Below are 63243 nucleotides of genomic sequence, written 5' to 3'. Positions count from 1 at the left end.
TGAGGGTTTGGTTAAGAAAAAGAAGGAAGCATATGTAAGGTATAGACAGGATAGATCGAGTGAATCCTTAGAAGAGTATAAAGGAAGTAGGAGTATACGTAAGAGGGAAATCAGGAGGGCAAAAAGGGAACATGAGATAGCTTTGGCAAATAGAATTAAGGAGAATCCAAAGAGTTTTTACAAATACATTAAGGATAAAAGGGTAACTAGGGAGAGAATAGGGCCCCACGAAGATCAGCAAGGTGACCTTTGTGTGGAGCCACAGAAAATGGGGGAGATACTAAACGAATATTTTGCATCAGTATTTACTGTGGAAAAGGATATGGAAGATAAAGACTGTAGGGAAATAGATGGTGACATCATGCAAAATGTCCAGATTACGGAGGAGGAAGTGCTTGATGTCTTGAAATGCATAAAGTGGTTAAATCCCCAGGACCTGATCAGGAGTACCTGAGAACTCTTTGGGAAGCTAGGGAAGCAATTGCTGGCCTCTTGCTGAGATAGTCACAGGTGAGGTGCCAGAAGACAGGAGGTTGGCTAACGTTGTGCCACTATTTAAGAAGGGTGGTAAGGACAAACCAGTGAACTATAGACCGGTGAGCCTGCCGTCTGTGGGGAAGTTGTTGGAGGAATCCTGAGGGACAGGATGCACATGTATTTGGAAAGGCAAGGACTGATTAGGGATAGTCCTAATCAGTGGAGTGCCACAAGGATTGGTTTGGGTCCTCTACTTTTTTGTTATTTACATAAATGATTTGGATGCGAGCATAAGAGGTACAGTTAGTAAGTTTGCAGATGACACCAAAATTGGAGGTGTAGTGGACAGCAAAGAGGGTTATCTCAGATTATTACAGGATCTTGACCAGTTGGGCCAATGGGCTGAGAATTGGCAGATGGAGTTTAAATCAGATAAATGCGAGGTGCTGCATTTTGGGAAAGCAAATCTTAGCAGGACTTAGAAAAGATTTACAAGGATGTTGCCAGGGTTGGAGGATTTGAGCTATAGGAAGAGGCTGAACAGGCTGGGACTGTTTTCCCTGGAGCGTCGAAGGCTGAGGGGTGACCTTTTAGAGGTTTACAAAATTTTATGAGGGGCATGGATAGGATAAATAGACGTCTTTTCCCTGGGGTTGGGGAGTCCAGAACTAGAGGGTTTAGGATGAGAGGGATAGATATAAAAGAGACCTATGGGCCAACGCTTTAACACAGAGAGTGATAAGTGCATGGAATGAGCTGCCAGAGAAAGTGGTGGAGGCTGGTACAATTGCAACATTTAAGAGGCATTTGGATGGGGATATGAATAGGAAGGGTTTGGAGGGATATGGGCTGGGTGCTGGCAGGTGGGACTAGATTGGATTGGGATATCTGGTCGGCATGGACGAGTAGGACCGAAGGGTGTGTTTCTCTGCTGTACATCTCTATGACTCTATGACTTTCTGAGCCTATCCAAATCTTCTGAGCCTCCCACTTCCTCAACACCACCTGACACTCCACCTATCTTTGTGTCATCTGCAAACTTATCAACAATGTTCTCAAGGCTGCCAGCATTCTCAAAGATCCTGGCAATGTTTTTCTACAACCTCTACCATTGGGGAAAAGGTACAGAAGCCTGAACACATACACACACACACACCAGGTGGTTTCGAAACAGTTTCTACCCTACTGTTGTTAGAATACTGAATGGATTCACAAACTCTTAGCATTCACCTGTACCTGTGTTTTTGTTTTTACTGTTGTTTACTTATTATTTACTATCTATGCTACTCAACTCTGTGATCTGCCTGTCTTGCTCACAAGACAAAGCCTTTCTCTGTGCCTCAGTACACGTGACAATAAATTCAATTCAATTCAATTCAATTCCTTCATCCCAGTGTTGTGGTCCCAACAATGATCCCTGTAGAACTCCAGTAGACACTGCCTGCCATTCAGAAAAAGACCTGGTTATCCCCAGTCTCTGCCTTCTGCCAGCCCGCCATTAACTCCTACCTTTGCTTATTCTTAGCTACCCCTGCTGGATGTGCAGTGTGTGGATATTGAATGGAGACGAAAACTAGTTCCCATGTGATAGCTCACAAGTGAAAATGGCATATTAGATAAGATCTTAAGGAAACCTATCTCAGAAAAGAGTCTACTTCTTCACAGCTGAAGAAAATTGGTATGAGAACTTTTTCAAAATAAGACAAACCCCTAAACTTACCTTTCCTCCTGTGCCTCCAATTCATTCGGTTTTCCCGGAGCTATGGTTCATATCTTTAATTTAGTTTTCAGTCAGTTTTAAGTATTTTCTAAAAAGTTGATTTAAGAGACATAACATGAAAAGTAATGGCAACCAACGGTAGGAGCAAAAAGCAGTGGTCAGATCAAACTGAATGTCTTTTCCTTGCTATTTTCTCCAACAGTAAAGTGTCTGGTAAGGGAATCTGTTAGCAGGGCATTGAAGCAAGATCACTATAATAACTTACCCAGTCAATGGATGAAAGTTTAAATGCTTACCAAATGATAGAACATAACAAAAATGTGAAATGCACTGTCTTATGATTTGAAAACAAATTATAATATCACTGTTCTTGCTCTTGTTTGTCATCAAAAGATAATTTTAGAATTTGTATTTAAAAATATGTGAAGGAACTAAAATCATTATAAGGGGAAATAACACTGATGGAGACAATATGAAGTATTGAACTGCAGCATATAATAAGGGTGGAGAAATAATGTAAGATTTGCAGCTATGATATGGCACAATGTATCAAATGTGTACAAATGGAGTTCATCACGGAATTAGACTGCAAACAAGGAAAGGACATGAAAATAAAATGTTTAGCAGCTCAGTATGTCCTGTGCTACAACTGTTATTTGTGATCAGTAATTCTCAATAAAGTAATTTACATGGTTTTAAAGCTTAGGTATTGTTAGTGGCACTCATATAATAATTGTTATTAAATGCCAATGTATTTTAACATTTTTCAAAGCCAATAAATGAATGAAATTTGTGTTCCTTATATCAACCTGTTGATTTGTTAAAAAGTTGCATTATTTCCCTTTTACTCAATTTCAAACAAATTATAATGGAAATGACATGATAATTATGGTCAAGAATCACTTCTGACTTTACATAATCTAGCTTGATTTTAATAAGATGAAATTCTAAATAAAATGAACATTTCTTACATTGACTATTACAACAACAAGAAGTTGTGACAGGTATTTAGGATGGACGTCTATTGAACAAAGTCCATTTCAGGATTTCCTTTGTCAGTATTTAGTCTTCAGAGCAACTTTTTGTTTTACACGTCAACTCCTTGGTTCTCAAGGTTTAATAAAGCAGGCCTAAAGAATTTGAATGAAATCCAAATTGCTACTTTTTGCCTTCTTGTCTTTCTTCGAGAGATTTCAAAGATTTTTCTGCCAGTTTCCCATCACAGATAGATGGTTTCTGGGAAGTCTCATTTTGGGCAGGTAGGACCATTGTGGTGCTTCCCAACAGGGCACTAGTGGAGTGAGCTAGGGAAGTAAACTGTTGCCTCAGGCTAGGGTGCTGAAAGGTCATTGTGCTCCACAGAGCAAACTCACTGGAAACAAAGGGATGAGATCCAGACAAAGTTGGTCTGAAAAGAGTTGGCACGGGGTAATGACTGGGTTGTGTAATTGTTTGAGTGACATTGGGCAAGCTTGCTACAACACTGTGGCTGTTTGGAGATACCTGGAAGGCATCAGACGGGGATCTAAAGGCAGAACTCAGAGACCAAGCTGATGAGGATAAAGGACAGTGACCAGAGTTGTAGTCAGCTATGTCCTTGGAGGTCTGTGGTTGGTTGTAATTCTTCAATCCTTCAGCTCGCCTGGTGGTGCTGGACAGTAAGGTTTCAATAGCTGAAACCAAATCATTGTTGCAACCTTTCAGCACCAGCTCCAGAACGGACAGTTTCTGCTGCGGAAATACCTTGGCCAGAACCTCAATAGGAGGCGTTTTAGACTTTCCCGAAGGAGTCATGTCCTTCAGCACATCTTCCGACTTCAAGAACTTCCTGATGTCACTGAAGTTATATCTGGTGGCAGCTTTAATTTGTTCTTTTTCCTTCTTCCGCTCTATGTCATTGCTTGCTTCCGGGAGAGGCAATGATAAATCGCTGGTTTGGGGATCTGTGGAGGAAACTGGCTCTTCCACCTCACTTTCCGTAATCTTGTTATCTGCATCGTTTCCTTCGGCATCTTCATATTCATCTGACAACAAACAGGTGTAATAATGAATTACAATGTGATGAATGAATGTTGTGCATTGTGACATACAGGAATCTATCTTTCTCGGAACGGGAAGCCAAATTAATTTTAAACTTGGGTACGAGACCATTCACACATTCACGTTCACAGTCCTCATACTGCCTCAGGACAGGGAGACAGTAGATGTATAGCGAGGTAGATGCATCCTTAAATCCAGTTCAATCAGAGCGACACAATGCTGTATGCATGAGTTGTGGGTAACGAAGCAACATCACTCTAAGATACTTCCAGAGCCATTTTATTTCCCAACGTAATATGTAAGTTTCCAATATATCCTGAATACTATTGCACATAACACACTAACTGCCACCGCCGCAGAATTTTACAGCGCGCCGCCAGGTTATTCAGCCCTTGACACCTGTACCGGTTTGTACCTGTATCTGAAACGGTTTGTGTAATTGTAATTTAATATTGCTCTGTGTAAAACCTGCGATTACGTAGATATTCTCACGGTGTTATCAGGGTGTCCTGTTTCAAAAGATTTGCGTATTTGAACTCCTAAAGCTGTTGATATTGTTACCTCTTTTTCTCCAAGTTCTACAATTCACTGCATATTTCCTCTATATTGCTCCATCCTCAAAATGTAACTATTGCATTAACTCTGCATTCAAATACAACCGACGTCTATCCGCCAATCTACCAAAAAATATTGTTTTCAACCTTAAGAACATCATGTGGAGATGTTTACCGGTACATTTAATATTCGTGCAAGAAAACAGAACATCGAGACTCAAATCTTTCCCAACAGTGCAGTGATGAAGGCAGGACGGTGGCTTTTATTTTTGCATTTGGAATGTAAGATTACATTGATAAAATTTAATGTTCGAACAATGTAGGATGGTCTTTAGTTAAGGAAAAATGATACTCCTAAGTGTTTTTTACAAGATTTTGTTGCCAGGCTAAGGACACGAAAAAAGTTTTATTTTGATTTAAACTTTTAAGACATTGTGTAAATGCAACACCTTCCCGGGAAACTGAGAATCTAGCAAAGACCAGCCAGCAATTTATTTGAAGTTTTGGAATAAAATAGCTCGATGTTTGTCTGAAGGAGCCTCGTCAGTTTTTTTTTCCCTGATGCTAGTTAGGGTTCAGTTTCACTTCTTTCAAAGTTTAATGTTGTGAATTATGAAATTCAAGTACAAATAGAATGAGCCAAAAATATAATCAGGTCGCCAGCACTCTAAAACAGATTATCTATTGTATTTTACCTTCCTTTATACTCATTCTAAGGACTTCACTAGTCAACTTTCTAGAACTAATAAAATCCTTAGCTACTAATTCATGAAAACTGTCCATCAATTCCCAAAAGCAGCACATTCACTTTCTGAATGTCGAGTTAAAATGGTAACTGCAGAAATATTAAGTCGCCCTTAGGAACTAATGGCAAAATGTCAATGGGGATCAATTTCTTCTATTTTTTCAGTTATGTAAGTGTCACCTTAAACGCAAATGCCCCTGCAGTAGTCATGAATGCCTTAATTGGAATAATACGAGTCTATAAAAGTGCGGGGTAATTTTTTCTATCTCTTTTAAGAAATGGCTCGAAATTATCCCAGCAGCAGGTCTCTCTTTGTTTCACTTGTAACCAGGCAATTTGATCCCTTAATCCCTGTGCTCCGCAGTGATTAATCACGTCCCTGGGGCTGAAATGGTAAACGCGGGTCATCCAAACAGATCAATCCCCCCTTTCACCCCTGCGCAATTATCATAACTAGAGTGTTATGGCTTTGAACTAGCCGGCTCTTTGATTTGTTGTGTTAAGAATGAACGTGGAAAAACAAGCAGGAAGCCAATTTGCAGTAAGAATAATCAGTTTTTTTGAGAAAAGCGGATAACAAGAATGGCTTGCTTTAACAATGATTGTTCAGTTAAAATAGCATCCACATTGTTGCATTACCAGCATATTGTGCTGCTCTTTCCCCTTAGTTCCTTAAACCGAACTCTGGGCCTGTCGCTTATGCATGCTTGGCTCATCTAGAAATCCTTTTCAACTACTTTGTGACAACTAACCTTGGTGATTGAACACCGTTATTCTCATGGTCAGATACGATGAAGGTGACATAAGGGGACGCTATTAATGGGTGACACATAGAAATGGGGCATTTGGCAGCAAGTATTTAATTAAACAAGCCAGGATTTCGGTATAGGCGCCCATCCCGCGGTTTGGTTTAAATCCTCAACAGCTACATTCTCATTTTCCGCCCTTTACGCTCCTGGGAGGGAATCCGGGCATTACGGGTTATTGAAACAAAATCTGTTCGATGCTTGGTGCAAATGTATTCCCCCCCCCCCCCCCCCCCGATTTTCCGATCGGATGGAGCGGCGGTAGATTTTGGGGAGTTCTCCCTACTCCCTACTCCCTACCGCGAAACAAAGTTCTCCCCATTTCACGCAGTCTCTCAGATTAATAACTGCCCATCCTCGGGATGGTTTCCAAATTGTAGGGTAAACACAGAGCAGCAATCTACCAACTGTTGAAACGGATGCCGCAAACAGGGAACAGCGACTGTCCAGGTAACCTCCCGGTTTTTGGAATGGGCAGCAACAAACCAGAGGCAGGAATGTCCAATGTATTCCCCCGATCACCGGGCCCACGTTACATTTCAGTGTATTTCTCGCTGGGTTTGGTAACATCCCCATCAATGCTTAGAACATAGAACACAGAACAGTATGATGCTAACAATGTGGGTTCAATTCCCATCACTGGTTTGAGGTTATTATGAAGGACTCTCCTTCTCAACCTCTCCCCTCTGAGGTCTGGTGGCCTTCAGGTTAAAGCACCACTAGTCGTTTCTCTCTAATAAAAGACCAGCCCCTATCCGTAATACCGTACGGTGGCTCAGTAGTTAGCATTGCTACCTCACAGCGCCAAGGTTCGAGTCCAGCCTTGGGCGACTGTCTGCGTGGAGTTTGCACATTCTCCCTGTGTTTGCGTGAGTTTCCTCACAATATAGCATTGGCCGTGCTATATTGCCCATAGCGTTAGGTGTAATCCTCCAGAGGGATAGGGGTTTGGGTGGGTTATTCTTCGGAGGGTCAGTGTGGACTTGTTGGCCTGAACAGAATCGAGTCTCGACCCCCTACACTATCCCATCGTCATCCACTTGAATTTGAAACCAAACATAAATGCGACAACGTTCTAGCTACATTTCTAAGAAATGCAACAAAAAAGGGTTTAATGTTATCTAATTAAATTAGATTTAATATCTAATCCCGTCTAATTTAACTAATATCGGGTGATCGGGCAATGGAAGAGTCCTGCTTTTATTACAGACGGAGGAAGATCTATAAGAGCCGTCTGCCTTTCTAATTGCACGCTGTTCGAGTACACGGAGCGAAAGAAAGACGTGGAAGATTTCTGCATTTCCTACCGGGTTGCTGATGGAGCAGAGAGTCGGCAGGTGTGCTCTCGCCGGCTCGGTGCCTGCCTGTGGCGGCTGAGTACACGCTGTCGGAACGGACTGGCTGCTCCGGTCTCTCGGGGGCCGGGTACACCGCTCTGTAATCCTCGGGTAACAGCAGATTGCAAGGAGCCTCGTTGCTTTGCTGCCTCCTGAGGGCCACCTGCGCGGCCATGACCCTCTGCCTTTCCAGGATGAGGATGCACTTGCTGCATGTGCAGTCTTTGAAGCGACAGTAGCGTTTGTGGCCCTTGAGCCAAGACAAGACCCCGTGGTTACGACACCGGGCGCACTTGGGAGTCCTCTGAGCCGGCACTCGGGAAGACGCGGTCGGTACATACAAGTACGGGGCACCGTAGCTATTCATGCCAACCACTTCCAAGTTGCGCTTTGGCCACAGCAAGGTTTGACTCTCCCCCCTCAATTCCTTTCTCAAGGGTAAAAACTGCACAGGAGCAAACGCCAGCTTGAATTCAAGAGCGGGAGCACATCCCCAAGCTGCAGCGCCTCGGCTTTATAACGCAGTTATTTCAAGTCACTCAAGTGAAACGATTTGTATGAAAGGATCGAAAATCATTTTTCCCCCCGCAAACCTCCCCCCCCCCCCCATTCTTTGAGAAGGGTTGAAAGCAACTCCACAATCAAACAATTCTAAAAAGATTTCAAGTGGTTGGAGGAGGAGATATAGGTGCCGAGAAAGGGCGGGGCGCACTCCATTCAAAAGGGATTAAAAATAAACGAGAGCTGGAAGCGAAGTAATAGAGCTAATGGATCACTTCATAGAGATCCCCTTTCACAATGAGGCTTCCCAATTCTTATAACATGGATGTACCCTGCTTCCAAAATATATTCTGCGAATATATTTTTTACTTCATTTCCCATTAAACTAAAACTTGGGGGGTAACGATATGGGGAATTGACTTCCATTTTGTACTAGATTAAATCAATTTTGCGCGAAGCAGTTCAATAATTTTTGTACATCTGGACTTTGAGTTTAAAATGTGTTAGGGAAGAAGGAGCGAGTCCTGAGGTGGAGCTGAGGGCTAATCGATGCATTGGTTAAACTTGTACATGCACATGTTGTTGGATTGTCTCTGCACTGGACTGGACTGGACACTGCACGCAGTCACTTCCTTCTGCAACATTTAATTCATACATAGGAAACAACGCTGATTCGAAGTGGCAGAATTTATGCCGCATGATTTCACATTCATGGAAACAACACACCTGAAACCCGTGAGAAAGTGCTCCTCTGGGAACTCAGCCACCGTCTGATTGAAGTCAAACAAAATGAAACTTTATTATATTCGCGGGCATATGAATGAGGCTTGAAAGCATTATTTATAAAGTGCATTAAGCACTTGTGCGTTAGAAACAAGTTGGTAGTGGCGTGGGGGGTGGGGGGGTGGAGAGCATGCCTAACACACAATTCCCTATCTGCCTCATCCCTGTCTGCTTAGCACCTTGTCCTGTGAGGTAAAAACAAGGATTGCAGATGCTGGAAACCAAAGTGGTGCTGGAAAAGCACAGCAGTTCAGGCAGCATCAGAGGAGCAGGAATTTGGACGTTGGGGTAAGGTGGAGGGAGGGGAAATGAGGAAACTGGTGAAGTCCACATTGATGTCCTGGGGTTGAAGTGTTTGTCTTGTTATATTACTGCAGTCTTGGCTCCTTGATTGCAACTGAGCAGCGACATTGTCTTCATATACCTCCTCCCTTCATCCTCAGTGCTGAGATCAAACTTCGTACATTGCTTCCTGCGACTTATTCTATCCCAGAATGACAAAACTGGCGAACTCCTCGCTCCGATTCTGCATTCTTCAGGTGTTTCAAACCCTGATTTAGTGTCACCCACTGACACCGTTGCTTGGTCCTATGTGCAGACCTTGAGTCTTTCACTTGGTTTCTTAATATAAATAAACGCATTCATTGTAATCGTTTGCAAGTACATAATTTTGGAATGTAGCAGCTCCATGGTCTCGGAATACAGTTGTTAATTTGTCACTTATATTCATTTCAAGCCGTTAACCTTTGTTTCCACTCCCTCACTGTCTACTACTTTTTTTAATGTGATATTTTCATTGGCGTTTCGCGAGAGATTAACGATATCGTTTGGTTTAAAAATCACAACTGTTGAAACTGGAGAAAACACTATAATTCAATAGGTTTTATTTCTCTGCTTATCTGGAAATCATTGGTTAAGTCTTTCTGAAAAGGACATACGTTTAATCCATCGGGATTTTGTTTAGTTAGGGTAACTCGGGCTCTCATTAAGGGTTAAAAAGGCGGGGAAAAAAAACTGGCCTCAATCAGACATTGAATCTTGAGTGAAGTAGTCAGTAATAAAAGCGAATTTACTAGTAAGACTGTTCAAGCTTTCGTGTGGATCCAGATAATTTGACATCAAATATAAAACCTGAAATGTGAGGCTGGTGATTCAGTCGTGGTCTTGCACATAAGGATCAGTGTGTCTGGTTCAGGGTTTGGAGATGCCGGTGTTGGACTGGGGTGTACAAAGTTAAAAATCACACAACACCAGGTTATAGTTCAACAGGTTCATTTGGAAGCACACTAGCTTTCGACAACCACCTGATGAAGGAGCGGCGCTCCGAAAGCTAGTGCTTCCAACTAAACCTGTTGGACTATAACCTGGCGTTGTGTGATTTTTAAGTTTGGTTCAGGCGATATTGTATTTTAATTGGTTCCCAGAAGAGCCCACTTATCACTCACACACTGTTGGAACAGTAAATAATATTCGTTACTTTAGTCCCAAGTGAATGCACAAACTGATCAAATGCACAATTGATTAAATCTCAGTATAGAAAATGCAGGAAATACTTAGCAGGTCAGATGTCTGTGGCGAGAGAAAACCCGTTTCGTTAGAACTGGGAAATATTTCGAGATGTGTTTAGATGGTGTCAATCTTAAACATCTCTCCCTATAAATGCTGCCTGACCGGCTGTGTATTTGTTACAAATATATATCTGATTAATTTTGTTAAACTTCAACCGGTTAAGCTGCTCTATTGTCGCATTAACGTGGAGATTACAAACAACGAATCTGAACTTTGCCCTAATTTTCCCATGTTAACAGAATTGCTCGTTCCACGGACGGTTGACTCCTAACTCGTTCGCTTCGTTTTCCATTAGTGAACTTTCGCTCAGAAAATGTTGGGAAAAGTTCAGCGGGTCTAGCGGCATCTGTGGAGACAGAAACAGAATTAACGTCTCGAGTCTGCTATGACTTTTTTTTTCAGAATTATTTTTCCCCAGTGTGGATTTTATAGCGAAGAATGAACAGGGACAGAAGCCATTAAGAGATTCAACTAAACTGACAGATGTTCTGGACAGTAGACACACACCCTGCAGTCTAGTCCAACATATAGGACAACTAGCTCATTAGAAATTCAGGAACCAAAATTCTACTCTCATCATTAAAAATGATTGAAGAGACGTAAGTGTGAAAATGCTTTCACATTTCTGCAGAATTTGTAGGTTTTTTTTATTGTAAGGTTTTATCCCTTTTTCAATCACCTGAAAAAACAATCCAGTTTTGTAGGTTTGACATGCATTTGAAACTCTGCAGTAACTTAAGTTCCTTTCTTTACACAATGCTGCCTATTGAGCAAAAAGATTAAGAAACTAATTTTAGAACCAGTTCCATAATGTAGCCTCACACTTTATAACCGCCAAACGCCACTCTGCTTAGTCTGACTCAGATATTATTCAATGTTAGCGTAAACTGAGTTAGATTAATCAGAGTCTGATCATGGAAAATTTGCACATGATATATGCCACCTGTTACATAGCTGCTTGCATCAGTCATTTCAATGTTTTTAAATCAAAAGTATTTGTTGGTTGATCAATACAGAAATAAATCTCTGATCAGGAGTTTTAATGTACAAAAGGAAACATTGCCTGCATTCGATTTTTGGAATTTTGATTAACCATGTATGTGAGATATTTCAAAATCGTTGTCTTTATTTCAACTTGGAAAGATGCAATTCCAAAGTTTAAAGTGATAGCTCCCTAAATTTGAAACCAGTGCAACTATATGTACACTCATTTTGATATTTCACTACACAAACCTTATCTGCAGGAGACCTCTGTGGATTATTTTAGTGATTGTTTGTATTGATTATAAGGTGAAGGGTAATAGAACTGTGAAACAGAACAACCTTTCCCTCTGTGACAGTTTTATTTCGTTTGGGCTAGCCACTTTAAAAATAAATATGATGCATATTGTAACACCAGTATTTTGTTCCAGTAACAATGATCATTTTAGAAATTCAAAATTAACAGCTAATAGCATTAATTATTTCCCTTAAGAGTATAGTATTTTAATTCTTACGATATATTCTTCCACATTTCCCAGCTAATTTGTTACTCTTCACTGACAAGGGGAATGACTTACATTCAGGCCTTTCCTGATGAAGGGCTTTTGCCCGAAACATCAATGCCCATGCTCCTTAGATGCTGCCTGACCAGCTGCGCTTTTCCAGACCACACTCTCGACTCTAATCTCCAGCATCTGCAGTCCTCACTTTCGCCTATACATTCAGGCAGTCCAGTGTCTTGCTGAATAATGCTTCATCTACATACCTATGCAATAGCTTTTAACAATTATGAGATCATCATAAAAATATTAAAAAGGTAATGGCATGCAAGTATCTTGAATGTAAAAGGCTGGAAGTTCTGTGGTGGTTGCACAGAGCTCTGGTTAAACCTTATTCACATTACTGCATTCTGTTCTGGGCTTTTCAGGCTGGATTTATTGGCCTTAAAGTACATAACAGCACTGGCTTACCAGAATTATATCTGGGTTAAAATTATTAAGTTATGAGAACTGTCTGTTTAAGTCTAGGCATTTCAGTGTAAGAAATGATCTGATTTAAGTGTTTAACACGAGTAAAGGATAAGTTACATACACAAACATTTTCCTCTAGTTTAGAACAAGAGTATAACCTTAAAATTAGAGCGGCCATTCAGGAGTAATTTTAGAAAATACTTCTTTACACAAAGTAGTGGAAATGTGGAAGGTGGTTTCCCCAAACAGCTGTGAGATTGACAGGTGGCAAATGACATTTGTAGCATGTAAGTACCAGGCCATGACTATCTCCAACATCCCTCACTATCAATATTTGGGGTTACTATTGACCTGAATTTAACTGAGGAGAAAGTGAGGTCTGCAGATGCTGGAGATCAGAGCCGGAAATGTGTTGCTGGAAAAGCGCAGCAGGTCAGGCAGCATCCAGGGAACAGGAGAATCAACGTTTCGGGCATAAGCCTGAAGAAGGGCTTATGCCCGAAACGTCGATTCTCCTGTTCCCTGGATGCTGCCTGACCTGCTGCGCTTTTCCAGCAACACATTTCCGGCTCTGAATTTAACTGAACCAGCTATATGATGTAGATAGGAGAGTCAACATTTTGGACATAAGCCCATCATCACCCATTCCTGATGAAGGGCTTATGCCTGAAACATTAGCTGACTATTTCTCGGATGCTACCTGACCTGCTATAATTTTCCAGCAGCACACATTTTGACTCTGATCTCCAGCATCTGCAGTGCTCACTTTCTGCCAACCATATAGATACTTTGGCTACAAAGTCAGGTGAGAGACTGGGAATTCTAGGGCAAATAGTTCACCTTCTGACTCCTGAAAACTTCTTCTTCATCTACAAAACACAGTCAGTCATAAATGGAATATTTACCATTTAACAAATCCAGCACCATTGCAACAAAGCAGAAGGTAGTGGCACAATAATGGAGAGGCTGTGGCATAATGGTAATGTTACTGGACTTGTAATCCAACAATTCAGGTTAATGTTCTGGGGGCACGGGTTCAAATTTGACTATGGTAGGTGGTGAAATTTGAATTCAATAAAATCTAGAATTAGAGTCAAGCCAAATGGTGATCATTTAATCACTATAAAACCCATTTAGGTCATTAATTTCCCTTAGGGAACAAAATTTGCCATCCTTACATAGTCTGACCTTCATGTGGCTCCAGATCCACAGCAATACAGTTGACTGTTAATTGCCCTCTGGGTACTTTGGGATGGGCAATAAATACTGGCCGAGCCAGGGACATCCAGGTTCTGTGGACAAGTTAAATAAATACAGCCCACCTGATTGGCACCCCATCCACTAACTTAAATATTCACTTTCTCCATCACTGACACATGGTGAACTATGGTTCCTGAAGATGATGCCTGAAGAAGGGCTTATGTCCGAAACGTCGATTCTCCTGCTCCTTGGATGCTGCCTGACCTGCTGCACTTTTCCAGCAACACATTTTCAGCTCTAATCTCCAGCATCTGCAGTCCTCCTTTTCTCCACATGGTGAACTATACGCAAGTTGTACTGCTGCAACTTACCAAGGCTATTTTGAATGTATCTTCCAAACCCGTGAACTCTACCACATAGAAAGATGCATTGTTAGTTATTAGTAGAGGTGCAATCTCTAGTGAGTTACCCTTGCTGTCAAGCAAGCCTTCCTTGAAAACAATAAAAATTAAACTGGAACATGCTAAACCAATTTTCTTTGGAAAGTCAGTGGATTTGCAGTTTGCCTAATGACATCACTGTTGCATTCCCAAAACAATGCATGGAATTTCTAGTCAGAATGTTAAAGAAATTTTAATGGCATCAGAACACAAGAATTTGAGAGAGAAAGAGCAAATTGTCTTAAAGTTACATAACAATGTGCTCATTTTGCTTTCTACGTATCAAAAACCATATTAAATGACAGTAGGTGTTGTTGATGATGAGTACACAATGCTTATCAATGAGTTGAGTGAAAAATGTAATATACAGAACAACCTTGATTATCTGAACGAGAAGGGTGGGGAGTAGTATTTTGTTCAGATAACTGATTGTTTGGATAACTGATAACGTTTTTATGGGACCTTGAGATCTTGTTCGGATAATCTGAAATTTGGATAACTGATGCTCAGATTAGCAAGGTTGTTCTGTATATGGTTGCTGCCATCATAAGTATCCAATTGGCATGAGACTTTAATGAAGTATTTAATTGCCATGCATTTAAAGCTGTAGAATAAGGACAAATGTCCTATTATGTAGACATGGAAATCTGACTCAGTGTTTCTAAGTTATAAAGATTAAGAACAAAGGGTGATGGTACATAAAACTATGGAAAATAAATAAGAACTAGATTGGGTGCAACACCCAAGTTTCTCACCAACATTTTGGAGGGGGGGTGGGGAGTAGAATTTGCCAATGACAAGTATAGAGAGTTAGAAAAATTTAAATACAATGGTCATGAACCCTGCAGCTGAAAGAACTTTTAGTGATGTACTCTGTGAAAGAAATTATGCAGTGATCAATAAGATTTTACAAAAGATCTCAGTCGACCAACCAAATAATAAAGTAAACAATTGACAGGCATGGGCATTCTGTGTAAAGAATTCCCCTCAAAATAGTTGATAGATTTTATCAATTGATCTAGAGGAGGAATCCCAAATGCCTCCGTATGTATGACACAACCACAATCTTGGAAGGAATTACAATTAATTTAATTTTTCTGCAGACCTGGAGAAAAACGTCAATCAAAGCAGCAACAGAGAATTGGCATCACGCAAAATTGTCCAGATAAATAAAGCAGTGCAGGTTCATAGCTCCTTGAAAGTGGAGTCGCAGGTAGATAGGATAGTGAAGGAGGTAGGCAAAAGTACCAACCTTTGCATAAATCCATCATCCGCCGGCATTTCCACCACCTCCAAACGGACCCCACCACCAGGGATATATTTCCCTCCCAACCTCTTTCCGCTTTCTGCAAAGACCATTCCCTCCGTGACTACCTGGTCAGGTCTACGCCCCCCCAACAATCCACCCTCCCATCCTGGCACCTTCCCCTGCCACAGGAAATGCAAAACCTGTGCCCACACCTCCCCCCTCACCTCTATCTAAGGCCCCAAAGGAGCCTTCCACATCCATCAAAGTTTTACCTGCACATCCACCAATGTCACTTTTTGTATCTGTTGCTCCCGATGCGGTCTCCTTTACACGGTGGAAACTGGATGCCTCCTCGCAGAGCGCTTTAGGGAACATCTCCGGGACACCCGCACCAATCAACCACACCGCCCCGTGGCCCAACATTTCAACTCCCCCTCCCACTCTGCCGAGGACATACAGGTCTTGGACCTCCTCCACCGCCGCTCCCTCACCACCCAACGGCTAGAGGAAGAACACCTCATCTTCCACCTTGGAACCCTTCAACCCCAGGGCATCAATGTGGACTTCAACAGTTTCCTCATTACCCCTCCCCTTACCCCAGTTCCAACCTTCCAGCTCAGCACCATCCTCATGACCTGTCCTACCTGCCAATCTCCCTTCCCACCTATCCGCTCCACCCTCCTCTCTGACCTATCACCTTCATCCCCACCCCATCCACCTATTGTATTCTTTGCTACCTTCCTCCCATTTATCTCCCCACCCCTGAGGGACCCTGCCTTCATTCCTGATGAAGGGCTTTTGCCCGAAACGTCGATTTTCCTATTCCTCGGATGCTGCCTAACCTGCTGTGCTTTTTCAGCACCACTCTAATCTAGTGAAGAAGGTGTTTGGTATGCTTTCCTTTATTAGCCAGAGTATTGAGTACAGGAGTTGGGAGGTCATGTTGCGGCTACAGGACATTGGTTAGGCTACTGTTGAAATATTGCATGCAATTCTGGTCTCCTTCCTACTGGAAAGATATTGTGAAACTTGAAAGGGTTCTGAAAAGATTTACAAGGATATTGTCAGGGTTGGAGGATTTGAGCTATATGGAGAGGTTAAATAGGTTAGGGCTGTTTTCCCTGGAGCATCAGAGGCTGAGGGGTGACCTTATAGAGGTTTATAAAATCATGAGGGGCATGGATAGGATAAACAGACAAAGTCTTTTCCCTGGGATGGGGGAGTCCAGAACTAGAGGGCATAGGTTTAGGGTGAGAGGGGAAAGATATAAAAGAGACCTAAGGGCAACTTTTTCACGCAGAGGGCGATACGTTAATGGAATGAACTGCCAGAGGAAGTGGTGGAGGCTGGTACAACTGCAACATTTAAGAGGCATTTGGATGGGTAAATGAATAATAAGGGTTTGGAGAGATGTAGACTGGGTGCTGGCAGGTGGGACTAGATTGGGTTGGGATATCTGGTTGGAATGGACAAGTTGGATTGAAGGGTCTGTTTCCGTGCTGTACATGTCTATGACTCTCTGACTCTAATCCTGGAGATTTCATATCAGTTCAAATGTTCAGGAAGGGTCAAAAAGTACAGTGATGAGTGTGATGGAGAGCCAATGATTTTCTCACATGATAATGAAAACATTAAGTTCCACTCATTTTTATTAATTTAATCAAATTATCATCTTTACTTGCTCTAAAATGCCTTTCTGGGCTAGAGGCATAGAGTCATACAGCAGAGAAATAGACCCTTCAGACCAACCAGTCCACGCCAGCCATGTTCCTAACCAAACCAGTCCCACCTGTCTGCATTTGGCCCATATCCCTCCAAACCTTTTCTATTCATTAACTTATCCAAATGTCTGTTAAACATTCTAACTCTACCTGCATCCATCACTTTGTCTGGCACTTTATTTCACATACAAATCAATCCCTGTGTAAAAACGTTGTCCCTCATGTCAGTTTTAAATCTTTCCCCTCTTAAAATATGCCCTCTAGTTTTGAACTCCCCCACCCTAATGAAAAGATTCTTGTCATTCACCTTATCTATGCCCCTCATGACTTTATAAACCTCAACACAGTCACCCCTCAGCCTCCCATGGAAAACGTCCCAGCCTTTCCGGTGTATTTTTATATCCCAAATGCTCCATTCCTGGCAACATCATGGTAAGTCTTTTCTGAGCCCTCTCCAGTTTAGTAATATCCTTCCTATAATAGGTTACTGCTCCTGTATATCTTTTCCAATGATCAGAGGTTCTAATGCCAGTATGCTATTTTTTCCAAGTACTCGAGTCAAAACGGATTTTTGGTTTCCACTGTTTGACTCCATTTTGCCAGTCCTTGGATCTTACTTCTGTTCATCACGTTGGACATTTACTCAGTGCTTGTAGTTACATACTTCCATTTACTGGACCTTCCATAATGTATATCATCCTAGTCTTGACTCAAGGCTGATATCCTTTAGATGCAGAGCCCTATTCTATGAAATGGTATCATTCTGCTGATTGCCGTCTGACTGCTTATCTGTTCTTCATAATTTAAACCTGATGTACAGGCTGTCAAATTACCTTTCATAAATCCCTCAGATTCTAAAAGTTTGGAAACAAATAGGGGACATGATTAGATTCCCTACAGTGTAGAAACAGACAATTCAGCCTAACAAGTCCACACTGACCCTCCGAAGAGTAACCCATCCAGACCCATTCCCCTACATTGACCCCTGACTAGTGCAGCTAACACTATGGACAATCTAGCAGAGCCAATTCACCTAACTTGCACATCTTTGGATTGTGGGAGGAAATCCACACAGACACAGGAGAATGTACAAATTCCACACAGACAGTTGCCCAAGGCAGGAACTGAGCCCAGGACCCTGGCACTGTGAGGCAGCAGTGCTAACCACTGAGCCACTGTGCCACCCATGTGAATATGTACAGAAATAGTCCTTTTTTTATCAGGCTGAAACAATAGTTATGGCTTTTGATTGCAAAGAGATTTTAGAATGGAATTGCCCATTGTGGATAAAGTAATTCTGAGCATTTTCTTCATTCTGTTGACCACACATCTGTAGGCATGTAGCTCAATTGATATAAAAGCTACATCTTAGTAGGGTGAAATATTTCAGAGTTAAGAGTATTTGAAACCGCTTCAAGAGGCAAGTGATGTTGAAGAGAAGCTATGGAAATTAAGCAAATGCATTTATAGATTTAATGTTGAATAAAGAGTATGGATATTTCTTGGTTAGATTAGATTCCCTACAATGTAAACAGGCCCTTCGGCCCAACCAACCCTCCAAAGAGTAACCCACCCAGACCCATTTCCCTCTGACTAATGCACCTCACACTATGGGTGATTTAGCATGGCCAATTCACCTGACCTGCATATCTTTGGATTGCGGGAGGAAACCCACACAGACACAGGGAGAATGTGCAAACTCCACACAGACAGTCGCCCTAGGCTGGAATTGAACCTGGGACCCTGGTGGTGTGAGGCCACACTGCTAACCACTGAGCCACCGTGCCACTTAGAACTGGCATGCTGCACGACACATAAAAACAAATCCGGCAATGTTCTACTAGTGTCACAAAGGGAAAATTTCAGCCATCTTAATGATTTTTGTCTGGGGATGTTCTGTGAAATTAGAGCAATTTGTGATAAATAAGATTAAAGGGGATTTTAAGGGTGAAAATGTGGCTTCAGGGACCTTTAAATATATAGGCTTGGACAATGAGTGTAGAGCAACCTTAAATCAACAATCGTATGTCGAAGGTGATACTTGATAAATTGTGTTTTGATGTCACAGAAAGATTATCTTACGTCTAGAAGAAAGAACAGAGCAGTTAAAAAGCTTGAGTCGGTAGATAACTTGGGCAGTCAGCACCAAGTAACAGTTTTGGTATATTGGAAATAAGTACAGTGATGTTTGAAGATGTTTTAAGAGCAAATAAAATATTAAAACTATTAAATACAAAGAAATGGCTGCTCAAGTTTCCAGGCTTGGGTTATCTGAAGAGCAAAGTTGAAACTTTATTGCTGGAACAGCACAGCAGGTCAGGCAGCATCCAGGGAACAGGAGATTCGACGTTTCGGGTCAGAAGGGCCTGTGCCCGAAACGTCGAATCTCCTGTTCCCTGGATGCTGCCTGACCTGCTGTGCTGTTCCAGCAATAAAGTTTCAACTTTGATCTCCAGCATCTGCAGACCTCACTTTCTCCTTATCTGAAGAGCATGTCGTCAGACCTTTTTAAGCTGCATTTGCCAAGCCAATCTGGGTTTAGGAATTTGAGCAGCAGCTGGATGCTCTTTCATGCATTCACCAGGCAGAGGACTGCATGGAAAGCACGTGGTGGATGTGGTCACACCGCAGACTAGAAACATACTGGCAGAGATGGAATGGGTAACCACCCAGCAGTTTTACAAAACCAGGCAGGAGGGTCCAGGAGTCCCCTTAGTCCATCTTGTTTGCCATTTCGTTTTTGTTTTTGGAAATTAGTGAACATCATTGTTCCTGAAGGGAGTGCAACCAGATATAGGTCCAGCATCTCAGGTGTACCGTTTGGGGGGCAGGGGGCAGTACTGCAGATGTAGGAATACAAATGTAAGGGCAATTGTGATTGGGGATTTCATACTCATGGGATCAGACTGGTGGTTCTATGAGATTAAACATGTCTTCAGGGTAATATGTTGGTTCCCTGGTGTCAGGGTCAAGGATGTCATGGAGCAGCTACAAGAGGATCACTCACAAGTAGTTGTCTAAATTCTTACTAATGACATAGGTAGTGAGGAATGAGGTCCTGAAAACTGATTTCAGAGAGCTAGGAAGGAAATTAAAAAATAGGACTTTAAGAGCAGTAATCTCGGGATTACTCCCTGGGTCGTGTGCTCGTCAGCATAAGAACAGGAGGACTGATCAATTGAACATGTGGCTGGAGAATCAATGTAGGAGGGAGAGCATCAGATTTCTGAGGCATTGGGATCAGTTCTGAGGCAGGTGGAATCTGTACATGCTGGACAGATTACACCTTAACTGGACTGAAACTAGATTTGCTAGTTCCATTAGTTTTGGTAAAACTAGCTTGTCAGAGAGGGTGGGATCCTGAGGGATAACCGAAACTGGAAGGAAGCTCGGAACAGAAAATGCTAAACTGCTCAGGAGAAGAAACAAAACCATATTCCCATATGCATTGAAAGCAGAATGATGTCAAAAAGCCAATGTTAACGGCATTCTATCTGAATGCTTGCAGCATTCACAACAGGATTGATAGTCTCAAAGCACAAACAGAGGTAAATGGTTCGAATATAGTTGCCATTACAGAAACATGGCTGTATGGTGATAGGACTGGGAACTGAATACATAAGGATATTCAATATTTAGGAAGGACAGATGAGAGGAAAATTTATGGAATGCACTTACATTAGTAAGGGAGGATCTCAGTTCACAAAAACACTGCATGGAATCTGTGGAACTCAGAAACAGAAAGGGGGCAGCAGACATTGGTTGGAGTTTTTATAGGTCACCAAATGGTAATGGTAGTATGGGGCATTGTATAAATCAGGAGATGAGAGAAGATTGTAGCATGGGCAACACAGTTATCATCGGTGACTTCAATCTGCATATAGACAGTATTAACTAATTGCACTTTAAAGCTTTGGAGGATGAGTTTCTGAAGTTACTTAGGGATGGTTTTTTTTACAACAGCATTTTGAGGAGTTGATTAGAGGACAGGTATTTAAAATCTAGCATTATGTAATGAAAAATGACTAATTAATTATCTTGTTAGAAAGTACCTGTAGGGATGAGTTACCACAACATGATAAAATCTTACATCATGTTTGAAAATGGGGGAGTTAAATCTGAATCAAGGATGTTAAATCTGAATATGCGAAATTATGAATGAATGAGGCACTAACTGGCTGAGCTGGATTGAAAACATACATTAAAAAGCATGACTGTACACAGGCAATGGATATTATTTAAAGAACTTTTAAATGGCTAATAACTACTTTACATTCCTTCTGGGTACAAATTTCAAATAAGTTGTCAACCACAACTGACCAAGGAAGTTAAGTATTTTATTAAAGTAAAAGCTTATAAAGTGGACAGAAATAGTAATAAATCTGAGAATTGAGAAGTTTTTAGAATACAGGGAAGGACTACAAAATTGATAAGGAACGGGAGAGATTATGAGTGCAACCTAGCAAAAACCATAAAAATGGACTGTTGACGCTTCTACAGGTTTGTAAAAAGGAAATCTTTTGTTAAAATAAATAAAAGCAAAGCCAGAATAATTTAAATGAGGAATAGAGAAATGACAGAGAAGCTGAATGATTACTTTGTGTCTGTTTCCCCTGAGGACAATGAAAGAAACCTCCCAGAACTGGAGATCCAACTAACTGGAGAGAATGAGGAGTTGAAGGAAATTAGTACTGGTAAGAAGGTTATACTGGAGAAATTAAAGGGACTAAATGTTGGTAAGTCCCCAGGAGCTGATAATCTACCTCCCAAAGTGTTGAAGGATGTGGCAAAAGGGAGAGGTCAATATGTTGATTATCATCTTCCAAAATACCACTGAATTTGGAATGTTTACTGCAGATTGGAAGCTAGCAAATGTCCCCACATATTTAAGAAAGGAGCAAGAGAGAAAGCAGGAAACTACAGACCTGTCACCTTACATCAGTGTTGTGAAACATGCTAGAATCTATCTTAAAGGATGAGATAAATGATACTTGAATGAAAATGAACTGACTGTGCTATATCAGTATGGATGTGCCAATGAAAAATTGTATTTGACAAACTTGTTGGGAGTGTTTTGAAGATGATTGCAACAAAATTGATGGAGAAGAATTGATGGACGTAGTACACTTTGATCTTCAGAAGGCTTTTCTTAAGGTACCCCACATGAGGTTGGATACCAAAATTAATGTACATGGGATAGGGGTAATGCAATGGCATGCATTAAGGATTGTCTAACAGACTGAAAACAAAGAGTATGCAATCAATAGATCATTCTCACTTTGGAAGGCTGTGTCTAGTGGAGTACCACAAGGATCTGTTCATGAGTTCTAACTTCAAACATCAAAATAATTTTGATGGGGGTGGGGGGGGAGGCAAATATAGTATTTCTAAATTTGCAGATGAAACAAAGCTCAGCAAGAATGTTGCTATAAAAGTGGTTTCAGGAGGATCTGGCCAGTGAATGCTAATTAATATATCAGATGGAAAGTAATGAAAAATGTGAGGCTTTTCACTTTGGGAGGAGAAAAAGATGTCCAAGGTATCTTAAATGATGAGATGTAGTAAAATGTAGACATGCAAAGGAGCTTGGGTGTCCTTGTCAATTAGTCACTGAAAGCAACATTACAGTGGGGTGTCATGGTGGCTCAGTGGTTAGCATTACTGCCTCACAGTGCCAGGGACCTGGGTTCAATTCCATTCTCGGCCAACAGTCTGTGTGCTGTGTGCACATTCTCCCTGTGCCTGCATGTGTTTCCTCTGGGTGCTCAGGTTTCTTCCTACAGTCCAAAGATGTGCAGATTTGATGGATTGGCAATGCTGAACTGTGCAGGCTAGGTGAGTTAGACAATGGATATTCAGGGTTACAGAGTGGGTCTGGGTGGGGATGCTCTTTGGAGGGTTGGTGTGGACTTGAAGGGCGATGTACCTACTATAATGAAGGTTAACGTGCAGGTACATCAAGCTACTAGGAAGGCTATAAAGTTAATAAATCTGCTCCTGGAGTACTACGATTCAGTTTTGGTTTCCTTCCCTCAGGCAAGATATTATCCACAAAGGAAGTTCAACAATGGTTCACCACACTTGTTCCTGTGATGGCAGGACATTCTATGAAAAGAGACTGGGAATGTATTCGCTAGAGTTTTGAGAAATGAGAGGTCATCTTATCAATGTCTACTAAATGCTTCAAAGAAAGACAGGGTTGATTCAAGTAAGATGATTGGAAGCAAGGCTCACACTTTAAAAATGAGGACCAAGATGAGGAGAATTTGTCTACTCAGTTGTGCGTTTTTGGAATGGTTTACCCCAATGAACTGTGGAAACTCGCTTTTTGAGCATATTTAAAGTGGACATTGACAGATTTCTGATTATCAGTTACATAAAGGGTTACATATGTGGGGCTCTTGTGAGTAAAAGACATTGAAATATTCAATCAGTCATGATTGCATGCCTGACAGGCTGAATAACCAACTCTTGTTCTTGTGTGAATGTATTGGAGAGAAAGCACATCATTTGTGAGAATGGTTCCAGGGATAAGAAACTTCAGTTATGAGGGTAAGGTTGGAGACATTGTCTTCCATGGAGAGGACATTGGCTAAAAGAAGTTGTGATAAATGTTTTCAAAATCATGAGGAGTTGGTATAGAATAGATTGTGAGACGGGATTAAGAACCAGAGGGCACAGATGTAAAATGTTTTTTGCACAGTGTGATTAGGGTCCAGAATTCAAAGCTTGGCAGTATAGTTGGAACAAATTCAACTGCAGCATAAAGAAGCCTATCTGGACCTGGGGACTTGTCGACCTTAATGCCTTTTAGCATATCCAACATTAGTGGGCGGCACGGTGGCACAGTGGTTAGCACTGCTGCCTCACAGCGCCAGAGACCCGGGTCCAATTCCCGCCTCAGGCGACTGACTTTGTGGAGTAGTTGGAACAAATTCAACTGCAGCATTAAAGAAGCCTATCTGGACTTGTCCACCTTAATGCCTTTTAGCATATCCAACATTAGTGGGCGGTACGGTGGCACAGTGGTTAGCACTGCTGCCTCGCAGCGCCAGAGACCCGGGTCCAATTCCCGCCCAGGCGACTGACTGTGTGGAGTTTGCACATTCTCCCCGTGTCTGCGTGGGTTTCCTCCGGGTGCTCCGGTTTCCTCCCACATTCCAAAAATGTGCAGGTTAGATGAATTGGCCATGCCTAATTGCCACTAGTGTTAGGTAAGGGGTAAATGTATGGGTGGGTTGCACTTCGGCGGGTCGGTGTGGACGTGTTGGGCCGAAGGGCCTGTTTCCACACTGTAACGTAATCTATTTCCTCCCTCCTTATGCTGACTTGACCGAGAGTAATCAAACATCTATCCCTAACTTCAAAGAGTCAGCACAGACACATTGTACTGAATGGCCAGTGTGATGTAATCAAGGGTTTGTGTGGGATATACTTATAGTTACAGTATCTGGAAGTGAACCCAGTGAACCTCAGGAGATGGGAGAGATATTAACTGAATATTTCGCATTAGTTTATACTGTGGGAAAAGAAATAGAGACTAGAGAACTCGGAAATAAACATTGGGTGTTTTTAAAACAGTTCACATTACAGAAGAGGAAATGCAGGAGATCTTAGAAAATGTAAAGGTGGAGAGGTCAATAATGAGAGATCATGCTTTCAAAGTGAGAGGTGGAAAGTTTAAGGGGGATACACGCGGTAAGTACTTCACACAGAGGGCGGTGGGCATTTGGAACGCGTTGCCAGCAGAGGTGGTAGAGGCAGGCACGGTAGATTCATTTAAGATGCGTCTGGACAGATGCATGAGTAGGTGGGGAGCAGAGGGATACAGATGCTTAGGAATTGGGCGACAGGTTTAGACAGTACATTTGGATCGGCTCAGGCTTGGAGGGCCGAAGGGCCTCTTCCTAGGCTGTACATTTTCTTTGTTCTTTGTTTTAGATGATAATTTAAAAGAAACAATGTGCATGGTCACAGGGAAAAGGCAAGAGATTGTCACTAAGTCAAAGTGCTCAGACAGCTGATGCAGATATGGTGGACTGAATGGCCTCCTTCTGCTTTGTAATAATTCCGCGATTGATTAAATACCTTGAGCGTATGTTAAGAAAGACAACTGTGACATTGGATGTTGGTTGGGGCTGAGGCAGATAAAGAGAATATCTTATTCTATAAATAAACTTGGTGTTAAGTAAAAAGATTGGTGTTTGGTTTCCTAATTCATCATCTGGCTTTTGAGTGAAATTAAGAGTTGCTAATGTAGAGAATTGTGCTCGACAGTTGTACAAGGCTACCACTATAGAATGCACTGATAAATTTGTATGTAGTTTTATCTGCTAGCATTGTTCTTCTGGTCTCTGCTTGCTATTCCAACACCTTCAATCTGATGTGTCTCTGCCTTTCCTCTTGAATTGTTCCAACAGAGCCAATGCTAAATTCATGAGCATCATTTTGTCTTCTCCATAGATTCTTCAGCATTGTTGACTCTGCCAAAATCAGATTATGACAGTCTGCTGCTTGAATCTCATTCCATCACATTCTTTTTCATTTTGTAGCTCTTTTTCTCCCTTGCATTCACAGCATATGGCCAGCATTTACTTCTTATCTCTGATTGCCCGTGAGAAACCAAGTATTTTGCTTTGCTAATTCAGAGGGCAGTCAAGCATTACATAAAGGGAGGCTTGCAGATTCCCTTCCCTAAATGACGTTAGTGATCTAGATGGGTTTTTGTAACAATCCTGTAATTTTGTGGTACTATAAGATACTTTTTGTTTTCCAGATTTATTTAATTTAAGTTCTCCAGCGACCAAGTTGGAATCTGAATTCATATCTCTGGATCTTTAGTCTAGGCACCTGGGTTGACAACCTATCATATAATTGATGCTACTGTATTCCACAACATCTTAAAATCTATGTGCAAGTTGTTTAATATAGTAGCTGTCCCTTTAAAAAAAATTGTCATGTAATACCTGATCTCTTTTGCCTGACTCCCCCATACCCCGGGACCCTACTTTGGTCAGCTCTATGAGAGCTTCCCTGTCAAACAAAGTCAAAGTTAATTTGCTTTCCCATGTTGATGGGCTTACTGTTTGTCTCTAGTATTTTCTGTTCTTATTATTGACCTCAATACCGACTTCCTCACACTGGACCTCAGGAATTTCACTGCAGGGTCTTTGTTCATAACCAACAGTTCATATCTGTAGAGCAGTTCCACAGAATCACTATAGATCAGTGAAGTTTTGGAGCAATAATTCATGTACTTTCTTCTTCCAAGAACAAAGCAGAAGCATTAAGACATTTTTGCCTTTTAAATCATAAGTGTTCACAGAGTGAACAGTCCACAAATGACAAGACTTTTATTAAAAGTTCAAATATTTGAAGGAACAGCATTCGGTTTTCTTCCTTTCTATGATAAATGGCTAATATTACTACAGGGAAATAATAAAGGATCTCATGCTATGATATCAGTGCTAATGTTGGATGGAAACATTTTTCACATTAAGCTAAAATAATACAATTTTCTTGGCTACTTCCAGAGCTTGTGTCAGTCACTGGTCAAGCGTTTCAAAACACTTACTGTTTATTGACATATTAATTACTGATTATGCCACAATATGCCACAAATCACAACCACTAGATTCGTTCCAAGCAAAGTGCAGAGCGAACCAGAAAGAAATAAAATCAATCCTGTGGAAAATTCAATTCAGTCTGTACTTGACGAACTGCATGTTGGTGTAGAGAAACTGGTTGTAAATTTCTTTGATATATCCATTTAGATCATCCAGGATTCTTTGTATAAAACAATACATCATAACTGTAATACTACAAGGCTACATAAGTTCGGTAAAAGTCAGCCAAGTGTGAAATTGCTAGGTTTGGCTTCACCATGAGTGATGACCAAATTATTGATTAGGGGCCACAATCATTTTGTTCTCTTGACAAAAGCAATCAGATAGCGCAGGCTTTCTTGTTATATGAAGGGTTACTTCTGAGTAATAACAGGATTCCACACAACACAAAGTTATAAGTAAAGAATTTTAAAGTAGAACTTTAGGATGGGATAGTAATGGGCAAGAGGTAAATGCTAGTCAGAGTTTGACTGTTACATTTCTACAAATCTCCAGGGATATAAAATTGTGTTTTACCTGAAAATATTATTCAGTAAATGTTTAAAAACCATTTGGGGAGAGTGGGCAGTGGCAAAGAGCAGCTTTAAGGCATTCATTGCAGGGAGAACACTTCAACAAGTAAATATTGCTAACATGCACAGGTAACAGGGAATCTGCAGTCAAACTGGAAGGGAGCTTTGCTTCCCAAATACTTATTTGCCAGGAATCAATTGCTTTCCTGAGAAGAACTTTGACTTCCAAGACAGATCATCCCTGAATCCTGGCTGTCAGTGGCTGTCTCTGTAATAAAAATATAGAATTGGAAGTTAGGTAGCAAACATGAACTTATTTTAACAGCATTTCACAAATATTAGGCACATTTGCACTTCAATTAGTTTAGCCCACACTTTCCTACATGTTTGTTTAGTTTTTCTTTTGGCTCCTTTTGTAATGCTAATACTGGAAGGATATCCCTCCTCTGTCCTATGGCGTACACACTTCAATAGATGCATTCTTTAGGAAAGCTCTCCTTTGCACAGCACTTTTGTTTAGCCACGAGATTGATTTCCCATACTCCATACAGCATTTTGTTAATAGGAATTAGCATATCAAGGACACAGTCTGCTTTTACCCAGAGGTGTTCCCATCAATATATTTCATTGTGTATCAATGGCTCACTGGTATCCAAAATCAGAATTCTCTTCCACGTATCGGCTGGGCGACTTTGACAAATGCAGAGTTCCTCAGGGTAAATTTTCAAGACCAAATGCATATTAAAATTAATCCAGGTAGATTCAACCAAGTTGCTGTTGGTTAGTAAGCAGAAATTGATGCAGAATATGCGACTTTATTTTAAAATTAGCTTCATCCCTACATCATCTTAATTTCAGTAAGTTACCACAATGTCACGTCATTATGATAATTGCTGTTTGAGTGCTCCATCAAATGCTAGATATTTCAGAGTTTAAAAACTATTGAGTAACATCAAGATACAATGCACTTGGGAATTCAGTGCTACTTTATCAAGTGCACCACTGACCAACTCCCACCCCGATCCTCACCATTGAAGGTGAGGGTGCACCTCAACAAGGGTGCAGTCTTAACCTTTAGATCTCTCCTTGGAATAGAGATGTAATTTCTACCATTGTGCCCACAAGCACTTTAATAAAGATAAAGTATAATGGACTAGTCTGCTGCTAGCACAGTAGACAAGCAGGTAGCTGGAAGAACACAGCAAGCCAAGCACCTTCAGGAGGTAGAGAAGCCAAACTCTCCACCTGCTGATGCTGCCTTGCTTGTTGTGTTCTTCCAGCCTCCTGCTTGTCTACTTTGGAATCCAGCATCTGCAGTTTTTTTGTCTCTAAGCCTTGTTAGCACAGAACATTCTTTCAGAGATTGAGTGTAGAAGAGCTGTGAAAATGCATAGCTACTGACTGACAGACAAAAGAATACTACTGACAAACACAGGAACATTCAGAGCTGTGAAAGCAGCAACTGAAAGTAACTTAAAAAGAACAATGCCAACAGGTCACAGGAAGCTCTAGGTAAAGAGACAATGGCTTCAACTATTCCTCTCCTAGCGCCAATTGAAATATAAAGTGATATGAAGCATAACATGCAAAATAGGTCTGTTTTACAAGCTAGATCTGCTAAGTGTGGTTGGTAGGGGACTGTTTCAAGGTGTATGCCACCCAACATTCTTAAGAATGGAAGACAAATACTGCAGAAATTTTGAAAATCCTAAAGGCACTCTTTGAAACTCAAACAAACATGATTTCTGAATGTCTTGTGTTCAATTGTGAGGCTCAAGGTGAGAGAGAGTCCATTAATCAAAATGTGATTTCATTAACTGAGGTCACAGAATCCTGTGAATTTGCACAATCAAAAGACAATCGAATAAAAGACAGGATTTGGCAAGGCAAAAGAAGATCCTGCAGTGAGACCATATCTACTGAGAAAGGAAAAGCCTCCTCTCAGGAATGCAGTGGACCAGTGCAGAAGCGCTGAGGTTGGAAATTAGTAGCTAAAGCATATGTATGGAAGAACAGAACTAACCTTGCATTCTAAAGATAGAAACCTCAGTCTCAAAGAGTAGAAGAAAAAGGGCAGAATGCAAATATTATGGAGGATATGCACAAAGGAGGCATGTCCAGCATGGGCAAAGCACTGTTCTTACTCCAAGAAAACAAATACTATTGCAAATAAGCATATATCTAAAAGAAACTGTAACAACCAAGTATAGCTGGCCACTGGAGAGATCTCAGCTGAAGATTTTAACAAATCACTCTACACCATGCAACAAATAAAAGTAAAATACAGCAGATGCTGGAAATCTGAAACAAACACAAAAACTACTGGAGAAACTCAGCAGGCCTGACAGCATCTATGAGGAGAGAAATAGGATTAATGTTTCAGTCCAGTATGATTCTTCTTCATTGAATGCATTGACAGAAATTTAGCTTTGTTCAGATTTCGAAAATATGAGAGCTGGCGCAGTACAATGTTTGTTGGATTCAACAAATGTTCAGCCAAATACTTGCTCAATTTATCATTACCATTACACCAACTCACAAAAGGGACGTGTAGTGATATCAGGGCATTATCACTAAACGGCAGCATTTACAGCATTTACTACTGACAGCAGTATCACTGATCAAATGCTATTATATAAATGATGTCATCACCCTGCCGTGTGACACCAGCAATACAGGACCTGGAGCAACTCAAATATAAAAGGAAAACGGGTTTTCATTTAGATTCAGGCCGTTAACACAAACAGACCAATATTATACTTAGATCTCAGAAAAGTGTCTGGTCATTGACTTTGCTTATAATATTTTCATAGCTTGGAAGACAAGCTGAGTGTCAAGTCCAATCAAAAGCCACTTCAAAACATTTTTCTTAAGCCACAACTAAATGATCCAAAGTATCTTTATAGAATGTTACTCTGGCTACAAAGATAAAAGTTAGATGGGACATACAAGCGAAGGAGACAGATATAAATGGAGTACATGCTGTGGACAGCAGTACTCCTGGTGAAAAGAGTAGAGAATGCTACAACAACGTGTGAAATTTTCCATATCCAACATGCAGCAACAGCTCAATATGGTCTGGAAGTTATTAAACAAGAGTGGCACTGTATCTAACAGAAAAGCGCATTACTCAAATCAGGAGAGCTACCCAACAAAATACAACTCTCTAGCTTTTGCAGAAAGTAGTGGTGAAAGTATGGTTTGTAAGCATCAGGAAAGGAAACAAAGTCATTATCCCTCAGGAGTTGAGAAGCGATATGCTAAAGTGCAACCATGCAAGACACCAATGAATTGAGTCAAGTCTAAGGAAGGCAAGAGATGTGCTCTACTGATGAAACACCAAACAAAATCAAAGGCCACATCAACCATTTCAGTGTTTTTAGTAAATATGAAGTTAAGCAAGCTAGAAAATGTCTGATGACACAAGCCATCCCAAAGAGGCCAGTGATGAAGCAGGGATGAGACCTCCTCCCTGTCACAGAAACCGATTATCCTATCACCGTAAATTACTATTCTGATAACTTACTATTCATATAGTAAGAGTTTTATAGGATATCCAAAAACAAAGAAATTATATAAAGTAAGCACATTTCCTCCAAGGGTGAGAATGGGGTGTTATTATTGACTAATAAAGAAGTGATGGTTGTAATGAATAAATATTTTGATTTTGTCTTCAATGTATAGAGGATACAAACAATATCTCTGTAATATTTTATATTACCTGTAATACCTGTAATTACCAGTAATCACAGGCATTATCTGTAGTGATACTTGTGAAGGTACTTTACAGTACTGTAATGCAGGTAATACAAGTAATACCTGTAAATCAAGAGGTTGAAGGTAGAGAGGAAGTAGGGAAGCAGTGCTGAGCAAACTGATGGAACTTCAGGTTGATAAGTCCTGATGGCCTTCATAGAGTCATTGAGATGTACAGCACAGTCCAATTTATCCAAGTTGATCAGATATCCCAACCCAATCTAATCCCACCTGCCAACACCCAGCCCATATCTTCCCAAACCCTTCCTATTCATATACCCACCCAGATGCCTTTTAAATGTTGCAATTGTACTAGCCTCCACCACTTCCTCTGGCAGCTTCATTCTACATATGCACAACCCCTGCATGAAAAGGTTGCCTCTTAGGTCTCTTTTATATCTTTCCCCTCTCACCATAAACCTATGTCCTCAAGTTCTGGACTCACCCACCCCAGGGAAAAGACCTTGTCTATTTATCCCATCCACGCCCCTCATGATTTAAAAAAAACCTCTATGAGGTCACCCCTCAGCCTCTGACGCTCCAGGAAAAACAGCCCTAGCCTATTCAACCTCTCCCTATACCTCAAATCCTCCAACCCTGTAAATCTTTTCTGAGCCCTTTCAAGTTTCACAACATTCTTCTGATAGGAAGGAGACCAGAATTGCATGCCATATTCCAACAGTGGCCTAACTAATGTCCCGTACAGCCGCAACATGACCTCCCAACTCCTGTACTTAAAACTCTGACCAATAAAGGAAAGCATACCAAATGCTGCCTTCACTATCCTATCTACCTGCGACTCCACTTTCAAGGAGCTATAAACCTGCACTCCATGGTCTCTTTATTCTGCAACACTCCCTAGGACCTTACCATTAAGTGTATGTGTCCTGCTAAGATTTGCTTTCCCAAAGAGCAGCACCTCGCATTTATCTAAATTAATCTCCATCTGCCACTCCTCGGCTCATTGGCCCATCTGACCAAGATCCCATTGTAGTCTGAGGTAACCTTCTTCGCTGTCCACTACACCTCCAATTTTGGTGTCATCTGCAAACTTACTAAATATACCTCTTAAGCTCACATCCAAATCATTTATATAAATGACGAAAAGTAGTGGACCCAGCACCAATCCTTGTGGTTGTCCACTGGTCACAGGCCTCGAGTCTGAAAAGCAATCCTCCACCCACCATCCTTGGTCTTCACCCTAGGATCTTAAAAGAGATCTTCTCTTTTTAAGAGATCTTCTAATGAGATAGTAGATGCTGTTAATTTTCCAAAGTTCTTCAGATAATTGAAATGTTGCATTGGAATGGGAAGAAGCAAAAGAAGGAAAGGAGGCAGAAAATAGACAACTATAGGCCAGTAAGCTCACCAGTTGTAGTGGGAAATGTGTTAGAATTGAACATTAAGGAAATTATATTTGGAAAAACTCATGAGTAATTGGGAAATGTCAGCATTGTTGTATGAAAGGGAAATCTTATTTAATTAATTTATTGCAACATTTTGAAAGAATAACATGCACTGTTTATACAGAGGCCTTGATGGTGTACTGTACTTGGAGTTCCACAAGGCATTGGAAAATTCCCACATGAACTAGGAGTAAGATGGTTTTAAAGTGTACAGAATAGCACACTAGGGATAGAAGACTGGCTGACAGAAAACAGACAGTACACATAAATGGATCTTTTTAATATTGCCAGGAAATGACAAGGAAATTGTATAGAGCTGGGCCCTCAATATTTTATCATTTGTGTCAAATACTTAGATGAGGTGACTGAAGACATAGTGGCCAAATTTAATAGGCAAGAAAAGATGTGAAGATGACATATCGATACTGACAGATTGAGTGAGTGAGCAAAAATCCAGCAGATGGGAGCAAATGTGGAGGATTAGAAGTTGTTCATTTTGGCAGGAAGATTAAAAGATAGTATTTAAATGGAGAATGACCGCAGAATTCTGAGATCTAAGGGGATTTAGGTGTTTTCATGCATGGGTCACAAAATATCAGTATGTTGGTACAGTGAGTTATTAAGAAGGCTAATGGAATATTATCCTTTATTACAAGAGAGGGTGAATATACACATAAGGATCTTGTGCTTCAGTTGTACAGGGCATTAGTGAGATAACATTTAGTCCATATTGATTTTTAGATTAGATCCCCTACAGTGTGGAAACAGGCCCTTCGGTCCAACAAGTCCACACCGACCCCCCGAAGAGAAACCGACCCAGACCCATTCCCCTACACCTAACACTACAGGCAATTTAGCGTGGCCAATTCACCAGACCTGCACATCTTTGGATTGTGGGAGGAAACCGGAGCACCCGGAGGAAACCCAGTCAGACATGGGGAGAACGTGCAAACTCCACACAGATAGTTGTCTGAGGCAGGAACTGAACCCAGGTCCCTGCCGCTGTGAGGCAGCAGTGCTAACCACTGAGCCACCGTGCTGCCCTTAAACTGCCTATGTGCCATATTCAATCACATGTTACCTTGATGCTAGAAATATTACCTATTCTCTTAAATTCATCCCCTTTGCCCATATTTGAACTGAGTCTGCACTGAATGCTGAAGCTGTCTCATCCTGGCAGAATCCAACATGAGCATCATTGAGCAGGCTTTGGTAAGTGCTATGTGATAGCTATATCCGTGACACCTTCTATCACTTTGATATTTGTGAAGACTCTGATTGTATGGTAATTGATTCAATAGGACTTTTGAACAATTAGCTACTTGGTTGGGTGAATGGTGATATCATGGTGTATGGCTGTATTCTCTGGAACTATCTGAAATACCTTGGATATATTCACTACCACTAATCCTTCTGATTGGTATTAGTCTTAACTAAGTGAGCTTGGCCAAGATCAAACCAATTAATACCAAAATAGAAAATAAACTTAACCTTGATAAATAATAAAGATTGATTTCATAGGACATAATAAAATAATGTAAGCTAATCTTGTAATATAGGGTTAACCCATCCAGAAATGAACTAGAGAATGGCTGTTATCTATTTTGTTGCATTGAAACAGATGAAATGCATGAGATATGTGCACTGTGCCTGTTGCAACTCAACAAAATAGGTGACTGCCATTCTCTGGTTCATTTCTCCTTGGCAATGCCTTGACCAATCACATTGCCAGGCTGAAATTGGAAACAAAACTTGGCAGTTAATTGTAAGTCATCATTAACAGGCACATTATCCACGGCAACATCACTACAAATCAGACTCCATCCCATCAATCCTCATACACAGATAAAGTGTTGTTTTTCTTTTCCATTGATAGTTCTTGTGAATTGTCCTGTCTTTTAGCAACAGAAAGTGAAATCTTTGATAGGTAGGAAAAAAATATACAGATAGTCATTGAATAAATGACAAAGATGGTAAGATGTTGTTTGAAAGAGATTCAATAGCAAAATGATGGACAGAAAATTGTTCAAACTTCCACTGGTTTTTCATTTTTTTGTTTTTATTCTTTTATCAAGTTTGAATTGTGTGCTGATGGTGAATGTGGACTTTGGGACACTTGTGATAAAAGGAAAACAAGGTGTGTTTGTTTGTGAGGTCAGGTCTGGAGGCCAATTGTAGTCTGAGCTTTACTGAGAAAGTTCTAATAGATCCAGCAACCCTGGATAAAGCATTGTGCTCAAAATGATAGCAGCAGTTGACTATTAAGAAGGTTAGTAACTGGGAAATGGTTCCAGCAAGCGTGGAAGAGACCTTATGTTCAAGCAGATGATAATTGTTGAATGGCAAGTGAGGCTCAGGAAAAGACAATCAGTCTGTCAGTGTGGAACCAAAATTCTTTTTGAGCTACACTTTCTGAGAGATAGTTCTGGGCCGCTGCTAAGACAGCATGAGGATTTGAAAGCTCTCTGCTGAATGTGCTACACCAGCTTCTGGATGCCCAAAGATTAGCAAGAATAGAGGTACTGCTGCCTTTGCCTGGTTGAATTGAGAAGGTGACCCTCATCAATGTTTTAGAAAAGCAGCCAAAGAATTCACATTTATACTTGTGAAAGAGTGCATCGTGAAAGCCATTTAAATAATCTGGCCAGTTTTATTATTTTCTTTTATTTATCTCTTAACTATGTTTGTTTGGCTGTCTGTCTTTTATGTGAATGTGGCTATAAAATGTATTTTGCACTTAAAAGACAGACATTAATCAATTTACCTTGTTTAATAAGCTCTCTACTAAAATGATTGTGTGTCTAAAAAATAGTTAAGTCTTTTGTTTAGGATACAAAACCACTTTTCATCATGCATACATCAAGATAATTCACAAAACCAATTAATTATTTGCAAAGTCTGGGATTGGTTATTCAAATGTCTGGTTAAGAATCACTGGAGAGGCTATTTGGAAATATTCAGTCATTTAACTTTACTGTGTTACGAATACAGATGTCAAAAAGCTGATTTGGTTCAGCTGTCTGTCTCTGTGTCATAACAATAATCACAAGCTGTATGATGATCCAAGTTGAGGCAGTTCTCAGATGTAGAAGCAAATGGCAAACTGGCATTTTGTTACCAAAGGTAAGGAATGTTTTGAAACTGATGAGTACAGGAAGAGAATCAGACACAAATAAATGAACAGTATTCAAATGCCCATGGAAAAGCAGAACTTGAAGTAATTACAGATATTTGTCATGAACTTTCTAGCAAATGTTACATTCTACGTGACTTGAGACATTTATTATTCATTAAGTTAACTAAATCTAAATCAGTGCAATCATTTTAGATCTCTAAGTTAATGAGACATTGCATTACATGAGGGACTGAGAGGTGTGTGCAGCAGGTAGCATCGCTGTGAAACAGACAATGCAGAGTGTGCAGTAAGTCAGCATCGCTGTGAGGTGGACTGGGAGGAGTGTGCGGTGAGTTAGCATTGCTGTGAGCTGGACTGGGAGGAGTATGCAGGGATTCAGCATCGCTGTGAGGTGGAATGGGAGGAGTGAGCAGGAAGACAGCATCGCTGTGAAACAGACTATGAAGAGTGTGTGGTGAGTCAGCATCGCTGTGAGGTGGAATGGGAGGAGTGTGTGGTGAGTCAGCATTGCTGTGAGCTGGACTGGGAGGAGTGTGCAGGGAGTCAGCATCTCTGTGAGCTGGACTGGGATGAATGTGCAGTGAGTCAGCATCGCTGTGAGCTGGACTGGGACGAATGTGCAGTGAGTCAGCATCGCTGTGAGCTGGACTGGAAGGAGTTTGCAGCAAGTTGGAATTGATGTGACAAAGACTGAGCAAAATAGAGTTGGGGCATGTGCTTCTGAAACAGCACCAGACAGCAGCTTCAAATCAAGCAAGTGAGAATGCTGAACCAGCAACTTCTCAAACTATGTAGGAGAATGGGTCGGTAGCTTCTTAAAGTGATGAGATGGCCTGTGTTAGGCTGGTGACAACAGGTGATAAAAACAGGCAGGAGACAGCCACTTCAGCCTATTTCTACCTGTTAGAGCCCACGTGTGATAGCAGAGGAAAACAGTTCGGGAATTGGTCGGTACATCTTCTGTGTCTTTTGATTGACCAAATGGTTTAAATCAGAAGATCTTGTTGCAGCTGAACAGAACAGTTAGGAAATTCACTTTTAAAATAGTTAATATCCAAATCAATTAATGAAATAGATTGAAGGTGGCTGGGAAGGCAATGTATTACAGCTGTGGAATGTAGAAGCAGGTGGATTCCAGCTCAGTCCATGGTAACCATGTCTACAGCAAGTGGTGTCAGCTTGAGGAACCTTGGCTCAAAGTCAATGAGCCGCTGTGAGGTGGAATGGGAGGAGAGTGCTGAGCTGCAGACACTGTGACACACCAGGGAGAGAAAGAGTTACCTGGACAGTGAGATTAAGGAGGCATTCACACCCTGTGAATTAATTCTATCATATTGGGTCCATGGTCAGGTGTGATTGTAGGTAAGGCAGGTATGGAAATCCAGAAGTTACATTTTGGAGGAATCTCAGCCAATGTCCTTGTCCAACAGGTACAAGGCTCTTGCTCCCAGTGTGGACGAGGGCACAGACTGAAGGGAGAATGTGTGAGCTGACCACAGCACTGTAGTCCTGAGTGCAATTCAAGTAGTGGAAGAAATGTAGTAGTAATAGGGATAGCTTACTTAGGGGCATAGATATTGCTCTATGCATCAAAGGCAAAGAGTTCCAAAGATTGTGCTGTCTCTCTGGTGCCATGGTTCAGGATATCTCTGGGCTGGGGAGGAGATTGGAGTGGCGAGGCAAGTCTCCAGTTGTTATGGTCCATTATAGGTACCAAGGACATGGATAGGACAAGGAAAAGCATTCTGCTGACAGATTATTTGCAACATGGGCTTAAATTAAAAAGCAGAACGATGAAGATAATCTCTGGATTACTACCTTAACCATGTGCAAATTGGTGTTCGGTAAATAAAATTAGACAGGTAAATGCGTGACTCAAAGATTGGTGTGGGAGAAATGGGTTCCAATTAATGGGGCATTGGCACTGTGCTGTGGAAAGAGAGAGCTGTTCCATTGGGACAGGCTTCAACTGAACAATAATGGGGCCAGTGTTCTGGTGAATTGTGCAGCTAGGGTTATAGATATGGATTTAAACTTATTAGTGGGTGACATTCAATTGAAGAGAAGTTTAAGAACTGAAAAAATGAAATAAGAGAGCACTAGTGCAGGGTAAGGAAGAGGTGGACAATAATGAAGTGTGTCAGGAAGGAGTAGAAAGTATATGCAAAAGAGTGCAGCAGAAATTAGAATCAGAGATAGAGTAATACAGCATTGGCAAAAATTTAAAGCTTAAGGCTCTTTATCTGAATGCACGCACCATTTGTTGCAAGATACATGAATTGATGGCACAAATTGAAATAAGTTAAAATGATTTGGTAGCTATTCCTAAGATTGTGTTCAGTTCTGGTCACCCAGTTACAGGAAGAATATTATCAAACTGGAGAGGGTTCAGAAGAGAATTTCCAGAATGTTGTCGGGTACGGAAGGTTTGAGTTATAAAGAAAGGCTGGATAGGCTGGGACGTTTTTCACTGCAACGTAGGGTGTTCAGAGGCAACCTTATCTAAGTTTATAAAATAATGAGGTATAGGTAGAGTGAATTGTAGGTGTCTTTTCCTGAGGATGGGGGATTTCAAGGCCGGGGGCACATTTTTAAGGTGAGAGGAGAGATTTAAAAAAGACACGAGGGTCGATTTATTTTACACAGAGGGAGGTTTGGGTGTGGAATAAACTGAGGAAGTGGTGAATGTAGGTACAGTTACAACATTTAAAAGACATTTGGATAGATATATGCATAGGAAAGGTTTGGAAGGAAATGGGCCAGGAGCAGGCAGGTGGGACTAGTTTTGTTTGGGATTATGTTTTTCATGCACTGGTTGGACCAAAGGGTCTGTTTCCGTGCTCTCTGACTCTGTGTTTACAGAGTGGTTAAGACTGACAACTCAAGGGTATTTGACATTCCAGAAAACAGGCGAAAAGAAAAATTTGTTAATAAACGAGAGAGTCAGTCAGTGGTGAGCAGTGCAATAGATTGTGACATTGAATTAGTTTGGGTGGAAAGAAATAGTAAGGGAAAGAAGTCATGGTTGGAAGTTGCCTATAGGCCCCCGAAGAGATGCCTCATGGTCAACTAAAATGTAATTCAGCAACTAATGGAGGCACATAAGAAGGACACTACAATTATCATGGGTGATTTTATCTGCATACTAACTGGATAAATCAGATGAGAAGGCTAACATGGAAGACAAATGTCTGGAGTATATCAGAATTGCTTCTTTGTGCAGAATGTTGTAGAACCTACTGGGAACAGCCTTTTTTAGATCTAGAAATGTGTAACAAGCTAGGATTAATAAAACATAGAGTCATAGAGATGTACAGCATGGAAACAGACCCTTCGGTCCAACCCGTCCATGCTGACCAGATATCCCAACCCAATCTAGTCCCACCTGCCAGCACCCGGCCCATATCTCTCCAAACCCTTCCTATTCATATATCCATCCAGATGCCTCTTGAATGTTGCAATTGTACAGCCTCCACCACATCCTCTGGCAGCTCATTCCATACACGTACCACTCTCTCCGTGAAAAAGTTGCCACTTCTTACAGTTAACATCCTATAGAGGGTAGAAATTCCATATTGTAGAACTTCGAATTCAGTCTGAGGGAGAGCAACTTAGATCTCATACCAGTGACCTCAACTTAAATAAGGGCAGTTACAGAGGGATGTAGAAAGAGTTGTCTAAAGGCAGGTGGGAAAATAGACTGAGGAGAAAGTCAATGAATGAGCAGTGCTGTATATTTCAGTAGCTATTTCATCAGCATAAATGTATTCATGTCGAAAAGGACTCAATGAGAAGGATGGATCACTCATTGTTAATAAAGCTTGTCAAGGAGACTATCCAATCAAATAATATGCAAAACAGCAAAAACTAGTGGTTGACCCGAGGTTTAGGAAGCTTTTAAGAACCAGCAGCTGATGACTAAAACCTAATAAAGGAGGAGAAAATTGATGATGAAAATAAATATAAACAGCAAGCCCTTCTATATGTATATAAAAAGAGAATAGCTGAGTGTGACATCCCTGGAGGATGCAATTGAGGAATTAATAAGATTTAATGGCAGATAATTTAAACCAATATTTTGCACTGGTTTTCATAGCGGAGGACACTATAAACAGTTCAAAGATAATAGATAAGCAAGGTGCCAATGGGATGAATGATCTTGTAATAGTCTCTATCACGAGAGACAAAGTATTTGCTAAATTAAGGGACTAAGTACGTCAGGGCTTGAGGGTCTGCATCCAAGGGTTTTAAAGGAAGTGGCTGCAGAAATAGTGAAGGCATTGCTCGAAATATTCCAGAATTCACTGGAATCTCAAAGGGTTTGTTTGCATTAAGCTTATTTAAATGTCCTGCTTTATTTTCCTCAACAATAGACTCAAGCTTTCTCCCAACAACTTTGGGATGCCAGTGGATCAGAAAGCTGATAACAATGTCGCCAAACTCATGAACTGGTGCTAGGAACACTAATTAGATATTAATAACCTAGAGTTGGTTTACAAGGCATAATTTCAAAAAATTAAGATGACATAAAACACAGAAGTATTTTGAAGTGAGAAGAATAGAGATCAAGAGGACACAGAGAGGCTGCTGGAATGAGTCAACAAATGGCAGATGAAATTTAATGCACAGATCTGTGAAATGATGTACTTTGATAGGAAGGGCGACAAAATAAATGGTTCAATTCTAAAAAGAATGCAGGAGCTGAGATTTTACGTGCAAAATCATTAAAGGTGACAGGGTAGTTTGAGAAAGTGGTTCAAAAACCATGGAGTCCTGATATGATGAACCTGTATAAAACACTCATTTGACCCTAACTTGAGTTTTATGTCAAATTTTTGAAACTGCACTGGAAAAATGTGCAACTTTTAGATAGGATATAAAGAGAACTGAAGATAAAAGTACAGTGCTACAGAGAAAAGGTAGAGGAATGGGACCAGCTAAGTTGCCCTTATAGCGAGAGCTGGAATGGTCACTATATTCTATTAGCTTATAGTGGTCAATTGAGCATGATACCAAATCCTATAGTGTCTATGTAAACAAATACCCAACCATGAGGTACCTTCAGAGGTGAGGGGAAAACAGCAGGAATACAAATCTATTCTATACAGCAGAAGTAACACAATTTTATGCAATAAACTGAGATCTAACTGGCAGGAATGTAACAATAGTCAACCGAACTTACATTTGAAGAAGCTTCCTATAATCACATTGTTGATCTTTTGCTAACTCCTTGGTTTTTTTAATAATCTCATCTATGGCTGACCTTGAACTTTATACACTAGACTTTATACACTGCCTGATTTAACAAACCTTTCAAAATCCGGGCATGCTTGACAGAAACATACCATCAATACAGGCTGACATCATATTTATTTCTCACATAAATCTTGTTATGTTTTCATACTCGGGGAAATTCATTGTTTCTATAGGTCACTAGCAAACAGACTTTATACTTTATATATGATCTGCCTTTACTTTAGTCAGGTGAAAAATACAAGAATTATTACTTATCTATTGAAGCTGTTTCATTTTTGTTTAAAACAATCACTTCAAAAAGATCTATTAGACAAACTACAACCCATGATTAAATGAAAATGTGAACTTTCTATTTCTTTCATATTACCTTGTCTTTTATGCTCTGATATATATTTGATGTTGGGTAGTGTGACTTTTACTTCAGTCCAATGTACCGACTCGCATTTCCAACTCTACCATTCCTGCTGCATTGTGTGCTCCCTGTCCCTTTCCAGTATTGATGACAGAATCTTTAGTTTTCAAAATCCTAAACTCTGAACTCTCTCACTTAACCACTCAGCCTTGCAAAATCTCTCAGTTGCTTCAAAACCTACTTTTTCAATTCTGCCTTCAGTCATCTTTCCAAACACTTGTTTGCTTGATCACCGTCCATGTCATCACTTGTTTCCCTGGCAACATCACCTGCATCTCCCTTTTTGTAAAATGCTTTGGAGCATTTTTCAAAATTAGAAAGACTATTTAATCAGAGGGTGATGTCACTATGACCATGTAAAATACTCCAGCGTCTTTTCTCTACTGAAAACTGCTTCTTAAACCACTCTCCCCTGTTTCAAACAACCACACATCTAACAGTAAGTATGAGGAGTTCATGGCCTTCTTTGTTATTAAGATTACAACAGTCTGATCAGCTTTCTTCATTTCCTGCCTTCTACCAGGCCACCAATCTAACCATCCTTTACAGCTCCCTCTGCCCCAGCGCTGAATTCCATTTTTCTCTAGTTCCTCCACAAATTCCCATGCCTTTTCTCAGTTCACACTATCTTCATAAGACACATCTCCCACTCTCCTTTTTCTGACTAAATAGCTGACTGGTAACTTCCACTTTTGGACCCCATGTTAGCTGGTAATGTTCACAGTTCTCTCCAAGAACAGTCTCAATTTCCTTTAAAATTACTGCAATCACCTCTCTTCTTAAAAAGAAACCCAATCCTAATGTCCTATCTCCAACCTCTCTTCCCAAACACCTTGCTTCCATTTCGTTTGGAACAAAATATTTGAGTAATGTTTTCACCCCGCCACAGTATCGAAACAACTTTTATCAACACCCCAAATGGCATCCTATTTGATTGTGACAAAGGTAAACTACCCCTCCTCTCTCTGTTGGCCTGCCTGTAGCTTTTGATATGAATAACCATGCTGTCCTCCCCCAAATGTGTCTCCACCAAAGTCCAGCTGGATGAAACTACATTCAGCTGGCACCGTTCTTATTTATCTAACTGCAACAATTTGCAATGTCTTTTTTTCCTCCTCCTACACCATTGCCTCTTGTGTTCCACAAGGGTCTATCCAATGTCCCTCCTATTATTGTTTGTGCACCACATTAGTTTTCACAAGTATGTTAATAATACCCAGCTGTACCTCACCATAAACTCTAGTGAATCTTTATTCTGTTGGTAAATTATTAAATTGCTTATCCAGCATTCAGTACTGGATGACCAGAAATTTCCTTGATTAAATCATGGGAAGGTCAAAGCCACTGTCTTCGGTTCCCAAATTGTAAACTCAGTTCCCTAGCCAATGACTTTATCTTGCTCCCAGGCAAAAGTCTGAGACTCAACCAGATTGTTCATAAACTTGGTATCTTATTCAACTCTGTGTAAAGTTTCTGATCACATACTCATAGGACTGCCTACGTCCAGCTTTGTATCATCTCCCAGCTTCACCCCTGCCTCGGCCCATCCTCTGTTGACACTCTCACTCATTCTTTGTTAGTTCTAGACTCAACTACTCCAATAAATTCCTGGCTGATCTACCACATTCAACCCTCGGTGAATTCACTTTCTCAACATCTCCCTTGTCTTTCACTGTAAGGTACACTTTGAAATCTACCTCTGAACACTCTTTTGACTATGCATGGCTTGGTATTTCAATTTGCTTTGAAACGCTTCTGTGAAAAACTTTGGGAAGTTTTATTACATTGCAGACACTATATAAATATAAGTTGTTTTTGCTAATAGGAAAGGAATTGGTAAAGGTTGAGAATCTTCCACTATCCTATTACAGAGCAATTGTAAACCAACCCATTTATAAAGAGTTAATTTACTCTTGAAGGTTACAGTTTCCAGAGACATTATCTGAGATTTGATACCATGCTCAAGCAGCCTTAGAAATGAGCCTTGAAAGAATAATATACTGCAGGGATGAAATCACAACTGATTCTGATCTTCTCAGGAGCCAATATCTACACAGCTATGTTTTCAAGTAGAATCACTTGCTAGAGACCAGGACTGGGATCCAACCTCAGACACCAGAATCCCAGTTTCCATAAAAAGAAATTTGTATGTGTTAATCTAAGGGGCTGAAAAGATTTTCAAAAAGATTTGACCTTCAGATCATTTGAAGACACTTTCTTCACATAACTGGAATATTTCCTTCATGAGCCACTGAGTCCACGACGAGCATAATATATGCACTGAAGAGTTTGGAACTGAGATTTGAAGGCCAGGAAGATTCCAGACTTTTTTCCCTGCTGTATTAACTTATATTAAAAAGGAAAGGCTACAATTGGTCAAGGGGGGGGGGCGGGGGAGTGAAGTCACTGAGGATCGTGTTCCTCCTATCTATCCAGCAGCCAACGCTGGAAAGACTGTATGTGTTTAGTATCTGTGGTTATATTATAGTTATCTGTGACATTCTTAAACATGTATACCCTGTTCTTCCCAAAGTGAAGAATAATCACATGGTTGGAGGGATTATGAAGTACTTGACATGTACAGATACACACTCTGAGTTCACCTTGTGAAGAAGAAATTTGTTTTGTGCAGCACCACACAAGCCTTGTTTATTTCAAGGGACAGAACATTATCATTGGACATCATCTGCAGAGCATGAATGGGTATATTTGAGAAACCTGTACAGGAGGCAGCAGTGCTAACCACTGTGCCACCGTGCCGCCCACACCGCTTGTGCAGCACCACAAAGCCTTGTTTATTTCAAGGGACAGAACATTATCATTGGACATCATCTGCAGAGCATGAATGGGTATATTTGAGAAACCTGTACAGTTTGTGTAAACTATGTTGTCTGCCCCAAGGGAAATAAGAATCCATATAAGACCACTTGATCAATGCTGCACATTATCTCCCAGTGTCTTCATGAGAAGATCTTGAGGAAAACATAAGTCACTTGTTTTGTGTGTGAATGTCAGAAAAAGGTAATTCCCCCCATTTCATAGATGCCTTTACCATTTTCATTAGTTAATATAGATTGATTGAATGCTTATTGATACTCAAGTATGGAAAACAGGAAATGCATCAACATATGGACAGGGACAGTTCTTGGTTCAATTCAATGCTGAAATTAGTTCTGTTTAGATCGAGGTAGGCAGCTCTACATTCAGTTGCAGCATCGCTTGGCTGACAACAGGAAAATCAGCCAAGATTCCTGTTCACTGCCCAATTGGAAATTCCTGTGTATGGGAAGTCAGGTGACAAAGAACTGAATTTGCCTTATTTCCCTTTCTTATTGCAAATGCCCAAGAACGCCTGCAGATTTAGTTCACACCTGGATCAAGGCTACTTGGACAATGAGCATCCATGAAATCCCAGCAAACAGTCAATGCTTTAACACCTCTGGAGAAAATAAGGGTAAGAAAACTGAACAGAAATAAAAGCTAACATGCATGTATGCTTCTGAAATAGCTGTTTATATTTCCAATATTCTTACCTGCGGTTACTTCAATTTCACCAGCGGTTTCATTGGCTCTTGGTGCCATGAGTGGGGGTATGTAAGGGGGCCCTGAGAACAATCTTGAACCAAGAAATGGAGGTGGTGAATAATAAGGTGAGTGCAGTCCACAACCATTATCTCGCATCTATGAAAAATGCAAATCAGACTGTATTATTGGAAGCAGCTCCCTGTGGGAATGCCAATGAAATAAATAAGATGTAGGCTTCATTCACTAGAACTGCAAAGTTATTGCAATCACTGCTACTAAATAGAAATCTTCCTTCCTACTTCCATCTGAACTGTAAGGAGCAAAATATTTTTTCATATCTGGAATGAGTTCAAATCCAGCACGGTACTAAACTGAACATAACTTAGTACTCAATTGTCAATGTTAGTCAGGGATTGCTGATGTGAGCACAGGAAAATATTAAACTATACTGGCATGGTAAGTGGTGTCTTATTGACGTTGTAATTATTGTGCATTGTCAGGGGAACTTTTAATTTGAATCTAATTTACTTATTTATTTTATTTGAATGCTGTAGTTAACTTGACCATTTTCAATGGAGACACTAGATCTGCAAGGTGGAAATAATTCCATTTCCTACACTTGTATCCTTCAACTGATCAGTACAAAGTAAAAGCGTAGCTTATATTTGCTTTGTAAGCTTTCTGAGATACAATGTAAACTAAACAGTAGATTTCAGGTATGTCCAGAATTATATTAAAGTGGTTGATAAGAGGCATTTTGAGGTATCTTGTGAACACAAGTGACGAAAGTTGCCTGATACAATGAATCTGCAGTTTGTCAAGTCTTACTTCACAGAAGACCTATTTTTATTATTTCCTTGTGTGGTTATAGTCACTTTAGTTTGCCTTTTGTTTGTTGACCAAATGTGTGTTGTTGACTAAGCAGGAACAAAGTGCTGCTATTTTTAATTTTTTTTTTAATTTTAGGCAGAATCTTATACATGCCTGAATGATTTGGACTACATTAAGAAATATGGTGGAATTGTGTAAGAAGTCCACATGCCCCATCTCTACACCAAAAGCAACCTTTTACATCTTTTAAGCAAGTTCCAGGTGTCAAGGTGTGATTCTTGCGAGGGAGCAGTGAGTTGCCTACTCAGGGGAATTATTGCTTGTTAACAACCTATTCATGCACATCTCACCTCCATTACCATACAGCTTCCCATCCTAGAATGCACTGGGAGCAAACTAGGCACTGAGAATTCTCCACATGGAAGTCAAAGTGGGGGACCTGATGACCTCAGGTCACTACTTGCTCCAAGGGACCTCCATATTGGTCAGCATGAAAAAGTATCTTCAGACACAATCCGTGTGCACCAACCACATGCACTGCTCCTCTACAGACCCTGGCATTCAATATTTGCCATATCCTGAAAACTCTCATGCCATCTCCCCAATCCAATTGCAGGACACTTGGAAAGTACAAACCTGCAGTGCAGGACGTTGTAGCAACTAACGTTGGGAGGCTGCTGCAAAGACACTTTACATGCTCAATGACTAGACCAGGTTGCATCCCCAGGCAGATTTCTTGTTCTCTCAACATTCATTCACAGCATTCCTGCCTTGCTATGCCAATTATGCAATCACACAGCCAAGCAGCTGGTCTTGCTGTGCAGCAGTCCCCAGTCAAGGAGAGTAAGTACATCTTGCAATCTCGTACCTGCACCGTGTGCCAGCAGTTTATGTGGCAAACATACTTGCTTGCTTCGTGTCTCAAAGCTTTAGGTGAGTAATCCTCAGCGACATCCATGGAGGCACCTATAAGTCAGGGGTCCTGGCACAGAGCAACCGCTAATACCAGTCCAGTGCATGATTGGGGCCTCACTGTCATGTTGAGATAGAGTCTGGAAGCCACTCACTGGAGACTGTCCATTGTCGCCTTTTATCGTGCTGGAAATCAAAACTACAAACTTGATTGAGTTTTTTTGAAGAAGTAACAAAGGATTGATGAGAGCAGACCTGTGGACGTGATCCATATGGACTTCAGTAAGGCATTCGACAAGGTTCCCCATGGGAGAGTGGCTAGCAAGGTTAGATCTCATGGAATACAGGGAGAACTAGCCATTTGGATACAGAACTGGCTCAAAGATAGAAGACAGAGAGTGGTGGTGGAGGGTTGCATTTCAGACTGGAGGCCTGTGATCAGTGGTGTACCACAAGGATCGGTGCTGGGTCCACTGCTTTTTGTCATTTATATAAATGATTTGGATATGAACATAGGAGGTATAGTTAGTAAGTTTGCAGATGATATCAAAATTGGAGGTGTAATGGACAGCGAAGAAGGTTACCTCAGACTACAACGGGATCTTAGTCAGATGGCCAATGGGCTGAGGAGTGGCAGATGGAGTTTAATTCAGATAAATGCGAGGTGCTGCATTTTGGAAAGGCAAACCTTAGCAGGACTTATACACTTAATGGGAAGGTCCTGCAGAGTGTTGCTGAACAAAGAGACCTTGGCGTGCAGGTTCATAGCTCCTTGAAAGTGGAGTCACAGGTAGGTAGGATAGTGAAGAAGGCATTTGGTATGCTTTCCTTTTTTTGGTCAAAGCATTGAGTATAGGAGTTGGGAGGTCATGTTGCGGCTCTGCAGGCCATTGGTTAGGCCACTTTCGGAATATTGCAATTCTGGTCTCCTTCCTATTGGAAGGTTGTTGTGAAACTTGAAAGGGTTCAGAAAAGATTTAAAAGGATGTTGCTAGGGTAGGACGATTTGAACTATAGGGAGAGGCTGAATAGGCTGGGCTGTTTCCCTGGAGTGTCAGAGGCTGGGGTGATCTTATAGAGGTTTATAAAATCATGAGAGGCATGGATAGGATAAATAGAAAAAGTCTTTTCCCTGGTGTAGGGGAGTCCAGAACTAGAGAGCATAGGTTTAGCATGAGAGGGGAAAGATATAAAAGGAACCTATGGTGCCATTTTTTCACAGAGGGTGGTGCGTTTACGGTTTATAGAATGAGCTGCAAAAGGAAGTGGTGGAGGCTGGTACAATTACAGCATTTTAAAGGCATCTGGGCGGTTTAGAGGTATATGGGCCAAGTGCTAGCAAATGGGACTAGTTTACGTTGGGATTTCTGGTCAGCATGGATGAATTGGACTGAAGGGTCTGTTTCCGTGCTGTAAATCTCTATGACTCTATGACAATGAGAAAGAAAGTGGTTTGACCTGTGAGGGAGGGATTTACACAACCCACCAATGTTAGGTCTTCTGGAGGATAGTGCAAGAGATTTTGTGCATTATCAGATCTGTGGGGTCCCTAATCCATAGCGATCCTAATGCATTCGCTATCTCTGTGCTGTACACTCTCTGCCCCATGCATAACTGACCACTTCATTCACTTCATTTACAAACAGAGGCCATGGCAAGAATAAGAATGTTTGACCACCGAGGGGCAACGGTGCCAGCAGGAGCCATGACCTTGCTACAGCACGATCTCAACACTGACATCAATCCATGATGCACCCTGTATGGACATCAAGGTAAGCAACATACTGGCATTGTTACATTTAGGGATACACAAGGACTCAAATAAATGTAACATAAAATGAATAAAAAGATCCAAAGTGATCTTTTATAAACCACTGCGCTTTCACTCATGCAACCCGAATGTAATTTTTCTTTCGTTCCCTCCCATCATATTTTACCCTTGTCCCAGGTTGTGGGGGGGGGGGGGGGAGTTGCTGCCTAGTGGGGTGGCCTGTTGTCCTTGAGGTTTGGTTGAGTGACCACAGGGATTGTGTGGTGTGAATGGCCAGTCATGCTGAGGGTCTTCTTGCCAGATGCAGATGGATCCTCCTTGGCTTGAACTTCCATGGATTGGAGAGGGTCAGGCACTGGGGGGAGGTGCAAGACCCAGTCAGTGAGAGTATTAGAGCATGAGACTTGATGGGAAATTGGTGCAATAGCATAGACTGTCAATGTGAGGTACCAGAGTACAGTGTGGTACCCTGGCGGAACGCAGAAGTGTCCAGAGTCTAGATTTCTGACTAGCCTATATGTGACTCTTCCTCTTCCTCAAGTCCCTAGCTCCCTGAGGGGTAGGGGCACCTGGAGTGATTGACAGGTTCCTCATCCCCTTGTGACCATTCCCTCTATCCTGACAACCAATGGCCTGAACAATAGCGTGCATCTGTATGTGCACTCTGTGACAGTGCTGGACCTGGCTGTCCATGGAAGCTGATGGGCGATCACGTGCTTGAGGCAGTTGGGTCCCTGTTGCGAAGCTGCTCTCCTCCAGCCTCTGGGCTATGAGGGCCATTGCCTCCCATATCTCTGTCTGTTGCTCCTGTTCTTTCCTCTGCTTATGGATCAAGTCCCTGATTGCCGACACCAGAGGGCCCTCCCTTGCCTGGTCTGTGGTGTATCACCAACTGGAGTATTTCTTCCTCAGCGAGCTACAGAGCTGCCACAGTCAGATGCTCACCAGACTGTGCTCCCAAACTTTCAAAGCACGGCGTTCCCACCAAGTTGTCAGTACCTGAGCTGTTGAAGGTGCAAGGGACAACCTTGTCAATTCTTCCTGTGAGCCCTCAGCAATCAAAGAAATGATTTCTGGTGGAGCAGGCTGTTTCTCCACCAGGGGGCATAGACATCCTGCTGGTACCTGCAAGCAACAGGGGAGAGAAGGCGGAGTCCCAGTGGTTAAAGGTGGTGTGCAATGAATGACGCTGACAGTAGCATTACTGGGAGATAGTTTCAATGAAGTGAAGAACGATACTTATCCTGTTGGCAGGACATTGATGTCTCTGCATCCCTACAGGAGTGATTCTAGTCTTCTCCAGTAAGGTCCAGGATTCTTTCCTCATAATAGGTGAAAAGCCTGATTTTGTCAACCCTTCACTTGTCTTTCCGTTCTATTGTGGGCTGTCTTCTCCTGGAATGAGAGAAAAAGAGAGTGATTGAGTGAACTAAAAGTAGGTGGCAGCTGTTAGTGCTGATGGAGGTGGTCAAAGGTAACAAGGTGTTTAGCCTACCAGGTAGGCACTGCAGGGACCATGCAAGATCAACGGTCTGGAAGGTCGAAGGGGTAAACGAGAGTGAGAAAAGATGCTGAAAGTAAAAGTGAGAATGGCAATGCATGAGAATTGATGGGAGATTGGTGCAAAAGTATTGAGGTACCACAGAGAACAATGTGGTACCCTGGCAGAATGCAGACATAGAGGCATTTTTGCAATCCCTTTTGATCCTGATAATGTTACCAAATTCTCATGATTCATCATGACCTGGGATTTCACATCCTTATGTAACTGCTATCGCTTCCTGCTATATAGTTGTGTACCTCTGTTCCATTTCCATAAAAATCTTGATGTAAAACTACCAGTTCTCTCAGGTCACCAGTTTGCACTTGGAGAAGTTCTGCTCTGCAGTCACAGTCATTATAGTGTGCATCTGGATTGTTTTGTGGTCCTGGGTTCAAATCCCGCCATAGCAGATGGTGGAATTTGAATTTTTTAAAACAAAAATCTGAAATTAAGAATCTTCTGTTGACCATGAAACCATTGCTGATTGTCAGAAAAGCCCATCCAGCTCTCAAATAGCCTTCAGGGAAGAAAATCTGCCATCCTCACCTGGTCTGGCCTACATGTGACACCAGACCACAGCAATGTGGTTAACTCTCAACTGCTCTCTGAAGTGACCTAGCAAGCCATTCCATTCAAGCTAGCTAGGGACAAGCAATACATGCTGATCAGCCAGCAACGCACATGTAGAACAAGTGAATTTATACATAAAAGAAAGAACTAGAATTTCAGAGAAAATAACTTCTCCTTCATTATCTGATAATGTGCAATCTATCCCTGACTCCAATATCACTGCTAGCTTTTTTTTTCTATTGTTCTGTTATGTGCTGAGTAAAATTGGCTAAGTTAAACTTTCGCATTTGATTCACCATTCCTAAGAAGTTAAAAATCACAGAACACCAGGTTATAGTCCAATAGGTTTATTTGAAAGTACAAGCTTTCAAATGCTGCTTACTGCTTTTTAACTTAGTCCACCCCAGCCCAACAGTGGTACCTCCACGTAATTCCTAAGTAGCACAATGCTGGAGATTCGCTGGCTTGTATCTTCTTTGAACAACATGCTGCCTTGTTCTTGGATTATGTCCAAGAAAGGTAATTGTTCTCAAGAATTGGCATTTCTTATTTAGTCTAAGTCCTCTTGCAATGCTCTTAACACTTCTATGATCTTCTAGTCATCTTCCTTTCACCATGCACTAGGATATTACCCATATGGTCAATGCTCTCTATTCCCTTCCAGAATTATTGACATTGATCTTTGGAAAATCTCTGATGCAGAGGTTGAAGCAAAACTGCCCAAGTGATGTAATGAATATATAACGTGAGGGGGCCAGTGTTGGACTGGGGTGAACAAGATTGGAAGTCACATGACACCAGATTCTAGTGCACCAGGTTTATTTAAAATCAGAAGCTTTTGGAGCACTGCTCCTTCATCAGGTGAGGAAGCAGCTGTCCAAAAGCTGGTGATTTTAAATAGACCTGTTGGACTATGACCTGGTGTCATAATGAATATAGTCAGCAATCTTGACTCATAGTCTAGAGATGTGTACCAGAACCAACTGTTTGCGTCCAATTTTGCAAGAAACCTGCTTGTTGCTAATTTGGCCAACCTGTCATCAGTTGACAAAATAGGATTGATTTTTCTTTCAGCTCCTTTTAACTGAGTGATATCCACATAGAATCTTAGTTCTCTATTTGGCTTGGGAACAGTTAGTAGCCCGAGATAAAAACAATGACTGCAGATGCTGGAAACCAGATTCTGGATTAGTGGTGCTGGAAGAGTACAGCAGTTCAGGCAGCATCTGAGGAGCAGTAAAATCAATGTTTCGGGCAAAAGCCCTCTTGATGAAGGGCTTTTGCCCGAAACGTCGATATTACTGCAGTTAGTAGCCATGACCATCAATGTGACTGTTCTGTCACTGGCAGTATGATGCCACTTACAGCATGCTGTTTTAGCTTTCCCATCAAAAAATAAGGAATTTTCCTGGGAGTAGAAAGCAGATGGGCTTAGCATTTCCTTGCAGAACAATGTGATACTCATGCTTCAATTTTCCTCCCTCTGAATAGCTTTAGAAATTCTTGCCAGAATTCTCTCATGTTTTCATTCTGGAGAGCTGTATCCATACTTTCATTTAAGAAACCAAGTCAATTACAAATATTTCAGTTCAATAATGGCGTATTCTGATTCTTCCATATATAGAGTGTTTCACTAACATCTTGTACTTTGTGATTGAGTTTTATGATGCTTTGAACACACAACTGAAGATCTGTGCCTCCTGGATCTTGGAGTTTTGTTATCCGGTCTGACTCTTACAGATTTCAGCAAAGGAAAAGTCCTGCAAGAGAGAAATTCCCAGGAAAATGGAAATCAATACAACAAGGGAAACAAAATTAAGAAACTAGTGAAGAAGAATAACACTTAAGACACCATTGCAAAGTGAGGTCAAGGAGTCTGGAGCATCAACTTTAAGGCATCAACTGGAAAACTGTTAGCCAACATTGAAACAGCTGCTCCCATGTCAAATGTAAATTGTTTCAAACCCTTATACCTTCAAGTTGATGCTCCAGACTCCTTGACCTCACCTTGCAATGGTGTCTTGTTATTCTCCTTCACTAGTTTCTTAAGTTTGTTTTCCTTGTTGTATTGATTTCCATTTTCCTGGGAATTTCTCTCTTGCAGGACTTTTCCTTTGCTTCTGTGGTGATGAAGGTCCTGCTATCTTGCAGGACTTCTCAAGTAGTCTAATAGACCATATTCCCAACATCTCACGTCCCTCTGCTGGACATTCATTGTGCTACTGTTCTGCTTTGACGTATATCTTCTACAAATTAATATGGTTGATGATGTTGATTCACACTACTTTTGGCAGACTGTCAGGACAGTCGACCCATTTGACCGTGTTAGGAGAAATCAGATGTTTCATCACAGAACTGACCAGTCTTGGATCCTGGTTTCTACCCGCTTGATGAATTAGCTTGCCTGTTCAACATTAGATCCTTCTTGGATTGGACAAGGTCTGAGAATGTTTGTTTTTTTTACCTGCAACATCCTGCTAAATGGTATAAGTCCACCTCTACTCCTCCATTTTCTGAGCTCACTGTTTGTATTTTGCCCTTTTTATAACTAACTTTCTTTTAGGGCTAAAGTGGCATCAAATGTTTTAAACAATGTGCTATACTCTGTAATACCTTCTTTCAAGTTTTTTTTCTTATTGTGGCATCATCAACTATTGAACCCAAATATGTAAAAATGGGTTGATTTGGATTTGCTGATCCTTTGAGGACAAGCCTGATACAGTTCTCTAACATTGAAACTGCTGCTTCCAGAACTCCTCCTTCTGTCTTCATTGGGACTCTCCATGTTTTTAATGGCTCTTGTAATTTGGTTTTCTTTTCTTTTTGTCAAAGTGTTCTGTTTCAATGTTTAAAACTCTGGAGTGCTGCCAGTTTCTGGCTTAGTGTTAAAGTCCTCTTATGTTCTTTTTCTGCCTGTGGTCCTGTGTTCAAAGTCTTGAGCTTCTTTTGAGGTCTCCCTTGCTGCCACCATGCATTATTCAAAGCTAACATAGTTAGACACTTCTCCTTATTCCTCTGGACTGTACGTGTTTATACACACACACACTATCTCATGCTGTTGGCTCCTTATCCTTGAGTGAGGTTCTTCCTCTGCTGATGAAGAGGAAGGGGAGCCACCAGCAGAGACACATCCATGGACAGCAACTTAAACAGAGTGGGAACCACCTGTGGAGACACATCTCCACATTTCCAACTGCAAAGCATCCAATCAGAAAAAACAATCAAGATCAGACATCAGAAGGCAATAGGTGTGTGATTGGCTGGTGAGTATTTTCCATTTCATTCTTATCTAAGCTAGGAAATATCAATCAGGGTCATTATTAAAACATTAAGCAGTTATAATAACTAACAAGTAAGCAACTGCTGAATACTAACTCATTATTTTTTAATTTGTACTTTTGAGTAAGATTCAGTTCCACCAGTAAAGTGTACTCAAATTTGTAAAATGTAAATCTTCTCAACCTTGAAGTATCAGGTCACCTGGCTGGAACTTAGAACAAAGTGGTTAACATCAGTTCAGTTTCTAAGATTTAAAATAGAACATAGAACATAGAACAATACAGCACAGAACAGGCCCTACAGGAACTGGCGGTAGGGTAATAAAATTTAGAAAAAATAGAAAATAAAAAACATATCAAATCATTTAGTAGTTAATTGAAAAAATTATTCAGGATACAGTGTAAGTGATGTGTTGCGATTATGGTATGTGGGAGTTCCTTGACACCAGTGTGACTCGGAGCAAACACGTCTGCAATAAGTGTTTACAACTCAAGTGGCTTTGGTTCAGTCTATAAGCTGACGGCCAAACTGCAGACACTACAAAACATCAGGGAGGGGGAAAATTACCAAGTGGTCACTCCCTGCAAGACAAGGTTTCCTTGTTTGGCCAGGAAAAGAAGGATGTGACTGAGTGAAGCAACTTAGGGGACCCAGGGGACAGTTCTTAGCATGTTTTCAGGATAGTTTCTGGAGCCAATCAGGTTATTCTGAACCTGACACTGTGAAGTGAGATTAATAATCTCAAAAGGGAAACAATGATAACATGATTGAATTTTGCAATTAGTTTCAGGAAGAGAAGTGTGGGTCCAAGACAAGTACAATGTATTTTAAAGTTAAATCGGGGCAGTTAGGAAAGAATGAAAGCAAAACTGGCAGGCATGAACTGGCCAACAATATTAAGGAATAGATCCATGAAGATGCAGTGGCAGATAGTTAAAGGGATATTTCAAAACACACACAATCAACATACTCGAACAAGAAAGAAGCATTTCAAGGGGAGGACCCACCATTCATGGTTAACTATGACAGTTAAAGATAGTATCAAATGAAAAATCATATAAATGTGCAAAGGTTGGAGGGGTGGGGGCAAGTCTCGAAGACTGGACAGAATGCAGAAAACAGTGAAGAATGGTTAAAAGGTTAATAAAGAGAGGGGAAAAAAGCAGCACAAGAGAAAGCTAGACAGACATATGAAAATGGATAGTAATAATCTCTAGATATTTTTTAAAAATAGTTACCAAAATGTGTGGTTGGCCTATAGAAAGTGAGATTAGATAATTAATAACGAGAAATGAGATGGTGAATGAATTGTAAAGGCTCTGTAAAGGTATTTTGCACCAGTCTCACAATAGGAACACAAATAACACCCCAGAAATAGGTACAAGTCAGGAAATAGAAGTCGTTGGGTGGGGGCGCGGGGGGGGGGGGAACTAAAGAAAAATACAATCACTGGGGAAGAGATACTGAGCAAATTGCTGGAGCTACAAGTTGACTCGTTTTAATCCTGATGGATTTCATTTTTGGGAGTTAAAAATGGCTAGTAAGACAGTTGATGCGTTGATTTTAAGTTTTCAAAGTTCTCTAGATTCAATGAAGGTTTCATTAGATGGTAAATCAGCAAATTTAGCTGCTTTATTTGAAAAGGGAGGGAGAGAAAGACAGAAAGAAGGTAGCTAACTATTATTAAATATGTGGCAGGGCACTTAGAAAAGTTCAACATAATGAATTAGAATCAAAATAGTTCTGTGAAAGGGAAATCAGAATTTTTCCTAACTCTAATTATTCCTAATTTATGTTTGTATTCGTAAATTGTCTGACTGATGTCAAAGTCATGTCATCTTCATCATTTACATAGAGTCATACAGCACGGAAATTCAGTCCAACTAGTCTATGCCAAACATATTCCCAAACTAAACTAGTCCCACTTGCCTGCTCCTGGCCCATATCTCTCTAAACCTTTCCTATTCATGTGATTATCCAAATTTCTTTTAAATATTGTGATTGTACTCATCCACCACGTCCTCAGGAAGTTCTTTCCACTCGTGAACCACCCTGTGTTAAAAATTTGCCTCTCATGTCTTTTTTAAATTTCTCTCTTCTCACCTTAAAAATGTGCCCCTTGTCTTGAAATTCCCCAATGGCTAGGGAAAAGACACCTACCATTAACTCTATTTATACCCCTCATTATTTTATAAACTTCTTTAAGGTCATCTCCTATGGTCCAGTGAAGAAAGTCCCAGCCTTTCTTTATAACTCAAACATTCCACACCTGGCAACATCCCCTGGTAAATCTCTTCTACCCCTCTCTAGCTTAATAATATCCTTCCTATAACTATTATTCTATTACACTACAATAAAAAGATGTACAAATCATTTTAAAAATATCTTTTGGTCTTAGAGTAGTTTCATTTATTTTATTGAGATGTGTAAGTCCTCACTTTGAGATATCCTCAAAGATAAATAATTAAATGTAAGGGATTCACTGAAGGTATGCAGAAACAAGAAAACCTGTTTACACAAATGATTCGGATGAATCACCTGACAATCACCTGATGAGGGAGCGTCGCTCCGAAAGCTAGTGTGCTTCCAATTAAACCTGTTGGACTATATCCTGGTGTTGTGTGATTTTTAACTGTCTACACAAAAGTTGCAACAGTTGGGAGAATTGAATTCAGAATCTTTCTCTGCAGTGTCATCCACTGGCCACAACTCGCAACTACATTGTTACAACCAACTATAGTTTTAAGGATTTAATTCTACATATCTATATTAGTAGCTTCAATGTTAATTGTTGTCATAAAAGTGTGATAAATAACAGCATTAATTTGGAAAGGAAGTTTGTGCATGAACAGGATTTTTAACAATATATTGGTTGATTTTCTGTGGACTTGCACATTGGGAATCTTAAGGTGAAAAGACAAGTGACAAGATCTTTTGATCATGGAATACAGATATAATTAAATTCCCAGTTCAAAAAATTATCTTTTTTATAATCAATTGGTAGAAAGAATAAGAAAAGTGATATAAAGTCAATTTAATGTTGAAAAGGGGTTACATGTACACTTTAAAGGTAGTTGGACAGGTTGAAAAAAATTGCTTTAGTAAAGTAAATGTTTATGGAATCTTTGACTTTGTAAACATAGGTATAAAGTAAACAAGCAAGGAAAATTTCAAACTTTTAGAAATCACAGGTGAGGCCTCAGCAGGAGCATTATAGCCACCTCTGTGCAACATACTTTAGGAAGGATGTCATGGTCTGAGAAAAGGATGCAGAGGAGATTTACAAGAATATTACCGGGAACACGTGATATCTGCTACATGAACAGACTAGACAAACCTGGATTGCTGTCCTTAGAGACGTTTAAAAAGGGATTGGGTTGGGGTGTTCCAAATCTAGAAGGGCAGTGATAAAGTAAATAAAGACCAAATATTTTTGTGGCAGAAGGGCAAGTAACCGGAGGATACAACTTTACGGTAATGGGCAAACAAGTCAGAGGCAAGTTGAGTTCTTTGAATCCAGTGAGTTGTAATCAGGAGGGCAGTGTCAGAGAGAATGATAGAAGTTGATTAGAGTTTACAAACAAAACCTGGATAATGACTTGAAAATGAAAAATATGTAGGTCTGTGGAGAAAGGGATTAATTAGAATACCTCTTCCAAACAGCCAGAATAGGCTTGATTTTATCCCATTTTGTGCTGTTTCATTGTTAGATAGAAGGAAACCTGTATGTGGAGACCAAACTATTTTATTGCCTCAGAAAAGTATTGAAAAGGGATGCTCAGTATTAAATCCTGAAATGTAAATGTTCAGCCCACATTTTCCATCTTTAGAAATGTGAATAACATTCCACCATTTGGCTGAAAGTGGTATCATAAATGATCGGTGTACTTAGTGTCTTACCAACATGGGGTTTGGATGGAATGCTCCAAGGCTTCCTTGGACTGGCCTGAAGCTGCCTCTTGAGGCACACATCCCAGTTGGCATGGGAGCTCCTTTGTATCCTGCTTGGTTCATTGGAAAGCCCATGGAGAAGGGGTGATAACTGTAGACACTACTGCAATATCCTGTATACAGCTTCGGTGGCAAGATATTCCGGTAAAAGCCACCACTCATAGAATTCCTCTCTGCTTGCTCTTTACTGGTGGTGGAAACCTCCTGGTATAAAGCAGGATGATCTAAATATAGAGAAAAGTACTCTCAACAAATCAATTCAACGCTCAATCAAACTATTACAAGGCAAAGAAACTAAGCTGTATAACTAAAAGTCAGGAGGTACTACAAGCTGAATTTATTGCCTTCCCAGTTACAATGGTCCTGGGTAAGTTGGAAAATTAAATAGCATTGTCACTTCTTGAACCATCTGGGATTTCTATTGCAAGTGATGAATGAATATCAGAGAAAACGAGAAAGCTTTCCCATGAGGTTTGAACAGCCTGCTGAAACTTCCTGTCACGGATCATGTGTGAGAAATGGCCACATCAGAGGAAGGCAGTTCAGGGTGAACTCTAGCATAAAACACTTCACATTGCTCCTTAAATCCTTTCATAGCCTCCCCATTCCATATTTTTTAACCTAATGTGGCTACTCCCCCTCGCAAGAAGCTGTGCAAACATGACTCTACCCTCTTATGCTGTCCTCTTGTCTGCTCCCCATTACTGTCAGCTGTGCCTTCAGCCACTGAGGTTCCATATATGACAAATCCCACTCTAAACTCCTGTCTCATCCCTTTTAAATCATTCCTGAAAATTCATCTCTTTGATCATCTCTCCCAATAATTCCTCCATTGCCTTGATATCCGTGTTTTGTTTGATTCTAGGTGAGTGAAGTAATAAGATGTGTTTATTTCAACAATAAAACCATCTAAGTTGTTTTCAAACCTTCTATTTAGATGAGTGTGTTATGCACCAGAACAGCAGAAGTTTGGGGATGTAATTGGATTGCAGTGGAAGGAGAATAGTTGGCAATGAAACGACATCTTCACCACAAGGTGTCACAGAGCTCATGTGGTTAGTGCAGTTTGTTGGAATTTCTTTAACTCAGAAGTTAACCAATCCAGACCAAGATCTTTGATTCCTTCTCAGTATCTGTCACTGTATACTGTACCCAAAATCCAGCAGTTCATTGATTTCTACAGATAATTATTAAGCCAACAGAGCCACTCCATTTTAAAAAAAAGTAATCTTGCCTATGGATTGTTTCATAAGCAAAAGACAGGTTAGTCTGACCCCCAATCCCTTACCAGGAATACCTTTCACCTGGTTCCGACCTCTGAATCTGGCAAGCTTGGGTAGCTTCCCCTTGAGTCTGGCTCTGGGGAATTGTAGGTCACTCCTGGGATGAGACGCAGGCTAGGGGCTAAATAATGGGGAGAAAGTGAGCACTGCAGATGCTGGAGATCAGAGTCAAAAAGGGTGGTGCTGGAAAAGCACAGCCGGTCAGGCAGCATCCAAGGACACAGGAGGGTTGACGTTTCCAGCATAACCTCTTCATGAAGACCGGCTGTCCCACACTTTTTGACAGGGTAATGCCTACTTGTGTGAAACAGAGAGCACTCGGGAGGGACCGTCACCCAGTGAGGAACTAACATTTTGCTTCAAAGCTGAAATATAAAGATTGTGTCATTGTGTCTGGGTTCAGCAAAACCTTCCAAAATATACCATGCGCCTGAACAATTGCACGATTTCCAAAGTCGTTTCCTGCCACCAACTATTGTAGAAAGTTGATTATCTTTTGGACCGTTGAATTGATTTTGTGAAATGACACAAATATTGCAATTTGTTTGCTAGAACATTGCTTTTTTATCCCCCTCTCTCCAGTCTTCCCAATTTTAAGTGCCACACTCATTCCTTTTCGCGGATGAGAAGGATCGAAAACTTTGTTACAAGATAGAGGGAGTCCCACCGGCTCTGGAACAAATTGTCCAGAGACAGACGACCCCAGAACTCAAACTAACAACCTGAAACTCCCGGCCGGGGGGGGGGGGGAGCTGGGTGGAGGGGTGAATTAGACAGGCTGTTTACTGCAGGAGAAATCACCAGGACTGACTGTAATTAGCAACAATTACAAATCACCTTCCTTCTCCGGAATCGAAGGCAGTAAACGCAGCTCTGTAACGCCCGCAGGGAGGGCAAGGTGAACAATTTGTTATCCGCCAGTGTTTCAAAAGGCAAGAGGACTTCAACCCGATGCTGTCACTCCCAGGAACTTCCAACTCTCCCCAGTATCAGAGTGAAAAATCCAAACATTCAAATACTCTGTTGGATTTCTTTTTAAAAAAGTATACATTTAAAAACGCGCTTCACGCAAAACCACTGAACTTTAAAGGTGAAAACTCCCAATGCCTTTTTTTTTAGACCACTGGCCCATTCCTTTGTCAGTTGGATTTTAATGCTTTTTATAAAAGGACACATTCTGAGCAGTCCCCTTATGGGGCACAAAGTGGTATAAAAGGAGGGGGGTTTCTGCCCCCCCTCCACCCCCCACTTTGTGTTACTTGCTGCTTCCATAAAAGAACATATCCAGGTGCTTACCGAAAGAGCCAGAGGTGTGCAGCACATGGGCAAGGGGAGTGTCTTTCCGGTCGCCAGTGGCCTGTCTCCCGTCCTGGCCGAGTGAGGGGCCACGCCTGTCTGGGACAGAGCGCTCTCCCTGTGGCGGCTCTGCGCTGGGGAGCTGCCCGCTGCCTTGCTCCGGGCTAGCGCTGCTGTGGCTGGGCTGTGCCGCCAGCGCGCTCTCCTCCCCGTCCCGGTCCCGGTCCCGGGAGCGCCCTCCCTCTCTCTCCCCTTCCCCTGCCTCCTCCTCCTCCTCCTCCCGCTGCTGCTGCTTGCGGAGCGCCTTCTGCGCTGCCATGATGCGCTGCCGCTCGGCGATCAGGTAGCACTTGGGGCACTGGCACCGGCGCCAGCTGCAGGCGCCGTGCCCCTTCAGGCGCACATCGAAACCGTGGTTCCTGCAGCGGGAGCACTTCGGGGTCCGGGGAGACTTCACAGCCGGCCCGGTACCCCTCTCCCCTTTACTACTCCCAGGCATCCTTCCCCTTCTCAGCCTGAGTTGGAGACTGCAACCTCCAAGAGACAGAACCCAGGGCTGCACCTGCCCGCTGGAAAACAGTTACAAATCGTACGCATTTTATACCATTTGTAACTTTCCCCAGATAGTCCCAAAATTGATACATTCCTTAAACGCCAAAGGACACCTCCGAACTCACAGGAGATCAGAACTAATCCCGATATATGAACTCAAAAATTGACTTCAGTTTCAGAGACTTTTAGATAGCTTTAAAAAGATTTGGGAATGACTATAAAGGGCAATCCAGTTTGAAAGGTTTTCACAAGCATTTCCAGCCACCCGTGTGGAGTTTGCACATCCTGTGTCTGCGAGGGTTTCCTCCTGGTGCTCCGGTTTCCTGACGGTGATTACAAGGAGATGGTGCTTAGGAAGGACTGTTGCATCAAAGGGATAGTATGGAAGGTGGCCCAAGAATAAGCATGAGATGTTATTCTTAGCATAAACCAGCTCCAGAAATACTCAGGCCACTTCCATTTACTGTCAGGAGCCAGGATGGGCAGACGGTCATGCAGATTACAGTTGAATCATACACACTCTCTGTTGCCCTCTGGATGGTAGGGGTGGTGCAAAGTTCCTGTAGGATATTGATGTGCCCCTGATCACTGTGAGTACAATTTGGAACACTAAAGCATACAAGGCAATTATACACTAAAACTTTGTGTTAGTTGAGGCTTTTGGACAAGGGTGAGAATAGCCCTTTATAAACTTGGTAAAGACATTCATGAAGACAAGAATGTGTTCAGCCTCATTTTTACTGGGATCAAGGACTGTAAAGTCCATTGCAAGTGCTTCTAGAGATTCTGTAATGAACCAGGGACCTCATGCTGTGGTGAAGTCACTTCCTTGCTTTGGCCAAAGTACATCCCTCCAGTTGTGAAAGAAGTAATTAATCTCAGCAGCCATCCCAGGCGCTCAGGTCAGGGGAGTTACCTTTCTCATTGCTTGGAGTCATTGGCATCTATGGCAGAAATGTAAAATGAGGTTTGCACACATGGATAACCCAAAGATTCTGGAGTAGTGTTCCTTATTCCACTGGCATAATTCCATTAAAAACAGATAAGGAAATCAATATTTACATGATGCACACACATTGACCATGTGAATTATATTCAACTGAGGAATTCCCATGTCATCTGCAATTACCCTTAGCCCTCTCCCACCAAAGACACCCTTTCTCTCATTAGACTGTTCAAACTGCTCTCCCTCAATGATTCTGGAGAATTGTTCCACCACCACGATTTCCACTTGCTGCTTGAGGTCTCATTAAAACAAGGGAACAACAATTGTGATGGGGGCAACTCAAAATATATGGGTGGGTGACAATAATACACTGGAGGAGATGAGCTATTGCTAGGGGCATTGAAGTCACCTGGGTCTCCGGTCACCACCACCCTAGCTTGAACAGAGGACAGTTCTGCACAATGGTTAATTGGCATGGCTAAATAGAAGTCCAGAATTCAGGAGGTAATGTTGGGAAGTAAAGGTGTAATTGAAAGAATTGGATAGTTACGTCTGGAAGTCAGACTTAGCAGTGTTGACAGGGAATTCAAGAAAGAAAGGAACATGGAGATTTGAAGAGTCACTTAGACCGACAGGTCGAGTTAGAGACTTACTCTGCAAACCATGACCCGTATTGCCTTCCACCCTCATCCATGTTGCAAATGCACAATGGAAATGAAAAACAGCTTCTGTCACATCCAGAGTGGGGGGATGTGAGCATTTTTTTTTTGTTTTGAGCACTTTGAAATGTGAAGCTCATCAAGGGGCAATTGCATAATTAGGCACTTATACAGTATAGTTTAAAGACATTTGTAATCATAAAATCATAATTCCATATACAGTGATCCAAATCCTGGCCACAAGCAATCTTGACCATACCATTGATGATGAAATCATAGTCACTTCCATGAAACAGAGATAATCACAGGTGACCTTAAAAGTGGCACCTTGAGGCCACAAAGCACAGAGACAATCCATGATCTCACAGGGTGTGCAAAGGCACAGAACTGATTCTCACTTAGAACCAAGTGTTTGCCAACATCCACTTACATGCAATGCTGCCTTTCTTAGATGATGTGGGTTGGGGGCCTTGGAGCAACATGATTTCTGTAATATAACCACATATACAACCTCTCACTATATTTGTGGGGCAAGGCCTGTGCAGCTTACTTCAGAATAAGGTCCATAAGACCATAAGACATAGGAGTGGAAGTAAGGCCATTCGGCCCATCTTTCTTAGAGATGTGGGTTGGGGGCCTTGGAGCAACATGATTTCTGTAATATAACCACATATACAACCTCTCACTATATTTGTGGGGCAAGGCCTGTGCAGCTTACTTCAGAATAAGGTCCATAAGACCATAAGACATAGGAGTGGAAGTAAGGCCATTCGGCCCATTGGGTCCACTCCGCCATTTAATCATGGCTGATGGGCATTTCAACTCCACTTACCCGCATTCTCCCCATAGCCCTTAATTCCTTGTGACATCAAGAATTTATCAATCTCTGCCTTGAAGACGTTTAGCGTCCCAGCCTCCACTGCACTC

The 63243-nt window shown here is 41.2% G+C and overlaps 2 protein-coding genes across 2 annotated transcripts; both read right to left on the bottom strand.

The window, feature by feature from the left end:
- Positions 1–3127: 3127 nt before the first annotated feature.
- On the bottom strand, positions 3128–8262 carry LOC122554784 (doublesex and mab-3 related transcription factor 3, truncated-like). The gene is made up of 2 exons (XM_043700159.1): positions 7650–8262; positions 3128–4221 (listed from the first exon to the last, which is right to left on the bottom strand). The coding sequence occupies exons 1-2, from the start codon at positions 8044–8046 to the stop codon at positions 3356–3358; spliced, it is 1263 nt and encodes a 420-aa protein (XP_043556094.1). The 5' UTR covers positions 8047–8262; the 3' UTR covers positions 3128–3355.
- Positions 8263–26417: 18155 nt separating this feature from the next.
- Positions 26418–60658, bottom strand: LOC122554734 (doublesex- and mab-3-related transcription factor 1A-like). Its single transcript, XM_043700112.1, has 5 exons — positions 60422–60658; positions 60160–60343; positions 57530–57804; positions 44732–44879; positions 26418–27500 (listed from the first exon to the last, which is right to left on the bottom strand). The coding sequence occupies exons 1-5, from the start codon at positions 60656–60658 to the stop codon at positions 27427–27429; spliced, it is 918 nt and encodes a 305-aa protein (XP_043556047.1). The 3' UTR covers positions 26418–27426.
- Positions 60659–63243: the final 2585 nt, after the last annotated feature.

This window comes from Chiloscyllium plagiosum, chromosome 11 (assembly GCF_004010195.1).
Source record: "Chiloscyllium plagiosum isolate BGI_BamShark_2017 chromosome 11, ASM401019v2, whole genome shotgun sequence".
NCBI lineage: Eukaryota > Metazoa > Chordata > Chondrichthyes > Orectolobiformes > Hemiscylliidae > Chiloscyllium > Chiloscyllium plagiosum.
The sequence above is the reverse complement of the archived record's forward strand: the minus strand, read 5'-3'. Positions and strand labels throughout refer to the sequence as shown.

Coding starts and splice junctions, on each gene's coding strand:
- LOC122554784 (XM_043700159.1), bottom strand. CDS start 8,046: ATGAATAGCTACGGTGCCCCGTACTTGTATGTACCGACCGCGTCTTCC. Junction 4,222..7,649: donor TCTGCTCCATCAGCAACCCG/GTAGGAAATGCA, acceptor GTTTGTTGTCAG/ATGAATATGAAGATGCCGAA.
- LOC122554734 (XM_043700112.1), bottom strand. CDS start 60,658: ATGCCTGGGAGTAGTAAAGGGGAGAGGGGTACCGGGCCGGCTGTGAAG. Junction 60,344..60,421: donor GGGAGGAGGAGGAGGAGGAG/GCAGGGGAAGGG, acceptor CTGGCGGCACAG/CCCAGCCACAGCAGCGCTAG. Junction 27,501..44,731: donor TGAAATTGAAGTAACCGCAG/GTAAGAATATTG, acceptor TTTTTATTACAG/AGACAGCCACTGACAGCCAG.